Raw genomic sequence first — 72,089 nt, forward strand, 5'->3', positions numbered from 1 at the left:
ACCCAAGCAAAGAGGTAAGGAGATCATGCGACAATGCCATTGGAAGCACAGGTTTGCAGTGAACTCAACTTCGGAAATGAGACGAGGTTTGCAAGGAACAAAGCAGGGTTACGCAGAATGCAGATGCCTTGCATTGCATTACCTTTAACTGAACCTGACGGTGGAGAGGTGGGTCCCGAGAACGATTTGCGCTTCGCGGTTTGCGTCTGGTTAGCACAGCACGTTATGTTCTGCAGGAAAAAAAACATTCAGTGACGATCCGCGTGAGATGCTTCTGAATTTGATGGAAAGGGCAAAGAATCGAACGAATTAATCAAGTGTATCCTGTTACTTCTAATATGCAAGATCAAGTAGAACTAGACAACCTTATTTTGCTTGTAGGAATTCAGTTCTGCACAGTGAAAAGAAACACCTCTGTTTTTTTTGCGGATTTTAAATAACTCTGAAGCTTAAAAACAACCAGCGCTTCAAATCCCCTCTTATGCACTCTTTTTGCCTAGCTAGCGCGAACAGCTTGCGTCGAAATTCGAAATCGACTGCACTGACATAATCTAGCCAATAAGAATATGTTGATCCCTTCTGTTTGCAAGGCCGGATAATCCTTCAGCTACACAATTATATATATATATGAGATGGTCTCTGTCATGTTATAATGCGTACAGTATAGGTTTTCCAACTTTCTAGTGATTTCTGATATATTCGCTTCCAGACTTTTCCTCCAGCTATTTTGCAAGTTGAAAAATCCTGGCTTCCACTAAAATCTGAACGCCTTGAACCTTTCAGATTGTTTATGCGAGAAACCATTGAATTGCTTCCATGCATTATGACAAAACCCTATTTGAATTTCTTTCTCATTTTTGTGCCAAAAAACTATTGAATTGCTTCCACTAAAACTCTTACAAATTACACCTAATAAGTTACAAATAATTTAACCAGGTATAATCCATAACGGCGAGAAAAGAAGACAAGCAAGCATGCCATAGCACCACGCAAAACAAGTAGGCTCATCTTACTGCTTTCACACAGATGGAGTTGCTGAGCTTATTCCTCCGGGACTGCGAACCCGAGATAGATTGTTCTCCCCAGCTTTGTCCTACACAGAATATTATAAGTTCTGCATGAGCTTTGGTACACAAAAACAATACTAGTAGCAGTACGCGGAAACACCATCTCCTACTATTAAATCGCAGTAAAAAACGACCATCTTCCTTAGTACGTAGGGTAATCTTCTCCGCGGAAACACCAATACTTATTTTTGACACGGACAGGGGGGTGCAATTTTTTCAGAAATATGAAGTCAGAAAACAGAAAACCCCTGCAATTTGACTCAATGCGCATGCAAGTATGCAGTCGTAAAATGGCAGCAATTTCTGTCCCGGCGGCAGTTATTGGATAAGATAGGCAGAGTAGAGAGGTGGATGAACGGACGAGACGAGCGGCGCCAACCTGGTTCTCTCGCCGTCCGCTGGCGCGCCGCGGGCCGCAGGAGAAGCGAGCTCGGCGCGGACATTGTGGCGAGCGGAAGCATGGCGGCCGGCGGCGTCGACAGAGCGAGCTGGTCTCGTGGTGCAGTGCAGGGCCTGGACGAGAAAAATCACAGAGACATGGAGGACGGTGAGGACGAGGAGGAGGGAAGTCTGATTGCAAGGGAGTGACGGGGCGCGAGGTTACCTTGCAGCTCCGGATGAGAGCGCGGCCGGGGCTGTGCTGTGGTCAGAGCGAGGGACGACGACGAGGAGGAGCTGGAGGGCTGGGTGTGGTGGCGTTCATGGGCAGAAGAAGGTTATCCATTAGGAGGGCCATTTTTCTTAAACTAAATTTTAAAAAGGGGCTTGTAGGAACTTGCATTTTTTTTCGTTTCATTTGTACGGTTGATTTGTTTTATTTTGAAGTTTTTCTGTGGCCTATTCTGCACTTATTTTTTCGCTCATTCAATCTCTATGTCTATGAAACAAATACTCCCTCCATTTCAAAATATAGTGCGTCCGCGCTTTCCGAGGTCGAACTTTGACCATAAATTTAACGAATGAGACCGACTGCGGCGGGAGAAAAAGTTATATAATTAAAAACGTCTTTTAAATACGAATTCACTGATATAACTTTTGCTCCCGCCACAATCGATCTTGATAGTTAAAATTACGGTCAAAGTTGAAGCACAAGGATAGAGAAAGCACTACATTGTAAAATGGAGAGAGTATATTTTTTCAGGGAACGGCATCATGGTTAACCTCATTGATTTGGGAAAATGGTGACATCGTTTGTGATATGGGCCACTATGAAACTGATACCCCTCCGTCAACAAATATAAGAATTTTAGATATTTTAAAGGAAAAGCTTATCTTCAACCGGCCGGTCGCGCAGTCCGTCCATCGGTTTCGTGTCCGTCAGATTGTCAGCTGATCAGACGAACAAGAGCAACTCCACCCCTATCTCTGTGTACACACCGTTTTTACAACTGAGCAGTTGTTTTTGAAGGGAGAATTTACAACTTCCTGGCCCTTTTTTGCAGCGGCGGTGACTCTTGCGGCTGGAGGGCAATGGAGCCATGGAGGCGAGGAATCTCACGAGATCCGACGAGGATGGGGCGCGGGCAGGAGGCGGGAACGTCCAGGAGCCGCGAGGGACGGCTACTTGTGCGGCTAGGAGGGCGACGACGGTGAGGATTCCAGCCAGATCTCGCCGGATTCGACAAGGATGACCCGTGGGCAGGAAGTGGAGACGTTCGGGAGCGGCGGGGGCTCGTCTCGGCGAGGTCCGGTGGGCTTGACAGCGAGCGTCATAGCAAGGACCTGCGACAGTAGCGGCTCACGGTGCTCCTGCGGCGCATGATGCTCCTTCAGCAGAGCATGTTTTCTAAACAAAGCTCTTGTTGCGATAGTAAGTTATGTTTCTGAAACAATGCTCTTGTTGCAAAGAGAAACTATACGCAGAGATGCTTTTGACAGTGTCATCAATGTTTCTGAAACAAAGCTCTTTTTTGCAATAGTCACTAATGTTTCGGAAACAAAACTCTTTGTTGGAATAATCACCGTTGTTTATGAAACAACACTCTTGTTGCGAAGTGGGATAGTATGTTACGCAACTTATATCGGACGGCACGTGAGGTGGCGGATCTTTTAAAAAGATCCGCTGGCCAACACGTAACACTTCCCATAAATGATTCGATTCGCGGAATAAAAAAACAATCAAGGATATACAACAAATATGTTCTACCGCAGCAACACAAATATCTCTCAGCTAACTCCTAAACCATCGGTGATTCGTGCGGATTTTGTCTTTTTTTAATCTTGGTTATGTTTTACAGCGTTTGTTTTAGTTCTATTTTTTCCTACCTGCAACTACAACCTTGTCAGCCTCGCGTAGTTACAGTTGCACACGCACCTCGTCGTGCAGAACTGCAGTTATACATATGTCGATCTAGCACAATTACATGTAAGTCACTCACGCACAACTATATATGAGTGCACACACACCTGCCGGCACACAACCACGGTTACATGCCCGTCCGTGCCCAACTACAGTTGCACGCACGCTGTAATATTAGTTGTACATCTCTTCTCGGTCCCACTCGTAAAAATAAAAGCATGAAAAGAAAAAGGAAATGAAGAAAGAAAATGATAAACCAAAACTCAAAGCAATTGACGGGGCATAGGCTCTAACATCAAATTGCAAAAAAAATCCCCTATGAGTCTAATAATTACATGTGGGTCCAGCAACTCTGTCTAACCGTTGGATCGGAAACCTAACGGTTCATGAGAACTCGTATCACGAGAGCCCGGAAGGCTCGGGAGCACCTTATACTTCCCTGCTACACACAATAAGTTAGGCAAGTCAAGGTGAGCTAGGCTAAGGAACGGGCCCGTATCTAGGCAGGTGCATCCGGAGCAATGGCACAGGGCCCCAAAAAATTAGGGGCCCCAAAATTTCTCTAAGTACTAGTATTCCAATAATTATCAATGGGTTAACTGATTCTAAAAAATGGTTAATTGAAGTCTAATGAGCCATTAATCAGTATGGTTGAAAGATGTAAGATTGTTACTAATCAAAAAAAACTAAGATTTCATATTAATATGGAAAGATAGTACTACTTTTTCTATTTGGCAAATGGTAATTCTTGGAACACGTATGCAAAAAAAAACATTTTTAGACTTTTCTACCCATGGGACCTAATTTTAAGTTTGCACAGGGCCCCATGTTTTGGAGGTACGGCCCTGCTAAGGAAGCTTAAAACTTTTACAGCCATGTATGAGTTTTACTGAGGGAGACTAGTATAGTGTCTCACATTAGATGAGATCAATTTAAAAAAAACAAAACATGTGAATAGTGGCAACTTTGGGTGAATAGTGCAAAATACAATTCACTCAAAGTTTCCACTATTCACATTCAACTTTGTATATATTTTTTCAATCTTGTATACAGACCTCACATATATGGTTTCAAATAATTTTAGAATTTTTAAATATGAATTTTTGTGGTTGATCTTATTGATCTACCTAGGGAGAGATTCTATACTAGTCTCCCCCGATTTTTACCATGAAACCAAAGTGTTTTCATCCTACGTTGGGCAGGGTCACGCCACTATTTCTCTTGTGTGTACCTCTGCCTCTATGTTTACTTTTGGGGGATACAAAACCATTTTTCTATACAGATTTGTGTCATTGTGATGATTTTTTTTTTGAAAATTATTGCAAAATATATTTATATGTGAAATTTAGTATCTTGAAAATTGCTATCGAACCATACTTTTTGTGATTTTTTATGAAAAGTCACGTCTAATTAATATATTTCTAATGGTATATGGTATATCCTTCAGACACATAATTACAAGTTATTGCAAAAATAGAACAAAAACTAGTTGGGAATTCACTTTTTTTCTTCTTGAAGGTCACTGCCCATGCCGGGAAGTTCACTGTAGCACGCAAAAGTTCCCTTTCCCCATGAGAAGGTAGTTTTTAGTCATCAAACTGATGATGGCCATGTCTACTTCATTCACACAAATTTTCGTCTCTCCCTATTAAATTGATGGAAATTCCCACAGATGAAGTGGACCTTCCCGAATAAAGTGAACTCTTGCCAAAAAATAAACTCCCCGCACAGACGAACATAACATCCTAACAAAACGTTTGATTTTTTAGTTCAGGAACTCATCAAAAGGTAAAGTTTTTGTTAATACATTCACTTTTTTATACGTTCATTAGGCGATCATGTCTACTTCCTATACTTGAGTTGATGTACTTAGTTTGAGAAATGCCTGGATGGACCGGGAGTCAGCTCTTCCCGCCACAAGTCGTGCTATCATTGAGCCAGAATTAGATGGACTCCATGGTAGCATTGATACAAAAGCAAGCAATACGAGACAAATATGCAGGGGTAGAGGCCCACCACTAAAATAGTTGGGCAGTACAGGCACAACTTTCCCATTTCACTCTCATTTTTCTCCCGTGTGACGGCTCCACCCAACGCAATCGATGAGTTTTTGTCAGAGAGAAGCAGTAGTGGTGGCTCGACTTGGGTCTCAAGGGCCAGGAGCATGGCAAGGAAGGAGGGCATCCCTCCCGACACCGGCAGCTAACATCTCATGGATTGAGTGACTATAATCGTCTGGGTAGGAAACTCAAAGAACATAAGAGTAGTGTTGAGCATTTAACAAACATGAATACATGAAATGAACTTAGATTGATTCTAAGAAGAAAAGATCAATCAATTGATGATGACATGAACAAGAAATTGCGGAGTAAAAGGAGCGTTGAAGACATGTTTGGTGAGAATAGTTTTTGTTGTGAAGTTTCTTGCAAAACTTAATGTGGCTTTTCGAGAATCAAATGAGAAGTTGTGTATCAGGATAATAATGGTGATTTTCTGGGCACGATTGAAATGATTGTGAATTTGATCATGTGATGCAAAAATGCATTAAGCACATTAAAAATAATTAAATTCCTCATCATTATCTAGGCCACAATATTCAGAATGAGTTAATTTCAGATTTTATTGATGTTAAGAGAAAGGTTATCTTAAAGATCATCAAGGATGTCAAGTGTTTCTCTATTGTCATGGATTGTACCATGGATGTGGGCCATGAAGAACAAGTGACTCTAATTGTGCGTTGTGTGAACATGTCAAGTAACTTTCCGAGAGTTGAGGAGTTTTTCCTAGAGTTCTTAAAGGTTGATGACATGTCTGAATTGGTGGTTTTAAGGTATTCATGGATACATTGGGTTCTCTTGATTTGGACATCTCTGATATGAGAAGTCAAGGTTACAACAATGGTTCCAATATGAGCGGAAAAGGCAAAGTTGTTCAGAATCATTTGCTTGAAATTAACACAAAGCATCATATATGCCATGTGCATGTCATAGTTTGAATCTCACTCTTTGTGATATGGCAAAATCTTGCAAACAAGCTATTGCATTCTTTAGTGTTATCACAATGGATATACATATTATTTTCACATTCTACTCGAGGGGGCAGGATTTTCTTGAGAATGTTCCAAATCTTACTGTCAAACCTTTGTCTAGTACCCGTTGGGAGAGTGTAATAAAGATCGTGCAACCCATCGGGTTCCAAATCCCCAAATAAGACCAACCTTGGAGGAACTAAAGGAGGCTTCTACTAATGACCCATCAGCAGTAAGTGATGCTCAATCTTTCATTGGTGCACTTGAGGATTTTGAATTTTCAGTTAGTATAGTTATCTGGTATGGTGTTTTGTTGTCTGTAAATATGGTGAGAATTTTTTACAGGAAAATATTGTGTGCATCATGCTACTCTCAAACACATTGAAGAGGTCATCTCATATTATGAGGAGTACGAAAGTGAAGGCTTTAATTCTAGTACCGAGATTACAAAAGTTGTTGCATTTAATATGGACATAGGGCCAAAATTTCCAAAAAAACGTCAAAGAAAAGGGAAGAAGCAATCTGATGAAACTATTGACCAAGGTGAAGAAATACAACTACCGACTATGGAATCCTTCGGAGTTACTTTCTAGTCATTGTTGACACTGCAATTATCTCATTGACTGGTCAATTTGAGCAGCCGAAAGAATTTGATAGTAATCTACCAAAATGTTTGGTTTCTTATTCAACTCAAAAATGCATGCTAGTAATCTACTAAAATGTTGCACCACTTTTGCAGAAGCTTTCTTCTCATAATAATTCATCTAATGTTGATCTTGGCGATTTTCCTATGAATTAGAAGTTTTGCAACTAACTTTGCCAGATGATTTGATGCCAGCTTATGAGATTCTTCATTTTGTTACAGATGTAGATTGCTATCCAAATGTTTTTGTTGCCTATTGGGTCCTCTTAACGGTACAAGTGACAATAGCCTCGGCTGAAGAAAGTGACTCTAAAATGAAACTACTGAAAAATTGGTTGACATAAACTATGTTACAAGAAAGATTGAATGGCTTGGATATGTGCTGTATTGAGAAGGATATCGTGTACAACAATGATCTCGAAATTCTCCTTAATGACTTCATGTAACGTCCGAAGAAGCTTTTCTTGTAAAGCATTGAAGCATTATTGTCGATGGAGTCATTGGAATTTGGTTCTTATTTGAGGTAATCGTACTAGTTCCCTTTTGATAATGCACAACATGTTGGGGAACGTAGTAATTTCAAAAAAAATTCCTACGCACACACAAGATCATGGTGATGCATAGCAACGAGAGGGGAGAGTGTTGTCCACATACCCTCGTAGACCGAAAGCGGAAGTGTTAGCACAACGCGGTTGATGTAGTCGTACGTCTTCATGATCCGACCGATCAAGTACCGAACGTACGACACCTCCGAGTTCAGCACACGTTCAGCCCGATGATGTCCCTCGAACTCCGATCCAACCGAGTGTTGAGGGAGAGTTTCGTCAGCACGACGGCATGGTGACGATGTTGATGTTCTACCGACGCAGTGCTTCGCCTAAGCACCGCTACAGTATTATCGAGGTGGACTATAGTGGAGGGGGGCACCGCACACGGCTAAGAGATCAATGATCTAATGTTGTGTCTCTAGGGTGCCCCCCTGCCCCTGTATATAAAGGAGCAAGGGGGGGGGGTGCGGCCGGCCAGGGCATAGGCGCGCCAGGAGGAGTCCTACTCCCACTGGGAGTAGGACCCCCCCCCTTCCTAGTTGGATTAGGACTTGGGAGGGGGAAGAAGGAAAGGGGGGGCGACCCCCTTGCCCTAAACCAATTCGGTTTGGGCCTTGGGGGGCGCGCCCCACACTTCCTTAGCTTCCCTCCTTTTCCACTAAGGCCCATGTAGGCCCATTAAGCCCCTGGGGGGTTCCGGTAACCTCCCGGTACTCCGGTAAAATCCCGATTTCACCCGGAACACTTCCGATATCCAAACATAGGCTTCCAATATATCAATCTTCATGTCTCGACCATTTCGAGACTCCTCGTCATGTCCGTGATCACATCCGGGACTTCGAACAACCTTTGGTACATCAAAACATAAAACTCATAATATAACTGTCATCGTAGCGTTAAGCGTGCGGACCCTACGGGTTCGAGAACTATGTAGACATGACTGAGACATGTCTCCGGTCAATAACCAATAGCGGAACCTGGATGTTCATATTGGCTCCTACATATTCTATGAAGATCTTTATCGGTCAGACCGCATAACAACATACGTTGTTCCCTTTGTCATCGGTATGTTACTTGTCCGAGATTCGATCGTCGGTATCTCAATACCTAGTTCAATCTCGTTACCGGAAAGTCTCTTTACTCGTTCCGTAATACATCATCCCGCAACTAACTCATTAGTTGCAATGCTTGCAAGGCTTAAGTGATGTGCATTACCGAGAGGGCCCAGAGATACCTCTCCGACAATCGGAGTGGCAAATCCTAATCTCGAAATACGCCAACCCAACAAGTACCTTCGGAGACACCTGTAGAGCACCTTTATAATCACCCAGTTACATTGTGACGTTTGGTAGAACACAAAGTGTTCCTCCGGTAAACGGGAGTTGCATAATCTCATAGTCATAGGAACATGTATAAGTCATGAAGAAAGCAATAGCAACAAACTAAACGATCAAGTGCTATGCTAACGGAATGGGTCAAGTCAATCACATCATTCTCCTAATGATGTGATCCCGTTAATCAAATGACAACTCATGTCTATGGTTAGGAAACTTAACCATCTTTGATCAACGAGCTAGTCAAGTAGAGGCATACTAGTGACACTCTGTTTGTGTATGTATTCACACATGTATTATGTTCCCGGTTAATACAATTCTAGCATGAATAATAAACATTTATCATGATATAAGGAAATAAATAATAACTTTATTATTGCTGATCATGTTTTGCTCGTGGAAGAGGTTTAGTCAACGGGTCTGCAACATTCAGATCCGTATGTATCTTGCAAATTTCTATGTCTCCCACCTGGACTAGATCCCGGATGGAATTGAAGCGTCTCTTGATGTGCTTGGTTCTCTTGTGAAATCCGGTTTCCTTCGCTAAGGCAATTGCTCCAGTATTGTCACAAAAGATTTTCATTGGACCCGATGCACTAGGTATGACACCTAGATCAGATATGAACTCCTTCATCCAGACTCCTTCATTTGCTGCTTCCGAAGCACCTATGTACTCCGCTTCACATGTAGATCCCGCCACGACGCTTTGTTTAGAACTGCACCAACTGACAGCTCCACCGTTCAATGTAAACACGTATCCGGTTTGCGATTTAGAATCGTCCGGATCAGTGTCAAAGCTTGCATCAACGTAACCGTTTACGATGAGCTCTTTGTCACCTCCATAAACGATAAACATATCCTTAGTCCTTTTCAGGTATTTCAGGATGTTCTTGACCGCTGTCCAGTGATCCACTCCTGGATTACTTTGGTACCTCCCTGCTAGACTTATAGCAAGGCACACATCAGGTCTGGTACACAGCATTGCATACATGATAGATCCTATGGCTGAAGCATAGGGAACATCTTTCATTTTCTCTCTATCTTCTGCAGTGGTCGGGCATTGAGTCTTACTCAACTTCACACCTTGTAACACAGGCAAGAACCCTTTCTTTGCTTGATCCATTTTGAACTTCTTTAAAACTTTGTCAAGGTATGTGCTTTGTGAAAGTCCAATTAAGCTTCTTGATCTATCTCTATAGATCTTGATGCCCAATATATAAGCAGCTTCACCGAGGCCTTTCATTGAAAAACTCTTATTCAAGTATCCCTTTATGCTATCCAGAAATTCTATATCATTTCCAATCAACAATATGTCATCCACATATAATATTATAAATGCTACAGAGCTCCCACTCACTTTCTTGTAAATACAGGCTTCTCCAAAAGTCTGTATAAAACCAAATGCTTTGATCACACTATCAAAGCGTTTATTCCAACTCCGAGAGGCTTGTACCAGTCCATAAATGGATCGCTGGAGCTTGCACACTTTGTTAGATACCTTTGGATCGACAAAACCTTCCGGTTGCATCATATACAACTCTTCTTCTAGAAATCCATTCAAGAATGCAGTTTTGACATCCATCTGCCATATTTCATGATCATAAAACGCGGCAATTGCTAACATGATTCGGACAGACTTAAGCATCGCTATGGGTGAGAAGGTCTCATCGTAGTCAATCCCTTGAACTTGTCGAAAACCTTTTGCAACAAGTCGAGCTTTGTAGACAGTAACATTACCGTCAGCGTCAGTCTTCTTCTTGAAGATCCATTTATTCTCAATTGCTTGCCGATCAACAGGCAAGTCAACCAAAGTCCACACTTTGTTCTCATACATGGATCCCATCTCAGATTTCATGGCCTCAAGCCATTTAGCGGAATCTGGGCTCACCATCGCTTCTTCATAGTTCGTAGGTTTATCATGATCTAGTAGCATGACTTCCAGAACAGGATTACCGTACCACTCTGGTGCGGATCTTACTCTGGTTGACCTACGAGGTTCAGTAGCAACTTGATCTAAAGTTTCATGATCATCATCATTAACTTTCTCACTAATTGGTGTAGGTGTCACAAAAACTGTTTTCTGTGATGAACTACTCTCCAATAAGGGAGCAGGTACAGTTACCTCATCAAGTTCTATTTTCCTCCCACTCACTTCTTTCGAGAGAAACTCCTTCTCTAGAAAAATTCCAAATTTAGCAACAAAAGTCTTGCCTTCGGATTTGTGATAGAAGGTGTACCCAACAGTCTCCTTTGGGTATCCTATGAAGACACATTTCTCCGATTTGGGTTCGAGCTTATCAGGTTGAAGCTTTTTCACATAAGCATCGCAAGCCCAAACTTTTAGAAACGACAACTTTGGTTTCTTGCCAAACCATAGTTCATAAGGCGTTGTCTCAACGGATTTCGATGGTGCCCTATTTAACGTGAATGTGGCCGTCTCTAAAGCATAACCCCAAAATGATAGCGGTAAATCTGTAAGAGACATCATAGATCGCACCATATCTAGTAAAGTACGATTACGACGTTCGGACATACCATTACGATATGGTGTTCCGGGTGGCGTGAGTTGCCAAACTATTCCGCATTGTTTCAAATGTAGACCAAACTCGTAACTCAAATATTCTCCTCCACGATCAGATCGTAGAAACTTTATTTTCTTGTTACGATGATTTTCAACTTCATTCTGAAATTCTTTGAACTTTTCAAATGTTTCAGACTTATGCTTCATTAAGTAGATATACCCATATCTGCTTAAATCATCTGTGAAGGTGAGAAAATAACGATATCCGCCACGAGCCTCAACATTCATCGGACCACATACATCTGTATGTATGATCTCCAACAAATCTGTTGCTCTCTCCATATTTTCGGAGAATGGCGTTTTAGTCATCTTGCCCATGAGGCACGGTTTGCAAGTACCAAGTGATTCATAATCAAGTGGTTCCAAAAGTCCATCAGTATGGAGTTTCTTCATGCGCTTTACACCGATATGACCTAACGGCAGTGCCATAAATAAGTTGCACTATCATTATCAACTCTGCATCTTTTGGCTTCAACATTATGAATATGTGTGTCACTACTATCGAGATTCAATAAGAATAGACCACTCTTCACGGGTGCATGACCATAAAATATATTACTCATATAAATAGAACAACCATTATTCTCTGATTTAAATGAATAACCGTCTCGCATCAAACAAGATCCAGATATAATGTTCATGCTCAACGCTGGCACCAAATAACAATTATTTAGGTCTAATACTAATCCCGAAGGTAGATGTAGAGGTAGCGTGCCGACCGCGATCACATCGACTTTGGAACCATTTCCCACGCGCATCGTCACCTCGTCCTTAGCCAATCTTTGCTTAATCCGTAGCCCTTGTTTCGAGTTGCAAATATTAGCAACAGAACCAGTATCAAATACCCAGGTGCTACTGCGAGCATTAGTAAGGTACACATCAATAACATGTATATCACATATACCTTTGTTCACCTTGCCATCCTTCTTATCCGCCAAATACTTGGGGCAGTTCCGCTTCCAGTGACCAGTCTGCTTGCAGTAGAAGCACTCAGTTTTAGGCTTAGGTCCAGACTTGGGTTTCTTCTCTTGAGCAGCAACTTGCTTGCTGTTCTTCTTGAAGTTCCCCTTCTTCTTTCCTTTGCCCTTTTTCTTGAAACTAGTGGTCTTGTTGACCATCAACACTTGATGCTCCTTCTTGATTTCTACCTCCGCAACCTTTAGCATTGCGAAGAGCTCGGGAATTGTTTTATTCATCCCTTGCATATTATAGTTCATCACGAAGCTCTTGTAGCTTGGTGGCAGTGATTGAAGAACTCTGTCAATGACACTATCAACCGGAAGATTAACTCCCAGCTGAGTCAAGTGATTATGGTACCCAGACATTCTGAGTATATGTTCACTGACAGAACTATTCTCCTTCATCTTGCAGCTATAGAACTTATTGGAGACTTCATATCTCTCAATCCAGGAATTTGCTTGAAATATTAACTTCAACTCCTGGAACATCTCATATGCTCCATGACGTTCAAAACGTCGTTGAAGTCCCGGTTCTAAGCCGTAAAGCATGGCACACTGAACTATCAAGTAGTCATCAGCTTTGCTCTGCCAAACGTTCTTAGCGTCGTTAGTTGCATCAGCAGCAGGCCTGGCACTCAGCGGTGCTTCCAGGACGTAATTCTCCTGTGCAGCAATGAGGATAATCCTCAAGTTACGGACCCAGTCCGTGTAATTGCTACTATCATCTTTCAACTTTGCTTTCTCAAGGAACGCATTAAAATTCAACGGAACAACAGCACGGGCCATCTATATACAATCAACATTAACAAGCAAGATACTATCAGCTACTAAGTTCATGATAAATTTAAGTTCAATTAATCATATTACTTAAGAACTCCCACTTAGATTGACATCCCTCTAATCCTCTAAGTGATCACATGATCCAAATCAACTAAACCATGTCCGATCATCACGTGAGATGGAGTAGTTTCGATGGTGAACATCACTATGTTGATCATATCTACTATATGATTCACACTCGACCTTTCGGTCTCCGTGTTCCGAGGACATATCTGTTATATGCTAGGCTCGTCAAGTTTAACTTGAGTATTCCGCATGTGCAACTGTTTTGCACCCGTTGTATTTGAACGTAGAGCCTATCACACCCAATCATCACGTGGTGTCTCAGCACGAAGAACTTTCGCAACGGGGCATACTCAGGGAGAACACTTATACTTTGATAATTTAGTGAGGGATCATCTTATAATGCTACCGTCAACCAAAGCAAGATAAGATGAATAAAAGATAAACATCACATGCAATCAATATAAGTGATATGATATGGCCATCATCATATTGTGCTTGTGATCTCCATCTCCGAAGCACTATCATGATCACCATCGTCACCAGCGCGACACCTTGATCTCCATCGTAGCATCGTTGTCGTCTCGCCAATCTTATGCTCCCACGACTATCGCTACCGCTTAGTGATAAAGTAAAGCATTACAGGGCGATTGCATTGCATACAATAAAGCGACAACCATATGGCTCCTGCCAGTTGCCGATAACTTTGGTTACAAAACATGATCATCTCATACAATAAAATTTAGCATCATGTCTTGACCATATCACATCACAACATGCCCTACAAAAACAAGTTAGACGTCCTCTACTTTGTTGTTGCAAGTTTTATGTGGCTGCTACGGGCTTAGCAAGAACCATTCTTACCTACGCATCAAAACCACAACGATAGTTTGTCAAGTTGGTGCTGTTTTAACCTTCGCAAGGACCGGGTGTAGCCACACTCGGTTCAACTAAAGTTGGAGAAACTGACACCCGCCAGCCACCTGTGTGCAAAGCATGTCGATAGAACCAGTCTCGCATAAGCGTACGCATAATGTCGGTCCGGGCCGCTCCATCCAACAATACAGCCGAACCAAAGTATGACATGCTGGTAAGCAGTATGACTTATATCGCCCACAACTCACTTGTGTTCTACTCGTGCATATGACATCTACGCATAAAACCTGGCTCGGATGCCACTATTGGGGAATGTAGTAATTTCAAAAAAAAAATCTACGCACACACAAGATCATGGTGATTGTCAGCGTTCTGGGAATGGGGGTCCCCAGACTTGCCTGCCTGCGGCCTACTGCGTGGCTCAAGTGCGGGCCTAGCGCGGCCCATCTTCATCAGCTCAAGCTCAAGACCCTCGCGAGGGGCCAAGCCTCGCGGGGCGGACGACCGGAAGCTTCCTCAGAGGCAGCCTCATCAGGCAGGCTCACGAGGAGGCGGGGATACCTCACGAGGAGCCCGTGACGCAAGCCATGACAATCGAGACCAGGCGGGCGCCAGCCTGCGCAGTGTCCTTGTTTCCCCTTTGGTGCAAAGGGGGCAAGCACAGGCCAAGGTATCAGGCAAAGGTTACCATTCCGGTGCAATGAGACCAAGACCAGCAGAACCGCAGGACGGAGGTCACCGTGGAGCCCAAGACGACATCATCACCAATGCTTTTGGCAGCCGAAGGCCACCTTTGGTCAGGATAACTTGTACTAGATGTTCCCCTTCAAAATGGCCAATTGTTGGTGCCCTTCCCGCTCATTATTTGGGGAGAGGCCCAGGGCCTCTATAAATAGAGCTAGCCACCACAGAGTAGAGGACGAACCCGAAGGAGAGACGCCCGGAGAGATCAACACACCCAGAGATCTAGAAATCTGGTAGAGCCCTAGCAGAGAGAGAGAGAGGCGATTGAACTCACCCAAGCAGTTCATCGCACCAGCTCAAGAACACCTCTCGCGAGGCTGTTCTTCCCTTGTACTGTTCCTCATCAGCCCCTGAGGCAATCCACCACACCACACACTGGAGTAGGGTATTACACCACAACGTGGCCCGAACTAGTATAAACCTTGTGTCCCTTGTGTTGTTCGTTGTTTCCAGCTCAAATCACGTGAGGGGATTGGACGCAGATTGGTAGGGGAGAGATCTCCGCGCGCACCCCAGTGTTCGAACCTCAAGGGTCTGCCGGAACCCGAAATCCGACATTTGGCGTGCCAGGTAGGGGTGCGCCGGAATCCTTCTTCCTCCGCATCACGTCCCGTCGCCTCGCCGTTCAGATGTCACGCGACCCGGCTGCCATCACCGGCCGCTGGTCAGCGTGGCCCGCCCATGCCGTGGCACCAGCCCAGGGCGACCTCAACCTTGCGCCTCTGGCAGCCCGCGCTCCGCAGGGCGCTGCGGGGCGCGGGCGACGCGGCCAGACGCCGCCTGCCCTCACACCACAGCAGGTGCGGGCCGCAGCAAGGGCCTCAGACCACGCCGCGGCCACAGTGCCGTACACTCGACGGGAGCAAGCGAATTCCAGGGCCGCTGTCGGTGTCAAAACCGGCGGATCTCGGGTAGGGGGTCCCGAGCTGTACGTCTAGGCCGGATGGTAACAGGAGGCAGGGGACACGATGTTTTACCCAGGTTCGGGCCCTCTTGATGGAGGTAAAACCCTACGTCCTGCTTGATTAATATTGATGATATGGGTAGTACAAGAGTAGATCTACCACGAGATCGGAGAGGCTAAACCCTAGAAGCTAGCCTATGGTATGATTGTATGTTGTGGTTGTTGTGCTACGGACTAAAACCCTTCGGTTTATATAGACACCGGAGAGGGTTAGGGTTACACAAGGTCAGTTACAAAGGAGGAGATATCCATATCCGTATTGCCTAGCTTGCCTTCCACGCCAAGTAGAGTCCCATCCGGACACGAGACGAAGTCTTCAATCTTGTATCTTCATAGTCTAACAGTCCGGCCAATGGAGATAGTCCGGCTGTCCGGAGACCCCCTAATCCAGGACTCCCTCAGTAGCCCCTGAACCAGGCTTCAATGATGATGAGTCCGGCGCGCAGTATTGTCTTCGGCATTGCAAGGCGGGTTCCTTCTTCGAATACATCACAGAAGAATTTGAATATGAGGATAGTGTCTGACCCTGCAAAATAAGTTCCACATACCGCCGTAGAGAGAATAATATTTTCGCAAATCCAATTTGCTGGCTTGTTTTGGCAGCATGACGTTATGTCATGGCCCGGTGATTATTCGAACCGTTTTTCTTCAACCAGCTCCACACATAACGCGAGGCGGTTTCTTGACACGTCTTGTCAAAGCAGAGATCATGTTCCCCCAATTACGGGATTCTCATTAATGCGGTCGTGGGTAACCCAACCGTGTCTAGGACTCCTAGATTATAGGCAAGTCCTAAACGGCTACAGAGAGGACGCTTGATATTCACCCTCTTTATGAAGGGACAAGGTTCTCGCTTTTTCCCTCTCGTGCTCAATCGAACCCTTCCCCCGCCTCGAGTTCCAACACCCAAAGCCCAGGTTAGGTGCTCCGGATCTTCAATCATGTCTGGATCCAGCCTTCAAGGCCGATGGATGCCCTCCTCCGTGACGGAAGAGGACATCAAGAAGTTGAGGGAGGCCAGATACCTGACCGTCGAGGTTTCGCATCGGCTACTTGCTCGAGGGCAGGTCGTCCCTACTCCCGAACCCAACAAGAACATCGTGTTCGTCTCCCACTTCCTCCGAGGCCTAGGCCTCACTCTAGATCCCTTCGTCAGGGGTTTGATGTTCTATTACGGGCTAGATTTCCACGATCTAGCTCCGGACTCCTTTCTCCACATCTCAACATTTATTGTCGTGTGTGAGGCCTTCCTCCGCATTACCCCTCACTTCGGCCTGTGGCTCAAGACCTTTGAAGTGAAGCCGAAGATGATCGAGGGGCAACATGCAGCGTGCAGAGGTGCATCAATAGGCAAGATGGCAGGAGCTCCATGGCTGAAAGGTTCCTTTCCAGAGGTGTCCGAATTATGGCAATGGGAGTGGTTTTACGTCATGGCTCCCAGAAGTGCCAAGTGGGTGGCTGCCCCCACTTTCCGCTCGGACCCCCCACCATAACTAATGTCATGGATTAGCAGAGGTCTGAGCTAGGGTCCAGCCAAGGACGTGCCTATACTGCAAAGCCGCATTTGAGATCTCTTCGAGGGAGATTTTAATTTGGTCGTGGTAATACAAGTTATGCCGGTTCGTCAAGTCCAGCCTTGCGAACGCCGGCCCCTTCGCTTGTGGGAGTTCAACCTAGAAGGACCGCGTGCCATTCAAAGTTTCCTCGGCCTAACGCACGAGGAGATGTACAAGTCATTCTTCGAACCTCAAATAGAGTGTCCGGATACTACCGAGGACGTGGGCCTGAGCAGTAACCGCGTCGCCGAACAAGTAAGAAATCATCTAGCCGAACACACTGTATTTTATTCATCATGAAGTTATTTCTGAGAGTTCGCTCTTTGAACAGGACTGGCTAACAAAGGCGAAGATGATTCGGTGTTTGGCCCCCCTCCCTGAGGGTTTGGAAAATCTGGCATTGGAAAAGATGCTCGAGCTCGCACCTTGCCAGGAGCCCTTGAAGGAAGATACGGGGGGATAATACGGGTGGACGCGGGCCCCCATCGCTGCCAGTTCCAACCGAGGGAATGAGCGTCTCCATGAAGGAGGATAACCGGGGGAGGAAAAGGACTGCTTCCGAGGATCCGGAAGCCGAGGCCTCCAAACGGGAGAAGAAGTCTCCCACAGAGGGTCCTGCCTCGGGGGGTGCTTTTGCTGCACAAAGTCCACGGGGGGATCAGCCCTCCAACGAGTCGTAAGTGATCCAAAAAATACTTTAATAGTGAAGATATACTATCTTTTTTCTGAGAAAATAACCACCGCATATATCTTGCAGTTCGGGTCTTAGCCCCTCTCAACTGAGCTCGTCTTCGGGGGATCTTCTTCCAGAGATGATGGAGAGCGAAACGCCTCCCCTGGACTCCTCCGCTCAAGAAGCGGGCGACCCCAAAGTGTTGTCACAGAGGGCCTCTCCGGATCCGGTGAGGCCAGAAGATAATCCCATAGACCCTCGAAGTCCCCAGCGTCCGGCTCCCGAAGAGATCAAACAAAAGAGTCCGGCACCGTCTGGTATGCGGTCGGACGTTCTGAGGGAGCTGGTGGGGTGAGCGGCCATCTCAGAAGAACACTGTACGCTGATGGGTACGGTGATGGAGAGAATTTCGTCCGCCAAAAGCGGATTACATGAAGCCTTTATGAGTCTACTGACAGACTTTGAGGTACGTGAGATAATATGTGATAGTACCGCACATGTTAGGTGTGCCCTGTGTAGATAGTAGCCCCTGAGACTCTGGTTGTCGTCGAGAACAGCGGCGAACAAAGGATCATAGTCCCAGGCAATAACCAGACTGCCCTTATGTGCAGGTGGTGGAAGCTCCGGTGGCTAGCCGGACTAATGAGTTTGCCGAATTAAAACGGCAACTGGATGCGGCAGACGCCGACATCGGGCTTGTTAACAAGAGGCTTGACGAGGCACAGGGTAAGTGTTATTATCTGGTGAACGCCACATAGTAAGAGCAGCATGATGCCAGTATCTTTAATATGTTGTGACTGCAGATGGAGCTGCCACCGTGGAAACCTTGCGGGCAGAACTTGCCTAAGCCAAGGAACAAGCGAGGATTAGTAATGCGGCTGCTTTGAAGGCGGCCGAAGAGTTGAAAGCTGAGAAGGACGCTGTCGGAGGAAATAACCATGGGTAGCCAAGCCGGCTCCCCTGGCCCTTCTGAAATTAAATTACGAGCCCATCCGACCCTCAAGAATCCAAGACATGGGGCCGCCTTCCCCTCGCCGGCTGTTTCCCAGGCCGACTATCGGAAGGCGGCCCGACTTCAGCCTTCATGAAGAAAGCCGCGGGAGGGCTGGCTCCGAGGAGCCGGCCGCGAGAAGGCCGACTCCAAGAAGCCGGCTCCCATAAAGCGGTCGAGATCGTACCCTCGAAGTCTGCACCCACATAACAGCGATGTGACGGGGCGTGGCTACAGTAAAGCTTGCCACCCCCCGAATCCTGGAGCACGCCTGGCACAGTGCGCCGTACGGGTGGCCATGACCTGTCCGGCGCGGCACTGTTGCCACGTTGACCCTGATGTCATCCACGACGGGCTGCCAGAGTGGCCCACGGGCGGTGGGCCCCTTCAGGCAGAGAGACACCCAAAGGCGGCCCGGCCTGCCCCAGTCGGCCCAAGACAGAGCCGACTTGCCACCCCCTCGAAGGAGACGCCCCAGTAAGGAGACAAGACGCGGTGAGGCTACAGCGATCACCCGCCGGACGGCGGCACTGTAGCCACGCCCACCTCGGCGAAGCCCTCGTCACCAGGATTGAGCAACAGTAACCAGCCACCGACAAGGCCCTGGACAGTGGGGCCTGCCTGTCGACCAAGGAGCCGGCAGCCGGCGGGACCCACCAGCCGGCGGGCCCCAGCAGTCAGCGCGGAAGCCGGCGAGAGCAGACACACACAACCGGGCCCCGCGCCCAGCCGGATTACCATAATATCCCCGGGGGGGTAGGCCTATATAAACCCCCCGGGACACCCATGCAAAGGGTTGATCCCTGCTAGTTTTAAACACCACATAGGGAGGAGAAGAGAGCGGGCATAGCCCTTCTTCCTCCTCTCGCAAACAGCTCAAGGAGCATCGTGTAGCTACTTGTTCATCTAGTGATCATGCGGAGACCCCGCAGAGCAGCAGTAGGGGTGTTATCTCCACGGAGAGCCCCGAAGCTGGGTAAGATTCGCCGGCGTGCATGTCTTCGCCTCATCCCGCTTCCAGGCACCGGCGACGTCTTACTGGCTCCCATAATGATAAGCCACCCGTTGGCATATGTCGCACCTACCACCCGACAGACGCACATTGCGAGAGCCAAGAGAAGATGGCCAAGATGGCCGTAGAATTAAAAGACACTGCCGACCGTTGCCGACTCCTTGAAAAAGAAAACCGAGCGAAGGCAACAGACCTTGAGAAGGCCACGAAGGGGGACAAAGACACCCGCTCTGCTATGAGAGCGAAGAAGGAGGAGCTGCGGGAAGCCGGGGATATTGCGGCTAGGAAGCCCTTCATGCTACGGAGGAAGTTCGGAGATCCACGGTATGCCCCTCTGGATCGGCTGTGGAGTTCGGCAGATGCATATATGGACTTGGTGGCGAGCGCTGCCGATGTGGCCAAATACTTCCAAGGTCAAACAGATCATGAAGTGGACAAGCTATTCTGGTCGCAATTCAACGTTACAGAGCATCCGCTTCCATTGACTGATCAGCTAGCCGAATGGGCCGAACTAAATAGGTTGTCCGGACTCGCCATGAGGTCTATCGTGGATCAGCTATGGCCGGAAAAGCCAAAGCCGAACAGCTATTTCAGTTTAGTGCAGCGGTTCCTTGGTGCGATGTCGCGCATTAATGCGATGAAGAGATCGGCGTGCATAGAAGGCTCGCGGATGGCCCTTGCCCGTGTTAAAGCATACTGGGCGGAGATGGACGCTACCACCGTTGCGGCGCAGGGTTCGGCCATAGGACGAGTGTCTGCCGAGCACTATTTCAAGGAGGTTCTCGAGGGTGCTCGTTTGATAGAGGCCCAGTGCTCGAAGAATATTATGTTTGAGTGACATGTATTCCCATTGTAAACACAATGTTTTTATGAAATTTTATAAGGCTGTGTTTATACTTTTGCCCGAAAGTAATATGATGCCTCCTGTGCGGCCGTTTATGTATACATGTGTATAACCTGAAAGATTGCAGTCGTCGGCTTCAACCCCCACGCATATAATGTGGAGGTGTTCGCAAAAAACGTGTGTTCACACTTAACCCAATGTCTTGGTCCTATTAAGGAGGTGATAGCGCAGCGAACGAGGCAACCGGATTATAATGCTTTAACACTTTCACTTAGCCATAGGAGTTTGACAGTGGGGCTACTAGATAGCCCCTGGTGGCTCCACACTCTCCCGATCTCGGGGTGCGTACATGCCTGGCTGGAAAACATCCCTTCGTTAAGGCGGAGGAATTCTAACATTCCGATAGGTCATCGAGTGGTTGACCAGTCTCACGCTATATCATGACAGTCAGTTTTCGGCTTTCTCTACTGAGGTGCTCGTCCATATGAACCAGGGCACAATCGCAGTAGTTCTCCTGGTGCTGCCTTAGCCGATAAAGCGGAACGTAAGGCACCAAAACACAGGAGCCGGGCAAAACCAACATTTGACCAAAGGCAATGATTCGGAGCTGATGCATATAAGGCCAAACTCGCGACGCCGAACACTCCCTAAGGTGTTCGGTCTTTATGGGCCTAAATAGTGCCCTTTGTAAGAATCCCCTTGTGTCTAGGTACGCGCATTATTCTGACGTGGCCACATGCCAAGACATCAGCATCCTTCTCAATTGTGCTGAGAATTCGGTGGATGTGTATCAACAAGAGACAGTAAAAAAGGTTTACGCAGGGTCTTAATCTAAAAAGAATCCTTGGAACGGGTCCCTGCTGCACGTCTGCGCCTGTCTCTCCGTTGTGCCGTGTCCTGGACGGGTGTAGCACGATGATCATCTGTAAAAGAGAGGAACTTAGGTGAAAAAGTTGTCGTGCAAAAAGATAGTTTTTAAAGAAACCATGTATAATTCAAGATGAGTAAAAATTGCCACTTGTCTGCGCGCGTTGAGCCCCTTGTAATTGTAATAGGGGTGTGACCGGTATGAATTACATATAGTTGCGCCAGACTCGTCTAACCATGTCCGTGGTCTTGACGACCTGTTAAATGCTTTAGTTGGTGAGGCCGTTTTTAGTGTGCGGCTGCCAAGGCAGCCGCACTCTCTTCGGTGCGCAAAGATCACTCAATGCTTCCATTCACTGTAATGATGCCACGTGGACCGGGCATCTTGAGCGTGAGGGAAGCGTAATGCGGTATTGCATTAAAGCGAGTGAAAGCTTCGCGTCCAAGTAGTGCTTGATAGCCACTTTGGAACGGAGCGATGTGGAAGGTTAAATGTTCGCCACGGAAGTTATCAGGGAAGCCGAATATAACCTTTAGTAGCAGGGAGCCCGTGCAATGAGCCCCTGGGCCTGGCATTACCCCTTTAAAGGTAGTATTGCTATGGCAAATTTTCGTTGGATCTATCCCCATTTCGCGGATTGTATCCTGGTATATCAGGTTTAGACTGCTGCCACCGTCCATCAGGACTCGTGTGAAGTGGTATCCGTCAATTATTGGGTCTAATACCAGGGCAGCCCATCCTGCACGCCGGATACTTGCTGAGTAATCACGATGGTCGAAAGTGATCGATTGAGACTACCAGTGGTAGGACTCCGCGGTGGTAGGCCCTTGGGCATATTTTTCTGGGAGTGCCGTTTTGTTTCTCCCCTTGATCACGTGTAACACGTTTACTGTTTTGACTTCTGGTGGAAATTTGTTTTGTTCCCCAGTGTCTTGCTTGAGAGGCTCATCCTCGTCTTTGCTTGGTGTATCCTCCCCCTTGTGTACGGCGTTGAGCTTGCCGGACTGCTTGAAGACCCAACATTCTCTGTGGGTATGATTAGCGGGTTTACCAGGGGTGCTATGGATCTGACATATTTGGTCCAGAATTTTGTTTAGGCTGGACAGTTCGTCTCTGGCACCTTTAGAGGGTGGCTTTTGTTGACCTGGCCGAGAGCTTTTGAATCCGACGTTTACTGTCGTGCTCTTCGTGTTGTCTTCTTTATTCCGGCGTTTGTTATAGTTGTTGCGCCTTGATTTCCCGTTTCCATCTCTAACTTCGGATGTACTGGGGTCGCTAGTGCTGCATCTGGCTAGCCAGCTATCCTCACCCGCGCAAAAAGCGGGTCATGAGGCTTGTTAATGCTGCCATTGTTCTCAGCTTTTCTTGGCCGAGGTGTCTGGCAAGCCATTCGTCACGAACGCTATGCTTAAAATCTGCCAAGGCTTCGGCGTCCGGACAGTCGACAATTTGGTTCTTTTTAGTGAGAAACCTATTCCAAAGCTTTCAGGCTAACTCTCTGGGCTATTGAGTTATATGACTCAAATCATCCGCGTCCGGAGGTCGGACATAAGTCCCTTGAAAATTTGCCCGAAAAGAGTTTTCGAGCTCTTCCCAGTTTCCAATGGAGTTTTCGGGGAGGCTTTTAAGCCAGTGCCGAGCTGGCCCTTTGAGCTTGAGGGGTAAGTACTTGATGCGTGGAGATCGTCTCCTCGAGCCATATGGATATGAAGGATATAGTCCTCAATCCAGACCCCAAGGTCTGTTGTTCCGTCGTATGACTCTATGTTTACGGGTTTGAATCCCACCTCATCGGTGAAACATAGGGGGTGTGCGGCACCCCTGTAGCTGGGTGTACCGCGTTGTTCTGATGCTTGTTGTGTTGCATCATATGCTGGGGCGCGCTTGTGTGGTCCATAGATGGATCTGGTTATGCCGTCCTTTTGGTGCGAGCCCTCGTGTGGATCGCTTATTGGCTTGTGAGTGGAGTTGTTTGCCGCTCCATGTTGGCCGTGAGGTCGTCTATCCGGCCAGGTGGCCGTTTTGATTTTTGGTTGTGGGGGATCTAGGGCCTCCTCATCGAATTTGGGTAGCAACTTCCGCTTCGGGTAGCTCTTGGTGGGGTGATTACCACCATACTTCGCTGTTGTGTTGAGTACTTTACTCCATCTGATTTGGAGTGTGTCCTGCGCAGCCTTGAGCCTTTGCTTCTGCTTTTTCAGACTCCTCGCGGTGGCAACAAGCCTTTGACGGGCATTCTGCTGCTTCAGGTGCCTGTCCGGTGTTATGTCATCCGGACTTTTATCTTTGACAGAATTGGTTTGTTCGGTTTGATTTTCCGTATTGTCGTGGTCCGGCAGTAGTTCGCCCTGCTCCAACGCTGGGTCTGTATGATCGTTATTTCTGCCGAGGCAGGATTTGGGGCGGCGCTTACGCCGCAGCTTTGACTGCTTCTCGAGGGGATAAGCCTTCGTTGCATCCTTCCGTTCCTCGTCATCGTCTTCTTTTGGTGTGTCCACCATGTATACGTCGTATGATGAGGTGGACGTCCAGCGCCCTGTGGGCGGTGGTTCCTCTTCGCCTCCCGCATCGTCGTCCATACCGTCGATGTCTTCGGAGTCGAAGTCGAGCATGTCAGTTAAATCATCGACAGTGGCTACGAAGTGGGTGGTGGGTGGGCGTCGAATTTCTCCGTCGTCCGCATCCCAATCCTATTGGCCATAGTCCGGCCAGGGCTCTCCTGACAAAGAGAGACCTTAGTGAATTCAGAATGTCGCCGAAGGGCGAGTGCTGAAAGATATCTGCGACGGTGAATTCCATGATCGGCGCCCAATCGGATTCGATTGGCAGGGGCGCGGATGGTTCGGAGTCCAGAAAAGAGTCTGGCACCTTGGAGTCACGGGCTTCGCAGAGGATTAGGCTGGTGTTCGGCTCGATCGCCATTGAGACTGCAGCCGCTGAGGCGGTGTCTAGCCACCCGTCCCCGATTGGCGCAGTTGGCTCCGAGCTAAGGGTCGGAGCTGATGCGGGCGCGGCCTCTGGGGTACTGTTCGGCGGCAGAGCTAGGTCATACCCGTCATGACAGTGCGGCGCGCCCGACTGTGGCTCGAATCCGTCGAAGATCAAGTCTCCGCAGATGTCGGCCGTGTAGTTCAAACTTCCAAATCTGACCTGACGGCCAGGGGCGTAGCTTTCAATCTGCTCCAGATGGCCAAGCGAATTAGCCCGTAGTGCAAAGCCGCCGAATATGAAGATCTGTCTGGGGAGAAAAGTCTCGCCCTGGACCGCATCGCTATCGATGATAGTAGGAGCCATCAAGCCTAACGGCGACGACACAGAGGAACTCTCAATGAAAGCACCAATGTCGGTGTCAAAACTGGCGGATCTCGGGTAGGGGGTCCTGAACTGTGCGTCTAGGCCGGATGGTAACAGGAGGCAGGGGACACGATGTTTTACCCAGGCTCGGGCCCTCTTGATGGAGGTAAAACCCTACGTCCTGCTTGATTAATATTGATGATATGGGTAGTACAAGAGTAGATCTACCACGAGATCGGAGAGGCTAAACCCTAGAAGCTAGCCTATGGTATGATTGTATGTTGTGGTTGTTGTGCTACGGACTAAAACCCTTCGGTTTATATAGACACCGGAGAGGGCTAGGGTTACACAAGGTTGGTTACAAAGGAGGAGATATCCATATCCGTATTGCCTAGCTTGCCTTCCACGCCAAGTAGAGTCCCATCCGGACACGAGATGAAGTCTTCAATCTTGTATCTTCATAGTCTAACAGTCTGGCCAATGGAGATAGTCCGGCTGTCCGGAGACCCCCTAATTCAGGACTCCCTCAGCCGCGCTCATTGTGGCCCGAGAGCTGCTACGGTGCCGACTGCTGGAGGGTGGCTGCGACGTGTTGTTGGAGCGAGTAGCCGAGCTCCTGGACGCCACCGCCTCAGAAACACCTCCTTTCTGCGTCCAGCTGCCACCCCAGATCCAAGGCGGGCCGCATGGTGGCATCGTGCGCACACGCGCAACTTCCAGCAGACTCCAGGGCCCGTCCAGCGTCAACACCTCCGCCGGCACCGGGCGACAAGTCACGCCAGCTCCCTCTCAGGCCAGCGAAGGGGTGCACGCCGCGGCCTTCGGCTTCGGCGGACCGCCGCGCCATCACCCCCAAGACGGCGCTCCAAGCCAGGCTGCGTAGCATACAGGATGCTACGGCGAGGCGCACGGGGCGGTGGCCCTAGAAGCCCCCGCATGGTGGATCAGGGGTGCGCACTAGAAGAAGATCATGGCTCATTCCTCGGGCCAGGCTGGGGCGAGGAGACGCCAGGAGCTGAGCTCTTTCAGGAACCCCAGGAGAACCTCGACGACCGCACTGCCGGCGGCAACTATCGGGTATCGCTCATCCCTCAGGAGCAAGCTTATGCTAACCATGAGTTGCAGGAGATACAGGTCACCGCAGCAGGTGGCTGCCCCAATTCTGCAGCCTCATACCCCTCAGGAGGAGGGCGCAGGGGGCTGCAGGAGAGGGGCCGAGAATCGGGTTCCTCCCCATGGCGGTCGGAGAAAGGCGTTCTCAGGAGGTAAGCCCCTTGTCGGGGAGGTGCCCCAAGGCCTGTCCCCAGTAGGGGACCCGTGGTCGTCGGGGGAACCGCTGGCAACCACTCTGCCTCATTGGCGTCGTCCTGGTTTCCGGTTGCCGTCGATGGCGGCAGAGTGTGGCGCAAGGCGGGGCCCTCGTCTGGCGATATGAAGCAAGACCGGTACCTGTGAAGAAGGCCCAGTGCCTGTGAAGCTCGCCGCCCGTGACACTCTGACGTAATAATGAGTGGGGCTGTACATGCCCCGGAGTCTCCGGAGAGCCACCCTCGGGCCTCGGGGGCTCCCGCCCATGCCCAGTGGCAGCACTTAGCTCCGCGCTGGTGAGAAGACGTCGAAGACTAGACTAGGTGCCGGACGCGGCCTTTTGCTTTTGCCTTTCCTTGTTGGCAAGTTCTTCGATTTGGATTTAAGTTGGATTTGAGCTCGATGCTTGCGTGTGTTTGGGGGAAGGGGTGTTTAGTCTCGTTCGAGCAATCTCTCACGTTCTGGTTTTGGCTTTGCGTCCAAAGTAAACATCGGCTGCCCCCCCTCGCGAGCCCCTCGTGAGCCGGGCCGGGCCAGACACGTTCACAACCAGGACCGCTGTTACCGCACCCTTTCCGGAGGTTTTCGTCGCGGAATCTACAAGTTAATCAGAAGACACCCGAGGTGCAGCGGCCCCCGCAGGTCCGCTCGGGACTCATCGGGGTCGGAAGGTACACAAGTCAGCTGACCCATCACCAGGCCAGCGGCAAAGTTCACACGCAACATTATGCTTACTAGGGTACTAATTGCAAAACCTTTACATACCTCCCAAAATGCTCTCACATCCTTCAGGGCCAAGCCCGAACCTTCTTTGTGCAGGTTAAACAGCAGTGACATGCGGTCAGTCGGACATATCACTCATCGCGTCTTCTTGGGCATCCTCGGAGGCATCACTGGCATCGTTGACATTGCCGCCGCCAGCATCTCCATCAGCGCCAGGCTCGTCCACAACGCCGCCTTCATTGGCGCCCACGACCACGCCGTCGTCATCAGACGCAAAGGCCCTGACGAGGGCGTCCACGTTGTCCTCCACCCACCGGCCAGGTCGCCCCAGACGGCAATGGGCACGGGTGCGATGGTAGAGTCGAAGTCGAAGTGGGGGTCCCTGTCCTGTAGATGGCTGAAGACGCGGGAGAAGGCACGCCCGAGCAAGGCTCGGCTCCTCTCTTCGACAAGCCAACGGGACCTCTCGGATCGGTTCTCCAGAAGTGTCACCACATCGGTGAAAAATTGGAGGTTGCCGGCGTAGTTGACCTCATGCGGCTCCTTGGCGGAAGCCTCGCAGATATAGCCCAAAGTTGTGTTGGCCCTCTCTCTGAGCGTTTGAAGCATGGGGGCATGCACATGCTCCAGAACCTGCCGCCGACGGATCTTGACCTCATTCCGCTGCGCGACGGCCTCGGTGTCATCAACCCTCTGTTGGAGAAGAAGCTGCTCAGCCTGGGAAGAGGACAGCTCCGCCTGCACCGCGCTGAGGGCGGCTGCGGAGGAGTCCGCACGCCGCGTCACTTCGGCCAGTTTGGCCCTGAGGGCTGCGGTCCTGCCCTCAGCCTCGGCCTTTCAGCCTCAACCTCATCTCATATTCGCGCTCGAAGGCCGAGCGAGCTTCCACCACGCGGCGATCGACTTCTTCCTGGGCCCGGGCTTCGCGCGCGGCAACGTCATCCTCCGCCCGGGCCACTAGGCGCTCCCTCGTCTCCAACCACTCAAGGTTGAGGTTATGCTCGGCGGCCTCCAGCGCCAGCGCCTCCTCGCACTTCAGAAGCTCCGCACGGTCAACAGAGGCCACCCCCATCGACTCAAGGGCCGCCTGGCGCAGTTCCACTTGCTGATCCAGGGAGTTGCTCCAGGCTTGGAGCTCCCGTGCGCGCTCCTCCGCATCCTTGCGTCGTCGGCCTACCTCCCGAGCCTCCTCAACGGCCTGGGAGCAGGCCTCCCGCGAAGCTGCCAGCGATGCTTCAGCCTTCGCGTTTTTGAGATCACGTTGGTGATGCACGAGGGCGATGGCTACCTTTAGTTTGCGCCTCTCCTCGGCAAGGCGCAAGCCTTCGGCCTCGAGGCGTGCATCCTCGTCAGCAAGCTTTGCCCTGATCCGGCTCACCGCATCCGCCGTCCTCCGGAGGAACTCTTCGCGAAGGGCGCGTCGCTCCCAGACGCGCCTGAGCACGTCATCCGCGTCACCCTCTTCCACCGGAGCATGCGGAGGGCCCCGAGGCGGTAAGCCCCCTCCCAGCACGGAGCTAGGGGCTGGCGCCCTAGCCATCGCCGAACGGACCTCTCCGGGAATCCGGTCTGGCATCGGTCCACCCACGGAGGAGGAGCCAAAGACAGACTTCAGCCATTCACCATCTATGATCAGAGGAGGAACGCGGGGCAAGCCAGATGTGCCCCAGAAGGACTCATGAAGAAAGGACAGCGGGCGCGCAGGCTCGAGGTGCCCTGGAACGGACCACTCCACCGACTGGTCTGGCAGCAGGGGTACCGCTCGAGCTCGGTGAGCCCAGGGCCAGCGGAGAAGGCGAAGCTTGGGGGGATGGCCCCCGGGCTGGCTCAGCGGGTTTCGCAGGGCAGGGCCTGAAAGGGCCACAATCAGTCACAGGGATAGCAAAGTAAACGAGCAAGGAAAGAAGAAGACTTACTCGTCCATGGCAAAGTACTTCCTGCGCTTCAACAAGCGGCAAGGGCGGTCGTTGCCACCCATGCCTCCTTCCTCTTGCGGAGGGCCTCGAAGTCTATGCGGAACCGACCTAAGCGCCCGGCGCAGGGGTCAGCCCCTGGTGCGGAAGAAGTGTCAAGATGATCAGCGCTGGAGGAGGCAGCCTAGGGGGCGCCGTCAGGCGTCACCTTGCGAGGAATGGTTGGGGGCTCGGGAGCCCCGGCCTCAGGAACTGTAGGCCGCAATTCCGCACCAGCCGCCGCTCCAGGGCGGGCCTCGGGAGACGCCGTCTTCGAGGCTTCTCGCGGCATCGGCACCTCGACATCGGGCGCCTCAACTCTCGCCGGTTCTCGTCTCCCCGCCCTGTCACCCAAGGAAGGACCGCTGTGGGCGGCAGGAGAAGCAACCACGGCGGCTGGGTTCTCGCGGGGCCCCGTGAAGCCAGCCGGGCGCAGTCCCCACTCGTCGAAGCCGGGCATCTGCCTCACAAAATCGGCCCTGCCGGAGCAAAGATACAAGAGGGCACCATTACTCCGGGGGCTGCCTGGGAAGGATCGCCAGTCAAGACCCTGAGCACCGTCCGCAGCACTTCAGGCGCCAAGTCCTCCTCCTGAAGCCGCATGTGGTCTCTATGCCCCGCAAAGTCCCACATCCGTCGAGAGTGGCGCTGAAGAGGAGCAATGCGACATTGGAGGAACTCCTTCACCACCTTGGGCGCCGTCACATTGAGCGCCCTCAAACTCTGGAAGCGGCACCAGACGAAGGCGAGCCGGGGGCTCGCGAGCATCTCATGGTCCCAACCCGCGTGAGGAACAGCAGGTGAGGTCGGGTGCGAGAGTAGAGGATTGGGAACTCTAACGTCCATGTACAGCCATCGCTCTCTGAACCCGGCCTCAGAAGGAGGAAGGCCGAAGTGGATCCCTGAAGTGGCCGTCTCTGGCACGGCGAAGAAGATCACGCACCCTGAGCACTGAGTGGGGTCGCTCAGGCGCAAGGAAAAGAAGTGGCGCAGCAGGGAAACGGAGGGAGGAATGCCTATCATCGCCTCGCAAACGAAAGCAAAGACAGCCAGAAGGGTAATGGACTCCGGCCCGAGGTGCATCATACGGATCTGATAATGGGAGAGCACCACATTGAAGAAGGCGGAAAAGGGGGGAACCAGAACCGCCCATAGGGCATCGGCGAAGAATCGGACCTCCGTGACGATCCTATCAAGGGAGGCATGGGACGCAGGCCAAACCGTGGTCCTGCCGCACTCGTTGAAGATAGTTGCAAGGGCGGAGCGGACCTTGTCCAAAGCTTCTAGATTGAGTATGATCAACCGGGCGACGGCGGGGGTCGCCGCTGGAGGTGTGCGGGGCGAAGGCACGGGCTTCTTTCCCCTTCCTTTATTCGTCGGTGCCATAGCGGTGAAGAGGAGGAAGAACTCGAGCCAGATTGGCGGCGGAGGCTGGAGCTCAAAGAAGAAGGAAAGGTAGGAGGTGGGCGAGCAGCGGAAAGGAGGAACAACTGTGTGCAACTACGGGTCCGCTTAGTCGGGCGCGTAACAAGGCATCGTGGGGAAGCGCATACGCCCACGTCCAATCAATCGCCACGCGCGCCCAAGGCTGCAGTCTGTTAGGGCCCGCGGCGCTTCGCGCTTGCCCCTTCGCTTCCCTGCTAGGCCAAGCTCGGGCGCGCCTTGGGCCCGAGGGCTACTGGCGGCGTTCTGGAAATGGGGGTCCCCAGACTTGCCTGCCTACGGCCTACGGCGTGGCTCAAGTGGGGGCCCAGCACGGCCCATCTTCATCAGCTCAAGCTCAAGACCCTCGCGAGGGGCCAAGCCTCGCGGGGCGGACGATCAGAAGCTTCCTCAGAGGTAGCCTCATCAGGCAGGCTCGCGAGGAGGCGGAGAGATCAAGGCGGGGATACCTCACGAGGAGCCCGTGACGCAAGCCATGACGATCGAGACCAGGCGGGCGCCGGCCTGCGCAGTGTCCTTATTTCCCCTTTGGTGCAAAGGGGGCAAGCACAGGCCAAGACATCAGGCAAAGGTTACCATTCCGGTGCAACGAGACCAAGACCAGCAGAGCCGCAGGACGGAGGTCACCGTGGAGCCCAAGACGGCGTCATCACCAATGCTTTTGGCAGCCAAAGACCATATTTGGTCAGGATAACTTATACTAGATGTTTCCCTTCAAAATGGCCAATTGTTGGCGCCCTTCCCGCTCATTATTTGGGGAGAGGCCCAGGGCCTCTATAAATAGAGCTAGCCACCACAGAGTAGAGGACAAACCCGAATGAGAGACGCCCGAAGAGATCAACACACCCAGAGATCTAGAAATCTGGTAAAGCCCTAGCAGAGAGATGATGAGACCGTTGATACAAAAAATGGCAGAGGGTTGCTAGGTTCTGCGCCATCATCAGATTGTAATATTGTGTGTTCAGATTATTGGGGAGCTAAAAGCAAGGAAGGTGCGTCCGCTTCTGAACCAAAAACAGATGAGGTCAATCCTAATTTTAGAACACCTCCGTAACATATCTTTGTTGGATCCCTTCTCGTTGAATTGTGAATAAAGAGTCCCTTTGATAATACAGTCTCCAAGCTCAGGAGATGAAGATCGATCCCAAAAGCATCAGGACTCCCGTACTAGTTGGTATTTGTAGTTTGAGTTTTGGCTTCTAGCGATCAACATTGCCAGATATTTAATTAGTATAAATGCCTTAATTAGTTTGAATAGAAGAGATAGAGTCCGTATCTTTTTGTTAGCAGGGGTCGGTTTGGTCAGGTCTGCGTTGCCTATAAAAGGGGCTGGCTACGGCCGATGTACGTGAAGGAAATATGCCCTAGAGGCAATAATAAAGTTATTATTTATTTCCTTATATCATGATAAATGTTTATTATTCATGCTAGAATTGTATTAACCGGAAACATAATACATGTGTGAATACATAGACAAACAGAGTGTCACTAGTATGCCTCTACTTGACTAGCTCGTTAATCGAAGATGGTTATGTTTCCTAACCATAAACAAAATAGTTGTTATTTGATTAACAGGATCACATCATTAGGAGAATGATGTGATTGACATGACCCATTCCATTAGCTTAGCACCCGATCGTTTAGTATGTTGCTACTGCTTTCTTCATGACTTATACATGTTCCTATGACTATGAGATTATGCAACTCCCGTTTTCCGGAGGAACACTTTGTGTGCTACCAAATGTCACAACGTAACTGGGTGATTATAAAGGAGCTCTACAGGTGTCTCCAAAGGTACATGTTGGGTTGGCGTATTTCGAGATTATGATTTGTCACTCCGACTGTCGGAGAGGTATCTCTAGGCCCTCTTGGTAATGCACATCACATAAGCCTTGCAAGCATTGCAACTAATGAGTTAGTTGCGAGATGATGTATTACGAAACGAGTAAAGAGACTTGCCGATAACGAGATTGAACTAGGTATTGATATACCGACGACCGAATCTCGGGCAAGTAACATACCGATAACAAAGGGAACAAAGTATGTTGTTATGCGGTCTGACCGATAAAAGATCTTCGTAGAATATGTGGGAGCCAATATGAGCATCCAGGTTCCGCTATTGGTTATTGACCGGAGGCATGTCTCGGTCATGTCTACATTGTTCTCGAACCCGTAGGGTCCGCACGCTTAACGTTACATGACAGTTTCATTATGAGTTTATATATTTTGATGTACCGAAGTTTGTTCGGAGTCCCGGATGTGATCACGGACATGACGAGGAGTCTCGAAATGGTCGAGACATAAAGATTGATATATTGGAAGCCTATGTTTGGACATCGGAAGTGTTCCGGGTGAAATCGGCATTTTACCGGTACCGGGAGGTTACCGGAACCCCCCGGTAACCTAATGGGCCTTAATGGGCCTAATGGAGGAAGAGGAGAGGAGGCCTAGGGGCTGTCGCGCGCCCCTCCCCCCCCCCCCCAAGTCCGAATTGGACAAGGAGGGGACGGCGCCCCCCCCCCCCTTTCCTTTCTTCCCTCTCCTCCTTCCCCCCAAGTCCTAATCCAACTAGGGAAAGGGGGGGGTCCTACTCCCGGTAGGAGTAGGACTCCACCGGCGCGCCTCCTTCTAGGGCCGGCCACACCCTCCCCCCTTTGCTCCTTTATATACGGGGGCAGGGGGCACCTCTAGATACACAAGTTGATCCTCGTGATCGTTTTCTTAGCCGTGTGCGGTGCCCCCTTCCACCATACTCCTCGATAATATTGTAGCGGTGCTTAGGCGAAGCCCTGCGACGGTAGAACATCAAGATCGTCACCACGCCGTCGTGCTGACGGAACTCTTCCCCGACACTTTGCTGGATCAGAGTCCGGGGATCATCATCGAGCTGAACGTGTGCTAAAACTCGGAGGTGCCGTAGTTTCGGTGCTTGATCGGTTGGCCCGTGAAGACGTACGACTACATCAACCGTGTTGTCATAACGCTTCCGCTATCGGTCTACGATGGTACATAGACTACACTCTCCCCGCTCGTTGCTATGCATCACCATGATCTTGCGTGTGCGTAGGAAAATTTTGAAATTACTACGTTTCCCAATAGTACGGGAGTTAGTTTTTTTTGCCGAAGTTTAGTTAAATAAGAAAATACCAGAAAACGCCTACATCGGGAGGCACCAAGATGCGTTTCTGCGAATCCTAGGGATTCGATGCTGCTGTGCGCCTGATCTCGTATTAGTTCTGGTGCAAGTATTTTTCTTTGGCTTCTTACATCTCGTTTGATCCGAAGATTCTCCTTCTACATTTGTTCGTTTTTCTGCGACTGTTGCTGCTGCCGTTCATTGTTGTCTCGCAAATACCGTGAAAGATCGGGCCGTGACTCGCACAATTTAGCATCTCGCTAGTCTGTGCTTCATCAAGTGGTATTCAGAGCTAAGGTTGTTCACGATACTGTGTTGATCAAGATGTCGACCTCGGTCAACAAGAGTGATGAGGTTGCCGCTGATTCTGAGGAAATAGTACGTCCAGTGTATGCGGATGATATTCCGCAAAATATTCGGGATGGTTTTGACCACACATGCAACTACATTAAGCAATGTCATGATGCGCTCGACAAAAGAATAGATGTCCTGATCACTCGGTTCGATGGTTTGGCAGACATCATCAATATGCCGGCAATGAATTCTGCACCACCACAGACTGCTCCGGTTGCTCCACTGCATTATGCACCACCAGCTCGCGATGGACATGCCGGCGTGCATGATCGCCGTTTGGCGGCACAACCTCATGCTGGAGATGATGGTTTCGATGATGGCGTTGACCAGGCAAGGTATGCTCCACGACCACAACACTATGAGCCTCGTCCCGAAACTTCCGTTTGTGGTGGAGTGCATGACCGAGTTGGTCAAGCTGTGCGTGTGCCTTTGGATGATGGAATTGGGCGCATAAAAATTTCAATCCCTTCGTTCTCCGGCAAGTGCGAACCAGAAGGCTATTTGGAGTGGGAGATGTGTGTTGATCAAATTTTTTATGCCCATCATTATAGCGAGGAGAAGAAAGTTCAACTTGCTGGAATTGAGTTCACCGGTTACGCGCTAATTTGATGGAATCAAATTTGTCGTTCAAGACATCGCCCGACGACTTGGCGAGGTATGAAAGAATTCATGAGGCGACGTTTTATTCCTGAGCACTATAAAACAGATATGTACAACAAGTTGCATTGGCTCTCTCAAGGTAATATGAGTGTTGATGAATATTACAAGGAGATGGAATTGCTTGTGATACGTACAGGGACAACGGAGGATCCGGAGGCGACCATGGCACGTTTCTTTAACGGGCTAAATATCGAGGTGCAGGATCGTGTTGAGATGGTGGTCTACTACAACATACAAGATCTTGTGCACCAAGCTGTGCGTGCGGAACAACAGATTAAGCGGCGCCAAGTCAACACAGTTCCCAGTACCACTTTGAACACATGGCGACGCTCACAGTATAAGAGTAAGGATGTCGGTCCTAGATCCAGGGCGACATCATCAAATCGCTCTCATGGTTCCATGCAAAAGGATGTTTCAAAATCAGGACCATCGATGGTTGATTCTAGTGCACAGTCGACCGGACACACTGGTGACATAGAGTGTTTCAAATGTGGAGGAAGGGGGCATGTGAAGCGTGAATGTCCTAATGAGAAAAGAGTGTTGCTCACGAGAGATGGTTATGCATCCGCTAGTGATGAAGATGCAGTTTTTGACACTTCTAGTGAAAAATCTAAAGATGTTGAAAATGTGGTTGCGAGTTTTGAAGCTGCCGAGTCATATCTTTCACTAATGGTGCAACGAGTGCAAGAGGATCGCATTGAGAATAAGGGACAGCGTTGGAATATTTTTCAGACTCAGTGCAAAGTCAATAACACCAATTTGTAAGTTGATTATAGATGGAGGAAGCTACACCAACGCGGTTAGTAAGGGATTGGTGGAAGTTTTGGGGTTACCTACATGGAAGCACCCTCAGCCACACTGTGTTGAGTGGATGTATCATACAGGGAAGCTGAAGGTTACTCATAAGGTCCGTGTTAATTTTTCTGTTGGCGATTATAGTGATGTGGTTATCTGTGATGTCATGCCAATGGATGCATGCCATTTGTTACTGAAAGACCTTGGCAGTACGATCATAATACTACACATGAAGGTCGGACCAACACATATTCATTTTGGGATGCAGGGAAGAGACGTGTGTTTCGACCAATGTTTGCCGACACAATTAAGGTGGATGATTGTGTTTTATTAAACAAAGTTGTTACAAAGACTACCTCGAAATCAAGGACGGTTTCAGTTCAAGAGAGAGGGGATGATGAGACCGTTGATACAAAAAATGGGAGAGGGTTGCTAGGTTCTGCGCCATCATCAGCTTGTAATATTGTGTGTTCAGATTATTGGGGAGCTAAAAGCAAGGAAGGTGCGTCCGCTTCTGAACCAAAATCAGATAAGGTCAATCCCAATTTTAGAACACCTCCACAACATATCTTTGTTGGATCCCTTCTCGTTGAATTATGAATAAAGAGTCCCTTTGATAATACAGTGTCCAAGCTCAGGAGATGAAGATCGATCCAAGAAGCATGAGGACGCCCGTACTAGTTGGTATTTGTAGTTTGAGTTTTGGCTTCTAGCGATCAACGTTGCCGGATATTTAATTAGTATAAACGCCTTAATTAGTTTGAATAGAAGAGATAGAGTCCGTATCTTTTTGTTAGCTAGAGTCAGTTTGGTCAGGTCTGCGTCGCCTATAAAAGGGGCTGGCTACGGCCGATGTACGGGAGTTAGTTTTTTTGCCGAAGTTTAGTTAAATATAAGAAAATACCAGAAAACGCCTACATTGGGAGGCACCAAGATGCGTTTCTGCCTAGGGATTAGATGCTGCTGTGCGCCTGATCTCGTATTAGTTCTGGTGCAAGTATTTTTTCTGGCTTCTTACATCTCGTTTGATCCGAAGATTCTCCTTCTACATTTGTTCGTTTTTCTGCGACTGTTGCTCCTGCCGTTCATTGTTGTCTCGTAAATACCGTGAAAGATCGGGCCGTGACTCGCACAATTTAGCATCTCGCTAGTTTGTGCTTCATCAAGAGAGAGAAAGGCGATTGAACTCACCAAGCAGTTCATCGCACCAGCTCAAGAACACCTCTCGCGAAGCTGTTCTTCTCTTGTACTGTTCCTCATCAGCCCTTGAGGCAATCCACCACACCACACACTGGAGTAGGGTATTACACCACAACGGTGGCCCGAACCAGTATAAACCTTGTGTCCCTTGTGTTGTTCGTTGTTTCCAGCTCAAATCACGCGAGGGGATTGTACGCAGATCGGTAGGGGAGAGATCTCCGCGTGCACCCCAGTGTTCGAACCTCAAGGGTCTGCCGGAACCCGAAATCCGACAGTGATGCATAGCAATGAGAGGGGAGAGTGTTGTCCACGTACCCTCGTAGACCGAAAGCGGAAGCGTTAGCACAACGCGGTTGATGTAGTCGTACGTCTTCACGACCCGACTGATCAAGTACCGAACGTACGGCACCTCCGAGTTCAGCACACGTTCAGCCCGATGACGTCCCTCGAACTCCGATCCAGCCGAGTGTTGAGGGAGAGTTTCATCAGCACCACGGCGTGGTGACGATGTTGATGTTCTACCGACGTAGGGCTTCGCCTAAGCACCGCTACAGTATTATCGAGGTGGACTATAGTGGAGGGGGCACCGCACACGGCTAAGAGATCAATGATCTAATGTTGTGTCTCTAGGGTGCCCCCTGCCCCTGTATATAAAGGAGCAAGGGGGGTGCGGCCGGCCAGGGCATAGGTGCGTCAGGAGGAGTCCTACTTTCCTAGTTGGATTAGGACTTGGGAGGGGGGAAGAAGGAAAGAGGGGGGCCGGCCCCCTTGCCCTAAACCAATTCGGTTTGGCCCTTGGGGGGGTGCGTCCCACACTTCCTTAGCTTCCCTCCTTTTCCACTAAGGCCCATGTAGGCCCATTAAGTCCCGGGGGGTCCAGTAACCTCTCGGTACTCCGGTAAAATCTCGATTTCATCCGGAACACTTCCGATATCCAAACATAGGCTTCCAATATATCAATATTCATGTCTCGACCATTTCAAGACTCCTCGTCATGTCCGTGATCACATCCCGGACTCCGAACAATCTTCGGTACATCAAACCATAAAACTCATAATATAACTGTCATCGTAGCGTTAAGCGTGCAGACCCTACGGGTTCGAGAACTATGTAGACATGACCGAGACATGTCTCCGGTCTATAATCAATAGCGGAACCTGGATGCTCATATTGGCTCCTACATATTCTACGAAGATCTTTATCGGTCAAACCGCATAACAACATACATTGTTCCCTTTGTCATCGGTATATTACTTGCCCGAGATTCGATCGTCGGTATCTCAATACCTAGTTCAATCTCGTTACCGGCAAGTTTCTTTACTCGTTCCGTATTACATTATCCCGCAACTAACTCATTAGTTGCAATGCTTGCAAGGCTTAAGTGATGTGCATTACCGAGAGGGCCCAGAGATACCTCTCCGACAATCGAAGTGACAAATCCTAATCTCGAAATACGCCAACCCAACAAGTACCTTCAGAGACACCTGTAGAGCACCTTTATAATCACCCATTTACGTCATGACGTTTGGTAGCACACAAAGTGTTCCTCCGATAAACGGGAGTTGCATAATCTCATAGTCATAGGAACATGTATAAGTCATGAAGAAAGCAATAGCAACAAACTAAACGATCAAGTGCTATGCTAACGGAATGGGTCAAGTCAATCACATCATTCTCCTAATGATGTGATCCCGTTAATCAAATGACAACTCATGTCTATGGTTAGGAAACTTAACTATCTTTGATCAACGAGCTAGTCAAATAGAGGCATACTAGTGACACTCTGTTTGTCTATGTATTCACACATGTATTATATTTCCGGTTAATACAATTCTAGCATGAATATTTAACATTTATCATGATATAAGGAAATAAATAATAACTTTATTATTGCCTCTAGGGCATATTTCCTTTACAATAATCATTATTACACGTCTCAAACTAAAAGTATGTGGTTAAAAGTTTACTCTCAATACTTTGCAAGCGAATCTAGACACATATATGTAGATATATACCTACGCACACAATGGTATATATAGCATTAAGGACCCATGTCCTCAACTTCACCCTAAGGCCTTCCAAAACATAGAGCCAGTCCGTGGGAGGGCGTATCTTTTCCACGACATTAATTAGTCTTATAACAAAATAGAAAGAAGAAAACACCATCTCGGCATCGCAGCAACAATCCCAACATACAGAGTAAACTTCCCGGAAGAGGCGGTAAAGAAACAAGATGGAACCAAAGCGTAGCCTACCAAATAAGAAGAGTGCACTAATGGATGTGTATCCTTAAAGCAGTGCTTTGCTTTTTCTTTCTCTCCATTATGTAAGATTTAGACAGCACTTATTTACATCCTTAACCTCGGGAAAAACAATGGACGGATTAGTGCTACCAACCAGCACACTTGGCGTGTGACAGACTAAACTCTTTTCCAACCCCTCACTACTACCAGGAAACAGAGAATCAGGACCGACCGTACGCAAGGAGCTGTTATGGTACCCACATGGACGCGGAGTTTCTGCACCCGAGCTCAAATGAGCCTGGGTGAACAGTAAAATCAAAACTAAATTAAAATTTTTTTAAAAAAATCCAAATTTTTTTGGGAGAAACATCGACAAAAGTTTTAAGTGCTTGCAAAAATTCATCATGAAATCACATTTCTAGAAGGCGTGGAAAAAAAAACAAAATCAATACTCTGAAAAAGCTACTTTCAACAGCATTTTGGAGCACTGAATTTGTTTTTTTTGCCACGCCTTACAGGAATGTGATTTCATGATGAATTTTTGCAAGCACTTAGAACTTTTGTCAATGTTTCTTCCAAAAAAAATTTGGAATTTTTTGAATTTGTTTCGATTTTTTTTCGATTTTACTGTTCACCGAGCTCAAATGAGCTCGGGAGCAGAAAGGCACTTTCGTACCCACATGCCATATTTTCCCCATTTTTAACAAAGCTTGTGGCCCGCCCCTTTTGACTAAGCTAACCGAAAGCCGACTCCTTTGGACTCATCACTACCACTTGGCGCAACATCTCCCCGTCCATTTAGGCTGCAGTCCCAGTTCAAGCAAGGCACAACACTGAACCATACAGACAGACCAAGGCCCAGCGAGGATGGGCAACTTCCTCGCGCGCTTCAGCGAAGATGAGACCCCCGGCACGCTCCCAAAAGATGAGACACCAGCAGCCGGCCACGGCCAGCCGCCGGGCCGGCCGGGCACCAGCCTGGTCGGTCAGCTCCACGTCTTTGACGGACCGCCGCCCCGCGTCGATGGCGGTCGGCCTACCCTGGCCAACGCCGGCAGCGCTGCCGGTGCCGCCTTTGCGCCCGGTCGCATCACCGCCTCAGGCTCCGGCTTTGCCTCCCCCTCCACGGTACATTACGCCGGCCATAACGTTTGGCATGTGTTTGTTGTTCTGTTAAACGGGTGAAGTATTGCATTTCTATTATTTCTTCCGGTTTTGAAATGTATACTTGACGTGGTAGATGAGATTGTTGTCAAACTTTTCAAACACTTTAGAAGTATTCTATGAAGCATCCCTGTAAAAAAAATAGAACACTAAACATAAGTGCAGCCCCTTCTTTACAATCCTACAAATCGAAGGAGTTCTTACAGAAAACGAGCATCACCCCCGGCCTTTGCATCATTACAATGCACACAACCATTACAAATCAAAGGAGTTCGTTTTATATGTTTGCCAGCTATTTGTTATTATCCCAATAAAAAAGCTATTTGTTATTATCATTCATGTGTTTTTGGATTTCTTTTTTGTTATTCCTATGTTTTTAGAATATTTATCTATTACATTATCAAAATAAGATGCAAACAAACCACCATGTTCGGCCATATAGGTTAATATATTTATAACTTTGATAATATAATTTAATGGTTGGAATTTAAAATATAATGCATCTAAAATATGTTCCTTCGACACACAAGGAAACCTCTCAGAAATCAAACTACAACCATACACAACCTAGTGGCTAGGTGCAAATCGTATACCATCGGTCATGGCCACGGCAACACAGATTTGACACATACTACCATGAAGACTCATTCATTGAAGGATCCAATGAACTTTGTGATCATCACCCTTGCATCATGATTTGTCGTCTTTTTTTAGAATACGCACGAGTGTGCGTAGTATGCATTAAAGAGAGAAGGATGAAAGCACCCAAGGTCCGCGTACAACAATTATGTTACAAACATGCCGATGACATCTCCACCATCCCGCAACACAAGTGGACTATATTGACCCATCTAAAGATCGCTCCACACACCGTATTGTACTCATCCCAAAGGAGACTACCCCGCTGTCATGAACATCCCAACAGTTCTACCTTGGTTAAGACATTCCTTACCGATGGTGTCGCCCCATCAAAGATGATCGCATTGCGATGTTTTCATAGCTCCCACATGAGAAGTTTCAAAAAGGATTTGGCGTCTCTGGCCTCACCATGAATGATCATGTTGCAATGCCACGCCAAGCACACACAATCCATACCATAACATGTGCCAATCTGTCACTACAAATGCACCTTCAACTTCCGAATGACCATTACACGAGAAGTTGCAAGACTTACACACTAGCCAAAAGCCACTCCGCAATTACCATTGGTGCTTCCCAATGGTCATGGTGTGGGTCTAGATTATAACAACATACACGAATTAGACTGTCTATAGAAATCTGAGATATTCTACAATAGTGTTTGTCTTTATTGTGGCAGATAAAGAATAAAAATATTTTTGTTTATCCAAATTAAAATCCACAAAAAGTTTCAATATAATAAGACAACCAGATGATATTTGGAGTTAATATACTATATATTAAAAGTGCATGATGGCATAAAAGCTATTGTATAACTACATACATAAAACTTTGTATGTACTATTACCTTGTCAGGTACAAAATAAACATATGGACATTGTTATGGTGTGTTTGAAAATGACAAAACAATCATTAGTTCACCGATTAATGTTGGCTTCAATTAAAATCAACAGTTGGATTTATTAATATGTAATATTCAACATAAATTGAAATGCAAGCATATCTTTAAATAGTGATTGGATTTCAGTTAGATAAATATGTTGATGAGGTGAATCATGAAACGACGACAATTAGTTAGAAATCATAATTTTGAGAGGATCTACCATACAATTTGATGAATATTGTAAGATGTAGTAAAGCAAGGCTTGTGGTGACAGACACCTAGAGGCAGTATTTTTATAGTTTGAGCACTTCAATTAGGATGCAATAGAAAACAATTCATTTAGAGTCTCATTTAGGTCTTACGAGGGGTTAGTAGCATGCCTGCCCATGTCAAGTTCACATGGCTCCAAGAACAAAATCTTAAGAGACGCTAGCGTAATTCAATTCAGTAGGATGTAGCAATCTGTTTGGTTTAGTAAAGAAGGGAATCACCGGTTATGGGTAAAGAGAAGACCAATGAAGTTTACTTTGTCTCCCTATCTGAATTTTTCATTTTCTAAAATATATCTTGTTCGGATAAGAAATCTCACTTCATACGAATTAGCTATATTAAACATATCATATTACAACAATTTAAGAAGCATATAGTTTTGTTTTGTATGTTACATTCTTGATAATGAAAAATGAATTAAAACTTTATTTTCATACAAAATCCATGTGATATCCACAAATAACTAATTAGAAACAATTCTATTTTAAAATATAGTATTGGGTGAATAAATAATGCCTTTATATCTGAAATGGGAATAACATGTATAAAGAAATTAGTCATTCCATATTTTTGTAGGAACCCCTTGTGAAGTACTTAATAACTAAATTGCCATAAACTATATAGAGAAAATTCTTCAAATTTGTTATGTTTAAAAAAAAAGTATTTTCATATATAAAATCATAATAAGGAAAAAAAATACACGAACTCCATATACTATCCATAAAATAGCTGAAATTTTGAAATGCATGCTATCTTTTATGAAAGTTATACGATAACTTAATGGTTAAAGTTAAGCCCTAGAGACATGTCAAAATTTTAAAAATATATAGTATATATATACACTAATGTATAGTACATCTGGTAATGCATATGCGTGGGTCACTTAGCTAGTTCTATAAATTCAATATGACTCACAAAGCAAAAACAATACTTGCATGACAACAATTTTGAAGGAAAGTTATGGGGTACTCTCACTTATTTAGCCTATTGCCCATCATGGTTGTTAGTAGCTTACAATTGATACCAAGAGATAATTGGAACCTCCGTCAAACCATAGGATAGAAAACATATGAAACGATATGACATGTACCTCAAATAATCCTATATGAATATAACATATTAATACAGAAGATGTGTTGTTTGGTTTATAGATAGTAAAAAATGCTTTTTGTTTGTTTTGTTTTTGAGTTAGTTTTGAATGAACTAGTCACTAGCTCATATTCACCCATACTTACATGCGTGCATCTCCTTCTTGAATATCAAAGTCAAGGATGATGCCTTGATCATCCATCTGATGGAACAAAAATATATTGAATGTTAACCTTCAAAAAAAATCTTGTCCCCCCCCAAAAAAAACAACAACATTGTATAAAATTTAAATGGTTGTAAACCAAAAAAACTGAGTTGTGTGGGAGGGCCTCACTATGTAATCCTATCCTATATTTAGTTTTTTACCAAGAATATAGGCTCATCATGTTTTCCTTTCTCCAGGCAGCTCTTACAGTCGACGAGAAGAAAATGCAGGATGTGGCAGATTTCTGGTCTAGGATGAAGAAAGGCAAGCATAAACTGGACAGTTGGGATCTTACCTATCTAGAATGCAAAATCTTCTCTTGGTCTTTGGAGGATGTCCTCAACAAGGACCTTCTCAAGGAAAAGGTTGGGAATTCTCAACCATTACCTCGGACAAGATATTTTATTCTACTTACAAATTCTTTTTGACACTTTCAAAATAGATTGCATTCTAGAGTTGCCCTAAGTCAAACTTTATCATCTTTGACCAAATTCATAGGAAAAAATAACAATAACTATGAAACCAGTAGGTATGCTTTAAAATGTATTTCATGGTGGATATAATGATACTAAATTGTTGCCTTGGATGTTGGTAATTTTCCAATAAGTTTGGTCAAAATTTTAAAAGATTGAGTTAGGACAACTCTAGAATACAACCCTGTTTGGAATGGAGGGGGTATATGATTTTTTTTATGGAGGGAGGGGGTACATGATTTACAATAAGGCAAACACGTATTGACAGCCTTGTCAGGTTTATGATGGAGGTTTTTTTTTGTGGGGATTATGATGGAGTTGCTATGTATAGTAAAACAATATATATTTTCTCGCATAATAAAAATGTGGTTATAAAATTTGTTTTTCATGGAATAAAAGCAACTACAATCCATGATTTCTTTGGGTTATGGCAATTAGCACCAAGATCGTATTCTACATATAGTAGTGAAAATGAAAACCAGGCCTGCCATATATATGTCTGAAAAATTGTTTAAAATGTTTTTTTGCGAAAAAGGACCCAATCTACTATGAAAGTCCATTGGGAGTATAAAGCACCTCCAACATAATAAAAAATACATCGAGTTTTTGGGACCATGATGTCTACTACACAACTTATTCTTGTAGACTCGTGTTGGGCCTCCAAGCACGGAGTTTTGTAGGATAGTAGAAATTTTCCCTCAATTGGATGACCTAAGGTTTACCAATCTGCGGAAGGCGTAGGATGAAGATGGTCTCTCTCAAACAACCCTGCAATCAAATACAAGAAATATCTTGTGTCTCCAACACACCAAATACAATGGTAAATTTTATAGGTGCACTAGTTCGGCGAAGAGATGGTGATACAAATTGTATAGGGTTCATATTTTCACTAGTGCAATCTATCAACAGTGCTAACATAATTGAATCATATAACAATGCCTCAACGTGCGACAAAGAATCACTCCAAAGATCTTATCTAGCGGAGGACAAAAAATGAAATTGTTTGTAGGATACAGAACCAACTCAAAGTTATCTTTTCCGATCAATCTATTGAGTCATCCCTATAAGTGTCACGAACAACCCTATAGTTCGTACTAAAATAACACCATATGATACACATCAACCAATTCTAATGTCACCTATATACTCCAATATCACTACAAGTATCCATGAGTCAATTGTACGATACGCATCAAACAACTTCAGATTCATAATATTCAATCCAACACAAACAACTTCAAAGAGTGCCCCAAGATTTCTACGGGAGAAATTAGGACGAAAACATGCATCAACCCCTATGCATAGATTACCCCAATGTCACCTCGGGAATCCACGAGTTGAGTGCCAAAACATACATCAAGTGAATCAATATAATACCCCATTGTCACCAGGGTATTCATATGCAAGACATACATCAAGTGTTCTCAAATCCATAAAAGTATTCAATATGATAATGGTGAAACCTCAAAGGTGAAAACTCAATTCATCACAACAAGATAGAGAGGGGAAAAACACCATATGATCGAACTATATTAACAAAGCCCATGGTTACATCAAGATCGTTCCAGATCAAGAACATATGAGAGAGATCAAACACATAGCTACTGGTACATACCCTCAGCCCCGAGGGTGAACTACTCCCTCATCATCATGGTGGCCGCCGGGATGATGAAGATGGCCTCCGGTGATGATTTTCCCCTCCGGTAGGGTGCCGAAATAGGGTCCCAATTGAGTTTTCGTCGATACACAGGCTTGCGACGGCGGAATTTCTCATCTAGGGTTCTTTCTAGGGGTTTGGGTATTTATAGGAATTTTTGGCGTCGGTCTCACGTCAAGGGGGTCCACGCGGGAGTGACAATCTCGTGGGGCGCGCTCCCCAGGCTTGTCGTGCCCTCGTGTCTCTTCTGGCCCAACTCCAGTGCTCCGTGGGTCTCTTCTGGTCCATAAAAAATAAACGTAAATTTTCAGCCCATTTCGAGAATTTTTATTTCCGCACAAAAAACAACACCATGGTAGTTCTGCTGAAAACAGCGCCAGTCCGGGTTAGTTCTAATCAAATCATACCAAAACCGGGTAAAATTGTTGTAAACATGGCATACATACTTCATAATTTATAGATACGTTAGAGACATATCAGACCACCGAACGACCACTTCTATCGTCAGAAGGAGCCACTCGCGGGCATTGTCGTAAACCCCCCCTACGACTTCACCTTATTGAGGACAGGCAGAAAGTCTTCATGCACGTGCACTTAAGGACCAGTGGCCCTGAAACCTCATTCGTCACTATTGAACCCTTGAATATATCTGAAGCACCTGGCACCAAATCTCGCTACACGATGAGGAACCCTAACCTCATCATCCCAAGGAGATGGCAGAAATCTATGCTGAAACTTTGTCGACTATTTCCATACGGACAAGCTCAAGGGGGGACGGAGGCAGAAAGACATACTCAAATAAGAAGCGTTGTCATCCCCCCAAGAGCCGCACTTGTGAGGACTGAAAAATCCTAACATAAACCTCTAACCGGAACGCACGCACCAGGATTCCCCTCCTTGCCACCAACCACCAGGGCCGCCAATAGAGGGGAGGCAAATCTACAATCTTCGCTCTATCTGCCAAGTAATAGGGAAGAAAACACTATGTACAACTATAACTATGTTTTACTTGATATGAACAATTTGCCTGATTTTTAAAAGACATCTTATCTGCTAAGTAATTGTTTGGAAACCGTTTTGGACAACAATGAACAATATTTCACTCTTATATGGAAGTTTGATTTTCAACCTAGACGCCGCTCAAACTCACAAAAAACACAAGCTTAAGGTTTAACTCTTTTTTAGGGATCATGTTCTGACCTTTATAAAGTCATGATAAATAAAAATCATAGCATTGACATATTTGGATGGCTATAAGCCACGATAATGTGTTGTGGTGGCAAGGCACTAGGGAGCCCGTTCTTTCAAACAGTAATTACAGTACATACATAAAAAATCTTAAAATAAGTGTACGTGTGCAGATACATGTCTACTATGTGTGTATAAAATTTCTTCAGCATTTATTTACATTTACACACACACAAAAATAGACACACAGTTCAAAATGGACTTATATTTTGGCCGAATTTTTGTCTTTTTTGTTTAGCCTACAAATAATTTTATTATTTACTAAAACTTTACAAATACCCAGAGATATATCTTGACAGTCTTTTAAAAAAATACATTTTTTTTACAAAATATCGGGCTGCAAGAAGCCCATGAGCTGAACCTTCGCATGTGACAAAGGCATCACTGATAAGATGTGACAAGCGTATCCATTAGTTTCTCCATCCCCTACCACAGCAGTGAACAGAACCATGGAAAGAGGATGCTTTTGACACAACCCTTTTTTGTCTCAAAATATGGATCAATATCATCATTAAATTTTCTTCCAAGCCACATTGGTAACAAAGCTTTATCTAATGGGTAGGTTGTGCCAGCCGCCACGCTCCACGTTCGTAAAGTGATGATTTTTCGCTAATCGTGACACGAATGTGATGGTTTTATGCATTTTACTCCTTTCTCGCTCACATGTCGATTTGGTAAGTGGATTGGTTCACAGGCCATGGGGGAGCTTCACTAGGGCATTTTTTTTTCTTGAGGAATCACTAGGGCAAACCTGGGCCGTCGTCCCCAGCAAAAAGGAAACAAAGTTACCCACAACACGGCAGCCCATAACTAATACGGCCCACTAGGGCAAACCTGGACTGAGAGGGGAGCAGCCAAAAAAAAGAGATGGGAGCAGCCAAAAAAAAAAAGCAGCGACCGACCAGCTCTGTTCTCGCGCGGACTTGGCGTTGGCGAGCGGCGTGGGTGGGCGGGGGCAGATGCGTTCCGGCGTGGGGGGTGGCGGGCCACCGGCCGCGGGCGCCCGTAATCCAGACCGTCGGACGGCCAGAGGCATCAACGCCTCGTCGCGGCCGCGCTCAGGCATCAGGCGACGCCGGCGCCGCGCGCGGTGAGCCAGTGAGCAGCAAGAGCAGTCTACCACTCTACCCTCCCTCTCCCCGTTTCTAATCTTATCCAATTCAGTTCCAGTTTCCCACTGCATCTTAATTTGTTGGGGAAATTTCTAATTAGGGCAGAGATTTTGCGCTGAATAGGTTTGTGGTTTACAGCCTATAGAGTATAGAACCGAACCCAGCGATGCTTATGGGGAACACTATTGATCCATTTTACAGAAGAAATAGAGGTGATTGTGAGAGAAGCTAATGAACCAGCATTGACTGAATGCCCAGCCTCCTCAAAAGCATGCGTAATAAAGCTATTTGTTGCTCCAGTATGGACATCAAAGTCATGAACATGATAATGCAACAAAACCATGCGTGGACTTATTGAATCAGCAAGGCAATTTGGGACTTGTCGTAGCAGTGGGCAACAAGAGGGATACAGAACGAAACCAGCCGAGGATGAAAGTCCCAGCTGCAGGCTTGCCGCTGTTAAAGTGGCTTGCATCACAATCTTGTTCTTTTAGTGTAGTCGTATGATTTGGTATCCGAAAAAAGTTGCAGCTTCGTGCCTCCTGAGGTTTCTTTCAATCTCCGCCGCTGTTCACAGGCGGTTCTTTCTAGCACGCATTGTGACTTGTTTGTTATCTTTAATTTTTAATAACTGTTAGTACAAGAATAAGAAATGTTGCAGCTTCTTTTTCAATCACATTTTAACAGCATAACGACAGGTATATGAAAAATGAGTCAATATTCATGCAATAATAAATTAATAATGGTTGAACCACTCGGTCGTTCCAGGTGAAGAAAATACCCAAGACATTCTCATCGCTGGAGCATTACTTGGATTCGTTTGCTGAGCCATTGGTCGAGGAAGTCCACGCGGACTTCCTCTCTTCGTTCGAGGGTTACCACCAAGCACCATTCCTTCAGGTAACCAGGGTTCAGAAGCTCGACCATGGCGAGAAGTCCTCGGCCTTCTTCTTCTGTTTTCTAGCTGCCAGGAGAACATCGTACACTCCCGTCAAGGACGACATCGTCGCCATCTCCTCCTCGAGGAAGGGCAAGCACCCGTCATCCTACGTCTTGGGTTCGGTCTGCAAGAGCTGGGAAGACGACGAGGATTTCCCAGCTGACTGCTTCATCGTCAGGCTGTCGACGGCTGTTCCGCCCGTGGAGGTCGACGCCGGAACAAACAGACCCGTGGCGCCGTTGTTCGTCTCATTTCTCATGAACACCAAGACGTACAATCGCATTTGGACGTGCCTTCAGCTGGGGAAGACGAGCGGTCGGAAGAGAGTGAGCGATGCCGGTCTCGTGGATGCCATCTGGAGATACAGCGCCTCGAAGGTAGACTCTTCTTATGCAGCGTGCTATATATCATTCTTTGTCACTGGCTTAATTACTTGTAAATTTCACTTTTCCACATGAAGGCAGTGGAAAACGACTCCGGGTCCCAGTCATCTCATCGGTCAGCTGCCGCCGCCGACCTTGGGCTCGACAGGTTCAGGCTTAACGGGTCGCAGCTGAACGCAGTAGAGGACTCCGTTGCAGCAATGGGGAGCCCTTCTCCTTCCCTGAAGCTGATATGGGGGCCTCCAGGGACCGGCAAAACCAAGACCATCAGCACCATACTCTGGGCGATGCTGCTCAGGGGGCACCGGACGCTTACTTGTGCTCCGACCAACACCGCGGTGCTGGAGGTCGCGTCTCGAGTTGTCCAGCTTGTCCGGGAGTTCTCGAATGGCGGCAGCGGCGGCTGCTTCCTCAGTGACATCGTTCTGCTGGGAAACAATGAGAAGATGAAGGTAGATGCCAGCCACGAGCTCTCTGCGGTGTTCCTTGACTGTCGTGTCGAGCGGCTTTCCCAATGCTTCTCGCCAAATGGAGGCTGGGCGCACTGCTTGCGTTCGCTGATGGGTTTTCTTGTGGAGCCTGTGAGCAAATACCAGCTGTACACCGACAAAATTACCAAGGACCGTGAGGAGGAGGAGGAGAAGAAGAGGAACATCTCATCAAATGTACTAGATAAGAAGAACAAAAATGTTGCAAGATGCAATAAAGGGAATGGCCATGAAAAGGATAGATGCAATAATGAAGGAGACGTGCAAGTGTTTATTACCCTGTCATTCAAGGATTTTGTGAGAGCCACTCACAAGGAACTCGCTCACAACTTGTGCCACTGCATCGAGACATTGCAGAATGATTTCCCAAGGGACCCTACGCCGGCGCCGAATTTCTGGTGCATGTCCGATGTGGTAGAAGCAACAAGAGTTCTCGGTGCGCTGCTAGACGCCGGTGCCGGCGACAGACACGAGGCATGGGTGAGCGATGTCGGCGATGCCTGCAACCCGTGCTCTGTGAGCAGCGATCCTCCATGCGAGGAATGCAGATTCAGGAAAGCGAGGTCACTCTGTCTCGAACAACTGGAGTATCTGCGCAACAATCTGAAGCTCCCCGGCTACTACGACAAGCGACCGATTGAAACCTACCTGCTGAAGAGAGCCAAGAGTATCCTGTGCACTGTTTCCACTTCTTTCAGGCTGTATAACGTACTGCCCACGGATAACCACAAACCTGTTGGCGGGCAAGGACAACAGCAACGCAAAGAACCCGAGATCTTCCCACCTCTGGAGCTGTTGGTCGTCGACGAGGCCGCGCAGCTCAAGGAGTGCGAGGCCATGATCCCGCTGCAGCTGCCTTGTATAAGGCATGCTGTTTTCATCGGGGATGAGCGCCAGCTACCTGCTCTCGTCAAGAGCAAAGTATGATCTCTGAAGCCAGTTCACTCACTAGTTAGTACTGTAGTTACTAGTACTAGAGTAGACTTGACTAATAAGACCCTTTGCTTGCGAAATGGTCGTTGCAGATATCCGAGAATGCGGATTTCGGAAGAAGCATCTTCGAGAGGCTGATCTCGCTAGGCTGCCGCAAGCACCTTCTCGACACCCAGTACAGGATGCATCCGGAGATAAGCAGGTTCCCTGTCTGGAGGTTTTATGACGGCAAGGTAGGTGACGGCCCCAACGTCGTCTCCAAGAGCCACCGGCGCTGCCTCTTGAGAGGCAACATGTTTGGGCCCTACTCGTTCATCAACGTGCGTGGGGGGCGCGAGAGCAGTGAGGAGCATAGCCGGAGCCCCAAAAACACCATCGAGATCGCCGTCGTCTCGCTGATAGTGGAGAGACTGTTCCGAGGTCTGTCATATGTACAAGCGGACATACAATGCTGGCCTTTGTTTGTGGCATAACTTTTTCTCTTTATTTCTTTACGCCTCATCACAGAGTCGTCTTCTTCGGGAACAAGGCTATCCGTTGGCATCCTGTCGCCGTACAACGCTCAGGTGAGAGCGTTCCAGGAGAAGCTGGAGAAACCATACGGTTGCCGCGATGGTTTCTCTCTCAAGATAAAGTCGGTGGACGGGTTCCAGGGCGGGGAGGAAGATGTCATCATCATATCCACGGTGAGGAGCAACGAGGATGGCGCCGTCGGGTTCCTCAGGGACGCAAAGCGTACCAATGTGGCTCTCACCAGGGCCAAGTAAGCCAAACATTTAATTACCTTGTGGTCATGTGTTGTTATGTAGTACCATGAGTCTATGACTGCCTTGGATGAACTGTGTGGTTTTGTTTTGGTCCGCAGGCATTGCTTGTGGGTGATTGGCAACGCGACGACTCTGTCGAAGAACAGGTCTGTCTGGCAGGACATTGTGTATGATTCTCAGAGACGACGGCGCTTTTTCCATGCTAGCAGTGACAAAGGTCTGCTAGACGCAATACAGGCGGCAACTACTGAGCTTGATGCCGCCGATAATCTGCACAAGATGGAGTCCTTGCAGTGCGCGGCATGATCCAGAGGTACATACTGTGGAATAAGTTCTCTGAAGCATGTTGTCGGCCTACGGTCGCAGGAGGCTGAAAGCTTCTGGCTTCCAAAGTTGGGTGGCAAAAAGAGTAGAAGTAGAAACTAAGCTTGTGGTACTAACTTCTTCTGATTACAAAGACCCAGGAAGGATCGTTGTTCGATCGTGAGATAATTTGAAGTTTGGAAAGCGGACATCATATATCTTCGATGCGGGCGGCTCAAAGTTGAAACCGTGCCTGAGGAAGAACGGTTTAACCGTTGTAAACGATCACTTCTATTCGTTGTGAATGAACGGCCATGCCTGCCTGCAAACTTGTATATATAGCTCTCGTGGAAAAGATACCGTGATTGTTTGCTTTGGCCTTTGGGCAAAGCATCAGCATCGGGCTAAAGCCGGGGATGCCTTTGGGTGAAAGGTGTCAAGGTTGGCCACGCGTGGGTCTTCAAAAGCTTTGTGTTTAGTCTATGTTTGGTGCAGGTTTGGTCGTCGTGGGTTTTGGAAGAGCGTCAAGATGCATGCAAAAGATGGGACCATAGTGGGCAGACTTTGAACGAGCTTTGCCAAGGATGGATCTCTGTCGCTCTCGTGTGGTTCATTTTCTTGGATCTGATGTGCTTTAGTTCATTTTTATTTATCAGTAAAGCCAGATCGTCTTCTGATGAACACTTTGTTGGTCTTGCTCTAATCCACTTTGGTGCCATTCCTTCGGTGTAAAAAGCCTATGCAGCAAGATTTTTTTTTGTTGCTAATATTGTAGCAAGAATTTTCGAGCCAATCACTGGTTCATGACACTAATGACATGAACAGCATAATGGATTCCTCGAACACATATAAGGTAATCTAAAACCATAAATAAACAACATGAGAGCGGTAAAAATGTAGGAAACGTGCTCCCTCTGTCCCATAATATAAGAGCGTTTTTGACAATGCAGAATGCAGTGTAACGGAGGGAGTAGTTTTTTTGGATTGTTTTGAAGACGCGAGTTGTACCATCATTGCTACGGGCCAAGTAATAGTAGGAGGCAAAGGCAACTGTTATTGTCAAATGGTTCCAAACAGCGCAGCAAGCAAACACAGAAGAGACAGCGCAAGAGGCCACCCGTTGCAATCAGACCGCCCAAACACAACAGCAGCACAAGCACAGCAAGCAAGTCCAAAATTCAAAATAACGTGGCAGCACGGTGAAACACCTCATTTTTACAGATCAATTGACCATGCAATTTGTGTTCAGCATCAGTCACGGTGAGTCGGTGACCACGGGCCAGCATGATGACCAAGAAGTTGACCGGCGGCAACCAAGAACCAACCAACGGCACGGCAGGGCACGCGCCCGCCCGCACCGCAGGCCATCATGGTCAGAATCGTCACACCGTCGTCACCTTTCAGCGTACTACTAGTGCCCTCCCACTCGCCCCCCACTCCGCCAAAAGTCCACCCTTTCCCTCCCTCCCTCCCTCGGCCCCTCCCACGCCCGCCGCCCCGCCCCGCGCCCACGCGCGCACGCCCAAACGCCCGCCCGCCCGCCATAAAGCAGGCCTCCCGGGCCTCGCCGCGCGCCCAACGCACCCAACGCCCCCCCCCCCCCCCCCCCCCCCGTCCCCCACGCCCACGCCGACGCAATGCACCCCGTCGAGCAGGCGCGCCGCGGTGCGACCGCCGTTGCCGCGTAGGGTCTGGTCAGGTGGCGGCAGGACTGGCCGACCGGAGGCCCGCCCCCCATGCCGTGCGCGCGGGCCGAGGACGCGCTCCCCTCCGCCGCCGCCGACATGGTCTCCGCCGCCCTGATCCAGAAGGCGGCCGGCGGCGGCGCCCGGAGGCCCGCCGAGCCAGGCCGCGCGCTGCAGCGCACGCCGCACGTGTCCGCGGGGGACGTCGACGCGCCGGCGCCGCCGGCCAGCTGCTCCGGGGTGAGTTCCTGCTCCGTACTGTCAAGTCACGACCCACAGAAATCATGCTCCTATTATTTCTAAATTTAAATGTCCGGATTATTGAGCCATAGCGTGGTTGGGAAAAGCCTAGATTCTTGGTGGAGAAAGGCGAGATTTTAGCACCTAACGCCGCGAACCAGATCAAATCGCTGTCCCTTTGCGGGTGCCGTCGCGCCGAGGGCGCCGTACAGGGGGACAACGTCCTTGTCCCGGATGGAGTCCCTCGCCTCGTCTGTCCCCACTCCCAACTAAATCACCACCGCAGGCTGTGCGGTCAACCGGCAATCTTGTTGCTTAGTGCTCACTTGACCTCTGTCTCCAAGATTGGATGGATCAATAAAGTAGTTTAATAGCATTATCTTGACTGAATTGCTTTGGTCTGTTCTTGTTGTAGGATGATGGCAAGGGCAACCGCGGCGGGAGGAGAGAGGAGAGCCGCAGGGGCAGGACGCGGAGCTACCGCTCGGAGCTCGAGCAGGAAGTGTGTGATTACTCTTCTTGTCGCTGGTTATATGTCGTTTTTCGACGGTTCGATGTAATGTTATGTCGGTGCCTGGATTCGGTGTTTGTTCTTATCCGGTAAGTCGAACCGTGCAGGTCAAGAAACTGCAGAGGCAGCTCGAGAAAGAGATCGAGTTGCACGTGGCGCTGGCGGAGGCCGTCACGCAGAATGCGCCGCCGCCTGCATTGAATTCTTCTGCCAAGATCCCACCTGAGGTGCAGGAGCTATTTATACTACACTGTCATTTACTAGAAAGTCAATGTGCATTCACTAATCTTGTTTTAACCTTCCATCATGTGTAGACACAGGAGCTACTAGTTAACATTGCCTCCCTGGAGGGTGCCGTTTCGAACCTCGAAAAGGAGTTAAATGATCTGTATTACCAGCTTTGTCATGAAAGGAATGAACGGCTACTTGCCCAAAATAACCCAGGAGGCTTGCCATCTGCGTCCTCAGATGACCGCTCGCTGTCAACTTGCACGTGTACATGGGAAGAAGTAAGTATTATTATCTGACAAAATATCTCCTTGGGGTGCATTATTCCTGATCCAGGAGTGTTGTTGACGGTTTCTTGATTATATTTCTCATCAGCACATATCATCATTGAGGGATTTGAAGTTTGGAGGATCCGAGTCAATGAGATCAATGCAACAAGATTTACTCACAGAACTTGATTATGACCAGGATCTTGGAGAAGAATCCGAAGATAGACAAATGGTTTCCCTAAATAGGCTGCTCGAGAAACACCGAGATGTCTCTTTAAATGGACTGTTGGAAAAGCACCGGGACGAAGAGGTCCTTTTCATGTTTATGCATAACAGCCTATTCGTGTATTTGTCATAGATATTAGTATATTGAAGCTTAATTTATGTTTCTGCAGATGCAAGGGTCATGCTCGGTGGAAAATCAAGGCAAAGAAGATGAAAAGATCGATGATTTATCATTTGAACAGTCCATTCAAAAATTAACTAGCATGAAAGCAGGAAATCTTTGGAACTATCCAAATCAGCTATCAGAGGAGATGGTGCGCTGCATGAGAAACATTTTCCTGCGTTTATCTGAATCCTCCAAGATATCTGGGAAGGCATCTTCTGATTGTTCATCTTCCTCAGCGGAGCGTCTATCTGGTTCTACACTGGCATCCTTCTCAGATTCATCCATATTACCCTCAATGCTACGGAGCTCTTCGGTTGACTCCTATCACAATGATGAGATGATGAATAAAGCCAAAAACTTTGACCCGTATAAAGTTAATGGAAAGGGAACCCGAAGAGACATCGGAAACTACTGTTCAGCAGCTGAAGTATCTTGGATGTCGGTTGGAAAGGAGCAACTTGAATATGCATCTGAAGCTCTAAAAAAGTTCAGGTTTGCTGCTGCAACCTCGGCCAAAGCTAACAATAATCCTACTGTAGATATTTTGCGTACTTACATATCACTACTTATTTATGAAACAATGGATTTTAGTTCATATATGTGGAACTGTTAGCATCGGATCAACATTTCTAATTGCGTTGCCCTAATTGAATCTACAAATAACTGAACTGAGGGAAGGATAGGATACTCCATGTAATCTTTAGTTGCTGGAAACAATCAAACTAAGTATTTTTTTCTTTGAATTGGGCTGCTTGCCATCATTTTTAGCACCACAAGGTATCCTTGTCAGCATGTGATTTGCTTATATCTGAATGTGTTAGCTAACAAACTTTTGCATCCGCATTTCTTTGATTGATCCTCCATCTATAACACAGTACATACATCTTAAAAAAAGAATCGCGATGCATGAAAACATCTTTTTCGTGTCAAATTTTCCCAATTGGTGTTATTTCTGCCTATAAGCCCATTATTCTGGAGCAACTTTTAGTTCTTACTATTTATTATGAATGTATTTAGTAATTCGTGTATCATTCTCATTGGTTTGCAGATTTCTCGTGGAGCAGCTATCAAAAGTTAACCCTGATTGTTTGAACTCTGACGAGCGGCTAGCCTTTTGGATTAACTTGTATAATGCGCTAATAATGCATGTAAGTACAAGTTGTTACTTACGAGGCTGTTTTTACGGGCATGGATTGTATTTCAAAAGAAAAATAAGTCCACTCAGTTCTGCTGTATTTCCATTCCACATCTTTCTTCATAAATAGCCTTAATTTTCTTTTAACTTTCTATCACTTGCTTATTGAACCTCGTGCACTAACAATTCTGTATTGGCATCTACCAGTCATACCTCGCATATGGAGTTCCCCGGAATGACATCAAGCTTTTCTCTCTGATGCAAAAGGTTTGTCGAGTCTCTGTTCCCAGTCGAACAAATACATGTCATCTTTCTTCAGTGAGGCAGTCGGTTAAAGTGAGTTGGTGATGCAGGCCTGTTACACAGTTGGTGGGCAGTCGTTCAGTGCAGCTGAAATAGAGTTTGTGATACTAAAGATGAAGACTCCGGTGCACCGGCCCCAACTTGTATAACTCTTTTCTTAATCCATTTTGTTTTGCCCCTAGTTTTATTATAACCTCTTATTGTTTTCCCTGCCTGTCTGTAGTCTTTGATGTTGGCTCTTCAGAAGTTCAAAATTTCTGAGGGGCACAAGAAGTATTCGATCGATAAAGCTGAGCCCCTTCTGCTGTTTGGTCTCAGTTGTGGAATGTTCTCTTCACCAGCTGTAAGTACATGAAGAGACTGTCATAATTTCCTGGAAATACACGTCTATACACGTATATTGTTACGCAATGCTTGTTTATTCAAACCTTGCTCACACGCCTTTTTAACGTACTATCTAGGATATTTGAACATGTACACTGTCACAACCAATTATAAGAATCATAAAGTATAATCTATCTTTCCCTCTGTGTGTGTATTATAATATTCATGTTATTGAGGTGATGATCTGCTGTCATACAGGTAAGAATCTTCACGGCAGCAAACGTCAGGAACGAGCTTCTGGAGTCATTGAGAGACTACATCCAAGCTTCCGTCGGCATAAGTGACCGAGGGAAACTACTGATCCCAAAGCTACTGCAGAGCTACGCCAAGGGGGCCGTTGAAGACTCCCTGTTCACGGACTGGATCTGCCATCACCTCTCACCTGAACAAGTAGCAGCCATCCGAGAGTATTCCTCTCAGAGGAGGCAGCGGCTTCTCGGGGCACGCAGTTTCACCGTGGTCGCGTTCGACTCGAAATTCCGGTACCTGTTCTTGCCTGACAGCAGTGGCTCCCAGAAGCCACAACACAGAACAGGCTCCCTAGGCTGATCCTGCCAGCTGGTATGTTTGGGCCACAGAATTCATTCTTTGCAGACCGGAAAATGTGATGGCTAGTTGTATATGGTGTACATTTTTTGGGAGGAAATTATACAACACAGCAGAGCTCAGAAACCGCTTCGGTGAAGATATTTCATTTGTGAAGTTGGATTATCTCTACCAAGATCGCGGCGAAAGGAAGATGTTTTGGATCTCATGGTGTTTGGCGCTGCGTTTCATACCGGGGATACCATTTTGGTCTTTCTTTTCTCAAATATATACTTTTTCTCTTTTGTAAAGTTGTTTTTGTCTGGGTTGATTGGTTTGTAAGTTGTGTACTAATAAACTGGGTGGTGAGAGGGTTATCTTTTTTGCACTGAAATGTGGCCATAGCTGGAATGAGATTATTGTGGATGCGCCGATATTTAGATTCATGCAGAGCGTAAACAACATTACATAAATCATGTTTAGAGATTTACAATGTCAATAACTTGTGAACTGTATGTTGATTTGAAACTTAAATATAGTGGATGTACTTTTTAGAACAAATATATACATGTGGTTTACATATATCCAATACAAATATTTAAGTAAGAATGTGTAAAATTGTTTGAACAATTATCTGAATCTCTCGCTGTCATTCCAGCTTGATGCTGGTGGTAACTCCTATATCCATGGACGCAAAGCTAAAGAACAACCTGAACCATTACATGTGCTGTCAAGGTTAATTTGTATAAATGGATTTCCTCTTGCAAGATGAGCAACGACAAATGGCTCCATACTATAATTATGTAGACTCAGAAGTGCAAGTTCTTTTTTAATGGTGAAAGTGCAAGGTGACTTCTTCATTAGCCTTGCATTCCAGCAGCTCCCTCTCTTCTTATTCTTCCTGAGCAGCTCCCTCCCTTCTTAGTCCGCCTCCAGACGGCTTAATAGCGCCGTGAATGCCCTGAGTTTCACATCTTCATCTGGATCATCGATGGCTCTAAAGAACATAAATACACCAGCAAAGGAATCATCAGTCCACAAGCAACCAGCGACGGCATGTTACTACTGTCACAAGAATATGATTCCATTACACTCTACAGAAATCTCAGCTTCCAGCTGCAAAAGATATATAAATAAGAGTACAATGCATTCTATGTGTACAGAAATATAAACAGTTCTCACTTCCCTGTGTACATAAATATAAAGAGCAAAGCCCACCACAATACAAGTTTGATTTACAAATAGCTAGCAAACAGAGACCAAAAGACAGAACAAGCAGTAATGGATCCTAGAATGAGAGAAGTGCATATTTCAACCCTAAACTTTTGCCCTAGTCTAATTTACAACCCTCAACTCCAATACCGTCTAAATTACAACCCCCAACTCTCAAAACCGGCTAGGATTCAACCCTCCCCATCATCTATTTCTATTCTTCTCACATCATATTCCAACATAGGCATATTTCACTTCTATCCAATACAAATACAATATGCCTACATATCTCAAAAGAAAATCCAAAGCCAACTAGGTTCCCCAAAGTATAAATATAACCCTTGCATGCTTTGTACCCTCCATTTTGGCTTATCTTGGGGTGGTTCTCTATGTGAGGACCTGGAGTTTTTCCATAGCTTCAAAACGAGCCCAAGATCATCAAAATCAGAGTCCGGATGTAAAAGTTATGCATGTTTCAGTTTTGGGGTTCCTGCTGTCTTTTTATTAGCCGGACATCCGGGACTTGGCCGGATGTCCGGGCTTCCGGGTCGCCCCGGTTGTCCGGGATCCTCCCGGAAATCCGGCCGTAGATGTCCAGAACCATGTTGAAATGCTGGTTGTGTCCTCCGAATGTCCGACAACTTGGGCCAGATGTCCGGGGCCCAACTTGGGCCAGATGTCCAGGCTTTTGCCAAATGTCCGGCCCCTGTACTCTGGCCTCTGTTTTTCACATGCGTGTGTGTGCATTTCTCAGCCGTCGGATGTCCGGCCCAGCACAGCCACTTACTCACAAACGGCTAGTTTTCTAGGCTTGCTATATATACCCCTGTACCAATCCGGTAGAGGGTTGAGCAACACATTCATATGAACCCTAGAACACAAAAAGGCTCTGTCTCACTTCTCCTACACCAAATCTTAGATCCCGAAGAGATTCGTGAGAGTTCTTGAGAGATTTTCCAATCAAGTGATAGATCCACTCCCTCTCCCTCTCTTGACCAAAGGAATTCGTGATTTGAGCATGTCTTGAGCATTTCCCCTTTGTTCTTGTTACTCTTGGAGGTTGGAGACTCCTAGGCGGTAGGAGTGCTCCGGTGAGGAATCAACTTGTGATTTGTCCCCCGGAAAGTTTGTGAAGGTTTGGAGGCCACCTCAAGGTCTACCACTAGTGGATGAGAATCTCCTTCGTGGTGATATCTCAAGGAGAATAGGGTGAGCCTTCGTGGCGTTGGTGTGCCTTCGTGGTAACATCCACCTCTCTAACGGTGACTAGCTTCCCTCCAAGGAAGTGAACATCGGGATACATCCTTGTCTTCGTGACTTTGGTTATCCCTAACCCTAACTCCTTACTTGTGGTTTACTTTGGTCATTTGACCGTGCATTCACTATATCTTGTTGTCCTCATTATATTGTGTTGGCCATTCCCTTGAAGAGATTATTTAGGCCTACACTTTATATTCGCAATTCATACTTTCTATTATTGTTCTATCTTATGCTTAGTGTGAATTGCTAGCTTGTAACATTTATTTCCATATCTTGTGACATAACTTGTGTAAGCTTGTAGTGCTTACTTGAGTTTGCTTGTATCATTCAATTCCATATATTGTGATACAATTTGTGTAAGCTTGTACTGCTTACTTGTGGTTGTGTGTATTATTCATTTCCGTATCTCGTGATATACATTGAGTAAGTTTGTGTGACTTACTTGTGCTTACTCATATCCTCGTTGTTCTCATCTTGTTTATCCTAAGTTGTTGGTGCACTTAGTGAGCCTAGTATATTTAGGATTTGTGCTTGAAAAGTATTCGCTTAGTTTATTTCCGCATTAGGATATAGCCAAATCCGTAAAAGATTTTAAAATGCCTATTCACCCTGTTGGGGAACGTAGTAATTTCAAAAAAATTCCTACGTACACGCAAGATCATGGTGATTCATAGCAACGAGAGGGGAGAGTGTGATCTACGTACCCTTGTAGACCGACAGCGGAAGCGTTGTGACAACGCGGTTGATGTAGTCGTACGTCTTCACGATCCGACCGATCCAAGCACCGTTACTCCGGCACCTCCGAGTTCTTGGCACACGTTCAGCTCGATGACGATCCCCGGGCTCCGATCCAGCAAAGCGTCTGGGAGGAGTTCCGTCAACACGATGGCGTGGTGACGATCTTGATGTTCTACCGTCGCAGGGCTTCGCCTAAGCACCGCTACAATATGACCGAGATGGAATATGGTGGAGGGGGGCACCGCACACGGCTAAGGAACGATCACGAAGATCAACTTGTGTGTCTAGAGGTGCCCCCCTATCCCCGTATATAAAGGAGCAAGGGGGAGGGGGCGGCCGGCCTAGGAGGGGGTGCGCCAAGGGGAGTCCTACTCCCACCGGGAGTAGGACTCCTTCCTTCCTTGTTGGAGTAGGAGAAGGGGAAAGAGGGGGAGAGGAAGAAGGAAAAGGGGGCTGCGCCCCTTGCCCAATTCGGACCAGAGGGGGGGAGCAGGCCTCCTTCCTTTTGGCCTCTCTCCTCTATTCCCGTATGGCCCAATAAGGCCCATATACTCCCCGGCGAATTCCCGTAACTCTCCGGTACTCCGAAAAATACCCGAATCACTCGGAACCTTTCCGATGTCCGAATATAGTCGTCCAATATATCGATCTTTACGTCTCGACCATTTCGAGACTCCTCGTCATGTCCCCGATCTCATCCGGGACTCCGAACTCCTTCGGTACATCAAAACTCATAAACTCATAATATAACTGTCATTGAAACCTTAAGCGTGCGGACCCTACAGTTCGAGAACAATGTAGACATGACCGAGACACGTCTCCGGTCAATAACCAATAGCGGGACCTGGATGCCCATATTGGCTCCTACATATTCTACGAAGATCTTTATCGGTCAGACCGCATAACAACATACGTTGTTCCCTTTGTCATCGGTATGTTACTTGCCTGAGATTCGATCGTCGGTATCTTAATACCTAGTTCAATATCGTTACCGGCAAGTCTCTTTACTCGTTCCGTAATACATCATCTCACAACCAACTCATTAGTTGCAATGCTTGCAAGGCTTATGCGATGTGCATTATCGAGAGGGCCCAGAGATACCTCTCCGACAATCGGAGTGACAAATCCTAATATCGAAATACGCCAACCCAACATGTACCTTTGGAGACACCTGTAGAGCTCCTTTATAATCACCCAGTTACGTTGTGACGTTTGGTAGCACACAAAGTGTTCCTCCGGCAAACGGGAGTTGCATAATCTCATAGTCATAGGAACATGTATAAGTCATGAAGAAAGCAATAGCAACATACTAAACGATCGGGTGCTAAGCTAATGGAATGGGTCATGTCAATCACATCATTCTCCTAATGATGTGATCCTGTTAATCAAATAACAACTATTTTGTTTATGGTTAGGAAACATAACCATCTTCGATTAACGAGCTAGTCAAGTAGAGGCATACTAGTGACACTCTGTTTGTCTATGTATTCACACATGTATTATGTTTCCGGTTAATACAATTCTAGCATGAATAATAAACATTTATCATGATATAAGGAAATAAATAATAACTTTATTATTGCCTCTAGGGCATATTTCCTTCAGTCTCCCACTTGCACTAGAGTCAATAATCTAGATCACATCGCCATGTGATTTAACATCAATAGTTCACATCTTTATGTGATTGGTTCACATCTCCATGTGACTAACACCCAAAGGGTTTACTAGATTCAATAATCTAGTTCACATCGCTATGTGATTAAGACCCAAAAAGTGATCATGTTTTTCTTGTGAGAGAAGTTTAGTCAACGGGTCTGCCACATTCAGATCCGTATGTATTTTGCAAATTTCTATGTCAACAATGCTCTGCACAGAGCTACTCTAGCTAATTGCTGCCACTTTCAATATGTATCCAGATTGAGACTTAGAGTCATCTGGATTAGTGTCAAAACTTGCATCGACGTAACCCTTTACGACGAACCTTTTTGTCACCTCCATAATCGAGAAACATATCCTTATTCCACTAAGGATAATTTTGACCGCTGTCCAGTGATCTACTCCTAGATCACTATTGTACTACCTTGCCAAAATCAGTGTAGGGTATACAATAGATCTGGTACATAGCATGGCATACTTTATAGAACCTATGGCTGAGGCATAGGGAATGACTTTCATTCTCTTTCTATCTTCTATCGTGGTCGGGTTTTGAGTCTTACTCAATTCACACCTTGTAACACAGACAAGAACTCTTTCTTTGACTGTTCTATTTTGAACTACTTCAAAATCTTATCAAGGTATGTACTCATTGAAAAAAAACTTATCAAGCGTCTTGATCTATCTCTATAGATCTTGATGTTCAATATGTCAGCAGCTTCACCGAGGTCTTTCTTTGGAAAATTCCTTTCAAACACTCCTTTATGCTTTGCAGAATAATTCTACATTATTTCCGATCAACAATATGTCATTCACATATACTTATCAGAAATGTTGTAGTGCTCCCACTCACTTTCTTGTAAATACAGGCTTCATCGCAAGTCTGTATAAAACTATATGCTTTGATCAACTTATCAAAGCGTATAATCCAACTCCGAGATGCTTGCACCAGTCCATAAATGGATCGCTGGAGCTTGCATATTTTGTTAGCACCTTTAGGATTGACAAAACCTTCTGGTTGTATCATATACAACTCTTCTTTAATAAATCTATTATGGAATGAAGTTTGTTTATCCATTTGCCAGATTTCATAAAATGCGGCAATTGCTAACATGATTCGGACAGACTTAAGCATAGATACGAGTGAGAAACTCTCATCGTAGTCAACACCTTGAACTTGTCGAAAACTTATGCGACAATTCTAGCTTTGTAGATAGTAACACTACTATCAGTGTCCGTCTTCCTCTTGAAGATCCATTTATTATCAATGGCTTGCCGATCATCGGGCAAGTCAACCAAAGTCCATACTTTGTTCTCATACATGGATCCCATCTCAGATTTCATGGCCTCAAGCCATTTTACGGAATCTGGGCTCACCATCGCTTCTTCATAGTTCGTAGGTTCGTCATGGTCAAGTAGCATGACCTCCAGAACAGGATTACCGTACCACTCTGGTGCGGATCTCACTCTGGTTTACCTACGAGATTCGGTAGTAACTTGATCTGAAGTTACATGATCATCATCATTAGCTTCCTCACTAATTGGTGTAGTAGTCACAGGAACAGATTTCTGTGATGAACTACTTTCCAATAAGGGAGAAGGTACAATTACCTTATCAAGTTCTACTTTCCTCCCACTCACTTCTTTCGAGAGAACCTCCTTCTCTAGAAATGATCCATTTTTAGCAACGAATGTCTTGCCTTTGGATCTGTGATAGAAGGTGTACCCAACAGTAACTTTTTGGGTATCCTATGAAGACACACTTTTTCGATTTGGGTTTGAGCTTATCAGGATGAAACTTTTTCACATAAGCATTGCAACCCCAAACTTTAAGAAACGACAACTTTGGTTTCTTGCCAAACCACAGTTCATACGGTGTCGTCTCAACAGATTTAGATGGTGCCCTTTTAACGTGAATGCAGCTGTCTCTAATGCATAACCCCAAAACGATAGTGGTAGATCGGTAAGAGACATCATAGATTGCACTATATCCAATAAAGTACGGTTATGACGTTCGGACACACCATTATGCTGTGGTGTTCCATGTGGCATGAGTTTGTGAAACTATTCCACATTGTTTTAATTGAAGACCAAACTCGTAACTCAAATATTTGTCTCCGCGATCAGATCATAGAAACTTTATTTTCTTGTCACGATGTTTTTCCACTTCACCCTGAAATTCTTTGAACTTTTCAAATGTTTCAGACTTATGTTTCATCAAGTAGATATACCCATATCTGATCAAATCATCTGTGAAGTTCAGAAAATAACGATACTTGCCGTGAGCCTTAACACTCATCGGACCGCATACATCAGTATGTATTATTTCCAATAAGTCAGTTGCTCGCTCCGGAGAACGGAGTCTTAGTCATCTTGCCCATGAGGCATGGTTCGCAAGCATCAAGTGATTCATAATCAAGTGATTCCAAAATCCCATCAGCATGGAGTTTCTTTATGCGCTTTACACCAATATGACCTAAACGGCAGTGCTAAAAATAAGTTGCATTATCATTATTAACTTTGCATCTTTTGGTTTCAAATTTATGATTATGTGTATCACTACGATCGAGATCCAACGAACTATTTTCATTGGGTGTGTAACCATATAAGGTTTTATTCATGTAAACAGAACAACAATTTATTCTCTTACTTAAATGAATAACCGTATTACAATAAACATGATCAAATCATATTCATGCTCAACGCAAACACCAAATAACACTTATTCAGGTTCAACACTAATCCCGAAAGTATAGGGAGTGTGCGATGATGATCATATCAATCTTGGAACCACTTCCAACACACATCGTCACTTCACCCTTAACTAGTCTCTGTTTATTCTGCAACTCCCGTTTCGAGTTACTAATCTTAGCAACTGAACTAGTATCAAATACTGAGGGGTTGCTATAAACACTAGTAAAGTACACATCAATAATATGTATATCAAATATACTTATGTTCACTTTGCCATCCTTCTTATCCGCCAATCACTTGGGGTAGTTCCGCTTCCAGTGACCAGTCCCTTTGCAGTAGAAGCACTTAGTCTCAGGCTTAGGACCAGACTTGGGCTTCTTCACTTGAGCAGCAACTTGCTTGCTGTTCTTCTTGAAGTTCCCCTTCTTCCCTATGCCCTTTTCTTGAAACTAGTGGTCTTGTCTACCATCAACACTTGATGTTTTTCTCGATTTCTACCTTCATCAATTTCCGCATTACGAAGAGCTTGGGAATCGTTTTCATTATCCCTTGCATATCATAGTTCATCATGAAGTTCTACTAACTTGGTGATGGTGACTAGAGAATTCTGTCAATCACTATCTTATCTGGAAGATTAACTCCCACTTGATTCAAGCGATTGTAGTACTCAGACAATCTGGGCACATGCTCACTAGTTGAGCGATTCTCCTCCATCTTTTAGCTATAGAACTTGTTGGAGACTTCATATCTCTCAACTCGGGTATTTGCTTGAAATATTAACTTCAACTCCTGGAACATCTCATATGCTCCATGACGTTCAAAACGTCTTTGAAGTCCTGATTCTAAGCCATTAAGCATGGTGCACTAAACTATCAAGTAGTCATCATATTGAGCTAGCCAAACTTTCATAACGTCTGCATCTGCTCCTGCAATAGGCCCGTCACCTAGCGGTGCATCAAGGACATAATTCTTCTGTGCAGCAATGAGGATAAACCTCAGATCACGGATCCAATCCGCATCATTGCTACTAACATCTTTCAACACAATTTTCTCTAGGAACATATCAAAATAAACACAGGGAAGCAACAACGCGAGCTATTGATCTACAACATAATTTGCAAAGTACTACTAGGACTAAGTTCATGATAAATTTAAGTTCAATTAATCATATTATTTAAGAACTCCCACTTAGATAGACATCCCTCTAATCCTCTAAGTGATCACGTGATCCAAATCAACTAAACCATGTCCGATCATCACGTGAGATGGAGTAGTTTCAATGGTGAACATCACTATGTTGATCATATCTACTATATGATTCACGCTCGACCTTTCGGTCTCCGTGTTCCGAGGCCATATCTGTATATGCTTGGCTCGTCAAGTATAACCTGAGTATTCCGCGTGTGCAATTGTTTTGCACCCGTTGTATTTGAACGTAGAGACTATCACACCCGATCATCACGTGGTATCTCAGCACGAAGAACTTTCGCAACGGTGCATACTCAGGGAGAACACTTCTTGATAATTAGTGAGAGATCATCTTAAAATGCTACCGTCAATCAAAGCAAGATAAGATGCATAAAAGATAAACATCACATGCAATCAATATAAGTGATATGATATGGCCATCATCATCTTGTGCTTGTGATCTCCATCTTCGAAGCACCGTCATGATCACCATCGTCGCCGGCGCGACACCTTGATCTCCATCGTAGCATCGTTGTCGTCTCGCCAATCTTATGCTTCCACGACTATCGCTACCACTTAGTGATAAAGTAAAGCATTACAGCGCGATTGCATTGCATATAATAAAGCGACAACCATATGGCTCCTGCCAGTTGCCGATAACTCGGTTACAAAACATGATCATCTCATACAATAAAATTTAGTATCATGTTTTGACCATATCACATCACAACATGCCCTGCAAAAATAAGTTAGACGTCCTCTACTTTGTTGTTGCAAGTTTTACGTGGCTGCTACGGGCTTAAGCAAGAACCAATCTTACCTACGCATCAAAACCACAACGATAGTTTGTCAAGTTGGTGCTGTTTTAACCTTCGCAAGGACCGGGCGTAACCACACTCGGTTCAACTAAAGTTGGAGAAACTGTCACCCGCTAGCCACCTTTGTGCAAAGCACGTCGGGAAAACTGGTCTCGCGTAAGCGTACGCGTAATGTCGGTCCGGGCCGCTTCGTCCAACAATACCGCCGAACCAAAGTATGACATGCTGGTAAGCAGTATGACTTATATCGCCCACAACTCACTTGTGTTCTACTCGTGCATATAACATCAACACATAAAACCTAGGCTCAGATGCCACTGTTGGGGAATGTAGTAATTTCAAAAAAAATTCTACGCACACGCAAGATCATGGTGATGCATAGCAACGAGAGGGGAGAGTTTGATCTACGTACCCTTGTAGATCGACAGCGGAAGCGTTGTGACAACGCGGTTGATGTAGTCGTACGTCTTCACGATCCGATCGATCCAAGCACCGTTACTCCGGCACCTCCGAGTTCTTGGCACACGTTTAGCTCGATGACGATCCCCGGGCTCCGATCCAGCAAAGCGTCGGGGAGGAGTTCCATCAGCACGACGGCGTGATGACGATCTTGATGTTCTACCGTCGCAGGGCTTCGCCTAAGCACCGCTACAATATGACCGAGATGGAATATGGTGGAGGGGGGCACCGCACACGGCTAAGGAACGATCACGAAGATCAACTTGTGTGTCTAGAGGTGCCCCCCTATCCCCGTATATAAAGGAGCAAGGGGGAGGGGGCGGCCGGCCTAGGAGGGGGTGCGCCAAGGGGAGTCCTACTCCCATCGGGAGTAGGACTCCTTCCTTCCTTGTTGGAGTAGGAGAAGGGGAAAGAGGGGGAGAGGAAGAAGGAAAAGGGGGCTGCGCCCCTTGTCCAATTCGGACCAGAGGGGGGGGGGCAGGCCTCCTTCCTTTTGGCCTCTCTCCTCTATTCCCGTATGGCCCAATAAGGCCCATATACTCCCCGGCGAATTCCCGTAACTCTCCGGTACTCCGAAAAATACCCGAATCACTCGGAACCTTTCCGATGTCCGAATATAGTCGTCCAATATATCGATCTTTACGTCTCGACCATTTCGAGACTCCTCGTCATGTCCCCGATCTCATCCGGGACTCCGAACTCCTTTGGTACATCAAAACTCATAAACTCATAATATAACTGTCATTGAAACCTTAAGCGTGCGGACCCTACGGTTCGAGAACAATGTAGACATGACCGAGACACGTCTCCGGTCAATAACCAATAGCGGGACCTGGATGCCCATATTGGCTCCTACATATTCTACGAAGATCTTTATCGGTCAGACCGCATAACAACATACGCTGTTCCCTTTGTCATCGGTATGTTACTTGCCCGAGATTCGATCGTCGGTATCTTAATACCTAGTTCAATCTCGTTACCGGCAAGTCTCTTTACTCGTTCCGTAATACATCATCTCACAACCAACTCATTAGTTGCAATGCTTGCAAGAGTTATGTGATGTGCATTACCGAGAGGGCCCAGAGATACCTCTCCGACAATCGGAGTGACAAATCCTAATCTCGAAATACGCCAACCCAACATGTACCTTTGGAGACACCTGTAGAGCTCCTTTATAATCACCCAGTTACGTTGTGACGTTTGGTAGCACACAAAGTGTTCCTCCGGCAAACGGGAGTTGCATAATCTCATAGTCATAGGAACATGTATAAGTCATGAAGAAAGCAATAGCAACATACTAAACGATCGGGTGCTAAGCTAATGGAATGGGTCATGTCAATCACATCATTCTCCTAATGATGTGATCCTGTTAATCAAATAACAACTATTTTGTTTATGGTTAGGAAACATAACCATCTTCGATTAACGAGCTAGTCAAGTAGAGGCATACTAGTGACACTCTGTTTGTCTATGTATTCACACATGTATTATGTTTCCGGTTAATACAATTCTAGCATGAATAATAAACATTTATCATGATATAAGGAAATAAATAATAACTTTATTATTGCCTCTAGGGCATATTTCCTTCAGTCTCCCACTTGCACTAGAGTCAATAATCTAGATCACATCGCCATGTGATTTAACATCAATAGTTCACATCTTTATGTGATTGGTTCACATCTCCATGTGACTAACACCCAAAGGGTTTACTAGATTCAATAATCTAGTTCACATCGCTATGTGATTAAGACCCAAAAAGTGATCATGTTTTTCTTGTGAGAGAAGTTTAGTCAACGGGTCTGCCACATTCAGATCCGTATGTATTTTGCAAATTTCTATGTCAACAATGCTCTGCACAGAGCTACTCTAGCTAATTGCTGCCACTTTCAATATGTATCCAGATTGAGACTTAGAGTCATCTGGATTAGTGTCAAAACTTGCATCGACGTAACCCTTTACGACGAACCTTTTTGTCACCTCCATAATCGAGAAACATATCCTTATTCCACTAAGGATAATTTTGACCGCTGTCCAGTGATCTACTCCTAGATCACTATTGTACTACCTTGCCAAAATCAGTGTAGGGTATACAATAGATCTGGTACATAGCATGGCATACTTTATAGAACCTATGGCTGAGGCATAGGGAATGACTTTCATTCTCTTTCTATCTTCTATCGTGGTCGGGTTTTGAGTCTTACTCAATTCACACCTTGTAACACAGACAAGAACTCTTTCTTTGACTGTTCTATTTTGAACTACTTCAAAATCTTATCAAGGTATGTACTCATTGAAAAAAAACTTATCAAGCGTCTTGATCTATCTCTATAGATCTTGATGTTCAATATGTCAGCAGCTTCACCGAGGTCTTTCTTTGGAAAATTCCTTTCAAACACTCCTTTATGCTTTGCAGAATAATTCTACATTATTTCCGATCAACAATATGTCATTCACATATACTTATCAGAAATGTTGTAGTGCTCCCACTCACTTTCTTGTAAATACAGGCTTCATCGCAAGTCTGTATAAAACTATATGCTTTGATCAACTTATCAAAGCGTATAATCCAACTCCGAGATGCTTGCACCAGTCCATAAATGGATCGCTGGAGCTTGCATATTTTGTTAGCACCTTTAGGATTGACAAAACCTTCTGGTTGTATCATATACAACTCTTCTTTAATAAATCTATTATGGAATGAAGTTTGTTTATCCATTTGCCAGATTTCATAAAATGCGGCAATTGCTAACATGATTCGGACAGACTTAAGCATAGATACGAGTGAGAAACTCTCATCGTAGTCAACACCTTGAACTTGTCGAAAACTTATGCGACAATTCTAGCTTTGTAGATAGTAACACTACTATCAGTGTCCGTCTTCCTCTTGAAGATCCATTTATTATCAATGGCTTGCCGATCATCGGGCAAGTCAACCAAAGTCCATACTTTGTTCTCATACATGGATCCCATCTCAGATTTCATGGCCTCAAGCCATTTTACGGAATCTGGGCTCACCATCGCTTCTTCATAGTTCGTAGGTTCGTCATGGTCAAGTAGCATGACCTCCAGAACAGGATTACCGTACCACTCTGGTGCGGATCTCACTCTGGTTTACCTACGAGATTCGGTAGTAACTTGATCTGAAGTTACATGATCATCATCATTAGCTTCCTCACTAATTGGTGTAGTAGTCACAGGAACAGATTTCTGTGATGAACTACTTTCCAATAAGGGAGAAGGTACAATTACCTTATCAAGTTCTACTTTCCTCCCACTCACTTCTTTCGAGAGAACCTCCTTCTCTAGAAATGATCCATTTTTAGCAACGAATGTCTTGCCTTTGGATCTGTGATAGAAGGTGTACCCAACAGTAACTTTTTGGGTATCCTATGAAGACACACTTTTTCGATTTGGGTTTGAGCTTATCAGGATGAAACTTTTTCACATAAGCATTGCAACCCCAAACTTTAAGAAACGACAACTTTGGTTTCTTGCCAAACCACAGTTCATACGGTGTCGTCTCAACAGATTTAGATGGTGCCCTTTTAACGTGAATGCAGCTGTCTCTAATGCATAACCCCAAAACGATAGTGGTAGATCGGTAAGAGACATCATAGATTGCACTATATCCAATAAAGTACGGTTATGACGTTCGGACACACCATTATGCTGTGGTGTTCCATGTGGCATGAGTTTGTGAAACTATTCCACATTGTTTTAATTGAAGACCAAACTCGTAACTCAAATATTTGTCTCCGCGATCAGATCATAGAAACTTTATTTTCTTGTCACGATGTTTTTCCACTTCACCCTGAAATTCTTTGAACTTTTCAAATGTTTCAGACTTATGTTTCATCAAGTAGATATACCCATATCTGATCAAATCATCTGTGAAGTTCAGAAAATAACGATACTTGCCGTGAGCCTTAACACTCATCGGACCGCATACATCAGTATGTATTATTTCCAATAAGTCAGTTGCTCGCTCCGGAGAACGGAGTCTTAGTCATCTTGCCCATGAGGCATGGTTCGCAAGCATCAAGTGATTCATAATCAAGTGATTCCAAAATCCCATCAGCATGGAGTTTCTTTATGCGCTTTACACCAATATGACCTAAACGGCAGTGCTAAAAATAAGTTGCATTATCATTATTAACTTTGCATCTTTTGGTTTCAAATTTATGATTATGTGTATCACTACGATCGAGATCCAACGAACTATTTTCATTGGGTGTGTAACCATATAAGGTTTTATTCATGTAAACAGAACAACAATTTATTCTCTTACTTAAATGAATAACCGTATTACAATAAACATGATCAAATCATATTCATGCTCAACGCAAACACCAAATAACACTTATTCAGGTTCAACACTAATCCCGAAAGTATAGGGAGTGTGCGATGATGATCATATCAATCTTGGAACCACTTCCAACACACATCGTCACTTCACCCTTAACTAGTCTCTGTTTATTCTGCAACTCCCGTTTCGAGTTACTAATCTTAGCAACTGAACTAGTATCAAATACTGAGGGGTTGCTATAAACACTAGTAAAGTACACATCAATAATATGTATATCAAATATACTTATGTTCACTTTGCCATCCTTCTTATCCGCCAATCACTTGGGGTAGTTCCGCTTCCAGTGACCAGTCCCTTTGCAGTAGAAGCACTTAGTCTCAGGCTTAGGACCAGACTTGGGCTTCTTCACTTGAGCAGCAACTTGCTTGCTGTTCTTCTTGAAGTTCCCCTTCTTCCCTATGCCCTTTTCTTGAAACTAGTGGTCTTGTCTACCATCAACACTTGATGTTTTTCTCGATTTCTACCTTCATCAATTTCCGCATTACGAAGAGCTTGGGAATCGTTTTCATTATCCCTTGCATATCATAGTTCATCA

At 46.3% G+C, this 72,089-nt stretch overlaps 3 protein-coding genes across 4 annotated transcripts in view; 2 read left to right on the forward strand and 1 right to left on the reverse strand.

The window, feature by feature from the left end:
* Positions 1-1,793, reverse strand: part of LOC125516103 (protein YELLOW LEAF 1, choloroplastic) — a 2,171-nt gene extending 378 nt beyond the window's left edge. Inside the window, exons 1-4 of the mRNA XM_048681582.2 lie at positions 1,672-1,793; positions 1,447-1,580; positions 1,014-1,093; positions 143-230 (exon numbers count right to left, since the gene is read on the reverse strand). Of these exons, the coding sequence (XP_048537539.1) occupies positions 143-230; positions 1,014-1,093; positions 1,447-1,528 (250 nt within the window). The 5' untranslated portion in view covers positions 1,529-1,580; positions 1,672-1,793. The remainder of the gene's footprint in view (positions 1-142; positions 231-1,013; positions 1,094-1,446; positions 1,581-1,671) is intronic.
* A 37,996-nt stretch (positions 1,794-39,789) lies between these two features.
* On the forward strand, positions 39,790-51,829 carry LOC125515690 (uncharacterized). Of its 2 annotated transcripts, XM_048681207.2 has the most exons (7): positions 39,790-40,066; positions 43,386-43,553; positions 48,447-48,995; positions 49,079-50,410; positions 50,515-50,842; positions 50,930-51,185; positions 51,288-51,829. In XM_048681207.2, the coding sequence occupies exons 1-7, from the start codon at positions 39,806-39,808 to the stop codon at positions 51,493-51,495; spliced, it is 3,102 nt and encodes a 1,033-aa protein (XP_048537164.2). In that variant the 5' UTR covers positions 39,790-39,805; the 3' UTR covers positions 51,496-51,829. The 2 variants fall into 2 exon arrangements, with proteins under 2 accessions (XP_048537164.2, XP_087382951.1); XM_087526825.1 differs by lacking the exons at positions 39,790-40,066; positions 43,386-43,553 and adding an exon at positions 47,497-47,664.
* A 1,261-nt stretch (positions 51,830-53,090) lies between these two features.
* Positions 53,091-57,599, forward strand: LOC125515693 (uncharacterized). Its single transcript, XM_048681210.2, has 11 exons — positions 53,091-53,417; positions 53,833-53,919; positions 54,036-54,155; positions 54,243-54,437; positions 54,532-54,735; positions 54,821-55,308; positions 55,865-55,964; positions 56,159-56,218; positions 56,305-56,397; positions 56,478-56,597; positions 56,837-57,599. The coding sequence occupies exons 1-11, from the start codon at positions 53,229-53,231 to the stop codon at positions 57,185-57,187; spliced, it is 2,007 nt and encodes a 668-aa protein (XP_048537167.2). The 5' UTR covers positions 53,091-53,228; the 3' UTR covers positions 57,188-57,599.
* The last annotated feature ends 14,490 nt before the right edge of the window (positions 57,600-72,089 follow it).

Source organism: Triticum urartu, chromosome 6A (genome assembly GCF_056163025.1).
Source record: "Triticum urartu cultivar PI428250 chromosome 6A, HENAU_Tu73, whole genome shotgun sequence".
Taxonomy (NCBI): domain Eukaryota; kingdom Viridiplantae; phylum Streptophyta; class Magnoliopsida; order Poales; family Poaceae; genus Triticum; species Triticum urartu.

Excerpts from the sequence above, each read along its gene's own strand:
- LOC125515690 (XM_048681207.2), top strand. The coding sequence starts at position 39,806 with ATGGGCAACTTCCTCGCGCGCTTCAGCGAAGATGAGACCCCCGGCACG. Across the intron at positions 40,067-43,385 it reads GCTTTGCCTCCCCCTCCACG|GCAGCTCTTACAGTCGACGA; the intron begins GTACATTACGCC and ends TCCTTTCTCCAG. Across the intron at positions 50,843-50,929 it reads AGTGGAGAGACTGTTCCGAG|AGTCGTCTTCTTCGGGAACA; the intron begins GTCTGTCATATG and ends GCCTCATCACAG.
- LOC125515693 (XM_048681210.2), top strand. The coding sequence starts at position 53,229 with ATGCCGTGCGCGCGGGCCGAGGACGCGCTCCCCTCCGCCGCCGCCGAC. Across the intron at positions 54,156-54,242 it reads CTGCCAAGATCCCACCTGAG|ACACAGGAGCTACTAGTTAA; the intron begins GTGCAGGAGCTA and ends CATCATGTGTAG. Across the intron at positions 56,598-56,836 it reads GAATGTTCTCTTCACCAGCT|GTAAGAATCTTCACGGCAGC; the intron begins GTAAGTACATGA and ends GCTGTCATACAG.